The 69703-nt window shown below is 42.2% G+C and overlaps 1 protein-coding gene across 2 annotated transcripts; it reads left to right on the forward strand.

Moving 5' to 3' along the window:
- Positions 1-5468: 5468 nt before the first annotated feature.
- On the forward strand, positions 5469-48921 carry chrm4a (cholinergic receptor, muscarinic 4a). Of its 2 annotated transcripts, none has more exons than XM_034096184.2 (7): positions 5469-5567; positions 29764-30362; positions 34219-34373; positions 35176-35365; positions 36469-36558; positions 36744-37013; positions 40202-40977. In XM_034096184.2, the coding sequence occupies exons 2-7, from the start codon at positions 29892-29894 to the stop codon at positions 40445-40447; spliced, it is 1422 nt and encodes a 473-aa protein (XP_033952075.1). In that variant the 5' UTR covers positions 5469-5567; positions 29764-29891; the 3' UTR covers positions 40448-40977. The 2 variants fall into 2 exon arrangements, 1 of the variants encoding a protein (XP_033952075.1); XR_011644219.1 differs by lacking the exon at positions 5469-5567 and adding an exon at positions 48908-48921 and having other exon boundaries at positions 29822-30362; positions 40202-40501.
- The last annotated feature ends 20782 nt before the right edge of the window (positions 48922-69703 follow it).

Consider the following 69703-nt stretch of genomic DNA (forward strand, 5'->3'; position numbering starts at 1 on the left):
GGGTTAGGGTAAGGCATGTGTTGGTTATGGTTAAGGTTAGGATACGTCTCCAGGAAATGCATGTAAGTCAATGTAATGTCCCCTGAAGTGATGTATACGTGTGTGTGTGTGTGTGTGTGTGTGTGTGTGTGTGTGTGTGTGTGTGTGTGTGTGTGTGTGTGTGTGTGTGTGTGTGTGTGTGTGTGTGTGTGTGTGTGTGTGTGTGTGTGTGTGTGTGTGTGTGTGTGTGTGTGTGTGTGTGTGTGTGTGTGTGTGTGTGTGTGTGTGTGTGTGTGTGTGTGTGTGTGTGTGTGTGTGTGTGGTGGAATTACGTGTTAGTGTAAAGATGTGTGATTTTCTGTGTGTCTATATGCAAAAAAGCATAGATGTTTTGTGGTTAAACTAAGTAGCTTACTCAATATCTCGGGGTTACTTTATCATAACCTAATATTGATCTCACCAAGAATCTAGTTTCTACATTTTTTTGAAACTAGAAAAAACAGAAACCTCCTGTTGAAATAAATGATACAACTTGCTTTGATTTAGAGTAAGCGACATGTTGATCGGTGGAGATGCTCAAAGTAATAGTTCAGTGTTGTTTGTCTCGTACTTACAGCTGGTTTCTAAATGATGCGTATTACTCCTGACATCTCTGATGGAGTGCTGCTCAGATGATGGGGGGGGGCTGCCTTCCTGTCACTCTGGATATAGAGAATAGAGCGTGTGACTGAGTTGATTTATTCTACAACATTTGCAGTCTTGCTCCACAGCCTGTAGTGCTGCCTCCACTAGAGGGCGCTGTGATGTTGGTCAACAAAGTTTGGTTTAGAGAAAAAAGAAGAAGCATCCCTGCGGTCTGTGCGATATGATCCATTTTAATTTAGGACAAATGCAATGAAATGTTTGCCAGCCATACAGACTGCATTAATAGTTGTTTTTCTATTTGGAAGAAGCTCTCGATGCTGTTGGCTTCTGACTTCTTCTCCTCTGCGTGATGAATCCTCTGTGGTCCCGTTTGGCTGCTAGTGGTGCCACAATTTGAAATCTTTATGGAGAAATGTAATTATATGTGCTTTGAGGTTTGATAATCTGGCTCTAAAGCAGGGTCGGCGTGTCTCCCTGTTTTATTCCTTTCGTTTTCTCCCATGAACATAGCATGTGGCACTTTCCAAACCACCACAGATGCGGCCCTTGATGCTCCTATTTAAAATAATTATTAAAAAAAAGAGCCATGGGACCCTCTATGTATGACGTCCTTTTACTGGAGGAAACGTGATGAAGTGCTGTGCAGGGTTGTCATTTAGAGGGGACATGTTAATGTCATCTTTTTAGATGTGGTTACAAGAAGTGAGTCCCATCACTGCACTCTGTCCAATTAATGCTAAATTCAAAGGGAATGCATGTTCAATAAAAATGGTGGCTTCGCGGACTAGCAGTGGACCTGGTACAGACCTGTGGAAGTAAAACCGCTGTCTTATGATCTAATAATAATAATAAAAACTATATTTTACGCTTGAATGTTTGTTGGAGTGTCCTCAAGATGCTTTAAACAGAATCAGGCGTAGTGGTTTTTAACTGTCTTTGTTCGTACATATTGCTTTAGTGTTTAGTCTGACTCGTCTATGTCTGCTGGGGTGGTGCAACAGGTGGGGTCAGCTCTGGATACTTCTGTTATGTTTTTGAATTAGTTTTATTTGAGATAATCTGGGACATCCATCAAAATCCGGATCATATAAAAAATGCATTGGTGTTGTCATCCAGCAGCCTTCCCCGTCGTACTGTAGTTACATTTCTCTCTTAACTCCAGAGGTTCAGCTTCTTACTAGAGAGCAGGAAAGCATGGTAAAGACCCCTACAGATGAGATCTAGATCCCTGTCATCAGTCTGCAGGCGAGCAGATTCATTACCAGCAGCTTCATGTTCTAACTCTTGCGTGCGTGTGTGTGTGCCTGTGTGTGCGTGCGCATGTGCAAGTCCTGGGTTGCAGCCATTTCTCCATTTAAAAAAACACAAGATGTGCTTTATTGATCCCAATTAGGGAAATGTTTCTGTCACAGCAGCATGTTAAAACAAGGCATTGCACATTATGTCAACATGAAAGAGTAGAACATAAGGAAACGTAAAATATTAACTTCAAATAGAAAACAGAACAAAAAAGATATATATATTTTCACAGTGAAAGATAACCATTTGTATTTGTATTTTGTGACGTTAAGAAACTACACCCTGGATTTAGTTGTTAACACTGTTGTAACAGGTAACATATTTTGAGTCTAACAGACAACACAGTTTATAGTTATAATGTGCAGGCTGATGAGGGAAAGTGGATGCAGCTGAGAGCAGGAGGGTCAGAAAATCAGAGCTGACGAGGAAAGGGAGAACAGGTGTGAGGTGGGAGGGCATGAGAGGGCATGAGAGGACATGAGAGGGCGAGGGGATCTGGAGACAGGAGCTGCAGACAGGGCATGCAAACGAGTCTCCATGACATTGGCCAAAGAAAGGTGTTCTACAGAGAATAATGCATGACATACATTTGATCCCTTTCTCAAATAATGATTATGAAGAGAGACAGCCACGCACCTACAAGAGATCTTACCCCGTTAGAACCCTGCGCTGCCATGGTTCACTGTCACCCATTTGATAACGCTTATAATAAGGGCTGGCCTTAAACAGTCCTATCCTCCTATATGTGTGCATTCTTGTGTTATAAAATATATCTTCACATAAAAAAACAGTGATACTCAAATGAGTTGACATACTTACCTGAAATCGCTAGGATTAGGGCCACATGATGTGAACAGTTTTTTTAGATCTGAAATCAAAGTCATCAAAGAAAATGTTACGGTATCTGATGCGGCTTTCACACCAGCGCTTTTCAGTTTCTAGCTCCGAGCGGGAGCTTTTCTGGTTCAGCTCCGGTTTCCCTTTTCAGCTCCCGCTCTGTGCACACCGCCCACTGGCGCCCCAGAGCTGCCCCTGCTGCGTCATGACGTCACCGTTTACATCGCTGATTTGCTCCCCAACGGCAGCCATTACGGCGCTCACAACAACAACAACAACAACTGCGTCGGGTCGATGATCGTGTTGCTTTTAATCACACGAAGCCAGAATAAATTGAATAACGACTTCTCCAACCTTATGCTTTGCTCCAGAGTGCCGTGGTTCATTGTTTATTAATGTGTTTCTGCGGCATTTACCGACCGCTGCAGTGCTGCTCTTCCACGGGAGTTTATTCTCCCGTTAGCTCCCGGTTAGCTCGCACTGCAGCGGCCGCTCTAAAGTATTCACTGTCCGACTCACACAAGCAGCTGATGCATATCCCCAGTTCCCCTTAGCCTAAGTGAAAGTGTGTCTGAATTGACACTGTTTGGTACCACAACGCTGTTATGAAAGTTTCTCTGGTATAAAACGGGTGATGTTGGCATAGCAACCGAAGCTAAACTGACTACTTGCATCCGATAGCTGCAATAATACAAAACAACACGTCTGCCTCTCTCCACAATGATCGATAACAGTGAACGGTTGGTCAAAGTAAGGTACACATAAACAGAATCACACGAAGCCTGGTTAGTGTTGCCTGACTTTATAAAGTGTGTTTATAGGCACTACTGCTTGTAGGCAGGCTGACAGTCGACCCATGTTCAGGGGAGGTGGGTTTAGTTTCCTGCACGCCTCGACGTAAGAGAGACGTAAGCGACGTCGCCTCTTAGCTCCGAAGCTCTTGCCTCTGGACCGACAATTTTTTGGAGCTGGAAATGAAGCGGATTCCGGAGCTAAGAGCCGGCGCAGCTCCGGTGTGAACTGGAAAACCTGGCACTTTTCAGGCTCTAGCTCCGAGCCGGAGCTGAAAAGGCGCTGGTGTGAAAGGGGCATGAGAGGACCCAAACGCAGGACACGGCAGAGTGTTGAAAAGGGTTTATTTAGTGAAAGAGGTGCGGGGAGTATAACCCGGCTGGAGTGGCGAGGACGTGGCGGCTGGTGACGGAAACACGGCGGTCGGAGAATGATCCTGGAGCACAAGAAGAAAACAACTATACATCCAGGTATGAGTAAATAGCTGGTACGTCCACACAGCCGCTTCAGAAGAATCTTCCACCACTTCCAACGCTTCTCTGCCCATTGACTTTGAATGGGGATGACGTCACTTTGCCTCGCTTTTCGCCGAACTGCATTGTGGGGGAGCGAAGCGAAGATTTCCAGGATGTCCAGGAGTTTTTGAGGACTGAATAAGAGCAGCCAAAACGTAAAGAAATAAAACTGAAAATGAACTTACGGTAGCAAATCACCCGGTTCTTTACGACCAGAACTATTAACGGGATACAAACCGGAGGAACCAGGCATGGAGGGAGGTGGCAGAGACAGTGGGTGAAACTTGTAGGTTTTCGCCTGTTTGGGGAGTTTATATATATATATATATATATATTGCTCGCATAAAATCCCCGGGGTTTTTTGCTTTGTATGTCGGGGGCGGGAGATTCATGTGATTGGTTGTTGGTCGCATTGCTCGCAAAAAACCCCCATGCTGTCAGACACGCCCAGCTCCAAGATTTTCAAGATTTTTGAAAAGCTGCTGTGTGGACGTACCGTAACCCGGCTGGAGTGGTGAGGATGTGGCGGCTGGTGACGGCAACACGGCGGTCGGAGAATGATCCTGGAGCACAAGAAGAAAACAGCTATACAGTAAATAGCTGGTACGTCCACACAGCAGCTTTAGACGAATCTTCCACCACTTCCAACGCTTCTCTGCCCGTTGACTTTGAATGGGGATGACATCACTTTGCCTCGCTTTTCGCCGAACTGCATTGTGGGGGAGCGAAGCGAAGATTTCCAGGATTTCCAGGATTCAAAAGTTGAGCAATGTTCAACTTTTGAAGCTGAGCTGGAAGCGCCAGCCAATCAAACACGTGTATGCAAATCTGCCAGTACAAGCGCTAGCCAATCAAACCGCGTGTAAGCAGGGAGAGCCAGACCGCAGTTAATTTCCTCATATTCCAAACGAGAAATTACGGTAGCAAATCACCCGGTTCTTTACGACCAGAACTATTAACGGGATACAAACCGGAGGAACCAGGCATGGAGGGAGGTGGCAGAGACAGTGGGTGAAACTGGTAGGTTTTCGCCTGTTTGGGGAGTTTATATATAGTTTATATATATATATATATATATATATTGCTGGCATAAAATCCCCGGGGTTTTTTGCTTTGTATGTCGGGGGCGGGAGATTCATGTGATTGGTTGTTGGTCGCGTTGCTCCCAAAAAATCCCCAAGTTGTCAGACACGCCCAGCTCCAAGATTTTCAAGATTTTTGAAAAGCTGCTGTGTGGACGTACTTGGAGTTTATACCACTTTGGTTTTACAACGATCTGGCGCAGACAGGTTGTGGAGCCTCCGTTGATATGCCGTTGTAAATGGCTTGATGGGAATCAGGTGTGTAGTCGGGGAGGGTGCACAGCTGATTGCAGCAGGTGAGTGGAGGTTGAACCGGGAGCCAGGAGTGACAGCCACCACGCCCACACAAACACAGACAGGGGAAAAGAGAAGAAACACAAAGGAGACGGCTGGAAGAGTACAGCCACCACAGAGAAAAGTAAGAATTATTTTTCGTCAGGAAAATCTCTGAACTCTGACTTTTCTCAAGATTCAATTTGTTTCCTTCAGAATTCAGAATTGTTTTAGAGTACACAAGAACATAACTTGTTATTAGGATCTTTGATCTCAACAGAACAAAAATCTGAATTTTTACTCACAATTCTAAGATTCAGAATGATGAAGTTAATCTCTGAATTTGGACATTAATCTTTCGGTTTTTACATCGTCTATAGGTTTAGGGCGGACTGGGACTAAAAACCAGCCCTGGAATCTCAGCCAGCCCAGCCCACACACATTGGTAGAGCACGCTCGTGAACTGTCAGCGGGGTGGTGGGGGTGCTCGTGAACTGTCAACGGGGAGCCGGGCGTCGACGGCCGGCTGACGACCGGCCGTTCTGTGTTTCTCCAGAACACACAGATGGCACGTCCGCCCCTGGGTTTAGGTGCAGTTCATTACATTTTAATTGTCATGACATTGTGAGCCTTTAAATGTAACTAATGTTTAAAGTTAATCTCAGAAAGTTTTGTCCATTAAAGCATTTACTGATGCTCTTTTGAAAGGACTTTATGCTTAACGTTGTTTATTGCATAGTGAATATGGTTCAGCCTTTGTTGGTCAGACAGAAAAAGACCTGAAGTGGTCGCCTTAAGATCATGATGCATTGTATTGTGCAGCTGTGTGGATGTGTGGATGTGTATGTATCAGCCCCAGATTTTGTAACTGGCACATTCCCTGTGAGCTGGCATCAAAATGGGCACAGAGGGATGTGAAGACGAAGAGGGGGGAGGGGGCGTAGAGGGCTGGGGATGCAGAGGGGCGATAGAGGAATTATGGGATAGGGGTTTGACGAGAGGCAGAGGAGGATTTACGCCAACTGTTCAAAGCTAGAGAGGACTAGCCTGGTACTCATTGTGCAAACCATGCAAATCATTCATTTAAAAAATAATTAGATCTAAAGAATCCGACACTTCCTGTAAATATATATGTGGTCCGTACTGGGACTTGACTTGGTCACAAGAGCCAAGTCCCCCCAGAATGAGCTAACACCTAGCCCCCCCCCCCCCCAATACTTTGATGTGTGTAATAACTGTAGAAAGTAGTCTGAAAGCTGACCTATATAACTGTGTTATTGTGCAGCTCAAAAACATATTGCCTTACTCGGTAGATTAAAAATGTCTAATCTAGATGTGGGGAATATTATATTGTGTATAATAACCTTGGCTGTATGCAGGCACACGGAGACAGAAGACTGAGGGTAGCTTTAGGACATGATGTGATCCTCGGAGTGTGAAGATGTAACACAGATAAGGGCAGTGCATCTGGCTCAATCTCATACTCAGAAAATAAGGAAATTGGAGGAAGTAATACATCAAAAGTGAAATCACTGTTTCCATTTGAACTACAGCTGCTGTAATTGTTAGTGCTGATGTGAATCGTAAAGCAGCACTGTAGATGTATCTTGTTAAAAGGATAGAGGATGTGAGGATATGTACAAAGTGGCTTTTTAAATACCATGGTCCTTAACCTTATCCTAAAGTGACATGTCTGGGGAACAAGTCCTATTCTTGTCAAAATGATAATTGTCCAAACTAGTGTTCAAAGTCTTTTTATGTAGACATCCGTGCACAATGTTGTTGTTGTTGTTGTTGTTTTTTTGCATCTGGAAGCTTGTTGACACCCTCCTGGTTCTTACATTTTCTTAATTGCGGGGTTTCTTTGTTTTTGTTTTTTCTTGTGCGGTGCGAGGGTCTAGAGAGTAAAGCTGTCAGTCTGAGACAAATGTATGAGTTGTGATATTGGGCTATATCAACCTGAGTAAGCAGGTGTGGACTGGAACAAATCATTTTAAACTCCATAAGCCATTTTATAAGCTCAACATGAATCCAGATGAATGACCATAGCTCTGCTGAATCATTGGTCATATCAATGTTTCAAATCTGTGATCACAGCATTAGTCAGACTGACGTCCTTGTAACTTCAGTCCAGTATGACTGAGTGACAGTTAATTGTACTTTTGGATGATATCGTGTCAACAAATAAATGTACGAAACGACCTTCTTGTCTGGACTTGGTTAATTTACCCCTAAGTAAGATTCGCTAACTGGTGCCTCAGCAGCAGTTTAACTTTTGAGTTCATTTTCAGTTTTATTTCTTTACGTTTGGCTGCTCTTATTCAGTCCTCAAAAACTCCTCATCACAAGAAAGTGAATGAACACTCGATTATCAAGAACAAGTGGTTGTTGCCTGATTCCTGTAGCCTTGTGTCCCCCTCAGAGGAAGGCTAGGGATGAGGTCCAGTGAAAGGTGCTATTGTGGTCAGTTACACGGTCTGGCACACATAAGAGAGACTGAGGGCTCCACATGTGCACTGTCCGCAATGTGCTGTAAGTGTATGTACTCTCAGAGAAATCCACTGTAGCAGGTGCTGTGGGGCAATCTGCAGCAAGTGTATGAAAAAGGCTGCTTTGAAAGACAGATACACATGTTCTGAGTGTGCCTTCACAGTGTTCCTGTCACCACAGTGCTGTTCTCTATCGTGCTCTCAGTAAATACGGTGATTTTAAATGTTGAAAAGCACGATCTGGGTCCTGTGTGTGTGCGAGAAGCTTGAAACCCCTCGGGTTCCACCTATAGGAAGGTCAAGAGTTTGATCGCCATCCTTGACCCCAAACCGCTCCCGTCGTCTCAGTATTGGATTGCATGTTAGTCGCGTTGGATAAATGACATGTAACCAATCCAAGGAAAGTTTATGAAGGCTGTGTGTGTGATGGTGCCGAGGAGATGAGATGAACTGTGTGTGTGTGTGTGTGTGTGTGTGTGTGTGTGTGTGTGTGTGTGTGTGTGTGTGTGTGTGTGTGTGTGTGTGTGTGTGTGTGTGTGTGTGTGTGTGTGTGTGTGTGTGTGTGTGTGTGGTGTGTGTGTGTGTGTGTGTGTGTGTGTGTGTGTGTGTGTGTGTGTGTGTGTGTGTGTGTGTGTGTGTGTGTGTGTGTGTGTGTGTGTGTGTGTGTGTGTGATGGTGCAGAGGAGATGAGATGAACTACATTGAAAGATATGGCTTTGACTGGAGGGGAAAACGTGTGTGTGTGTGTGTGTGTGTGTGTGTGTGTGTGTGTGTGTGTGTGTGTGTGTGTGTGTGTGTGTGTGTGTGTGTGTGTGTGTGTGTGTGTGTGTGTGTGTGTGTGTGTGTGTGTGTGTGTGTGTGTGTGTGTGTGTGTGTGTGTGTGTGTGTGTGTGTCAGTGATGGTGGCTTTTAAACTGAGTGGGCATAACACTTAGTTGCAGGGACCCTTGTGGAACTAGGTCAAAATAAAAGGTCTAGAAAGCAGCATAAAACAAGATGTACGGTGCTAGAGAGACAGACAGAAGGGAAGCTCCATTACAGCGTGAACGTGTCAAATAGAATAGCTAATATTGGTACGTCAGACACACACAGACACACACACACACACACACACACACACACACACACACACACACACACACACACACACACACACACACACACACACACACACACACACACACACACTTGCTCAAACAGAGCGCTGCTGGAACTGCACTGTGAAGTATGGATTGGCAACACTGTGATGTGCTTGGGGGGTTATAAACCTCTTTCTCTCACACACACACACACACACACACACACACACACACACACACACACACACACACACACACACACACACACACACACACACACACACACACACACACACACACACACACACATACACACACACACACACACACACCAATGGAATGACCAAAGGAGGAGGAGGAGGGGGGCAACAGATGAAGAGACAGTGTTTACAGCCAGAAAGGAGAGGGGGAGATATGGGAATGGACAGAGACAAAGACAGAGCAGATTATTGTCCACACAACCACTCACACACTTCCTCTGGCCTCAGTCAACAAAAGTACATTACATTGTATTGTTCAGTGCAAGGACAGAAGCTATTGTGAAAGCACTATCTGCACTTGACTAGCGCTTATTTTTAGAAGCAGTGGGCAGCACAAGGTCAGTGTATGCAGTCACTTGTACAGGCTGTGCCTTGCTCAAGGGCAGTTGATGTTCATTTCCTGACACAAAGAGAGAAAACCATTCACTCTCAGAGGCTTCTGTCCTTCTGAGTCTAAACACTGTAGCAGTTGTCAGTGTCCAACACACACTGTTACACGGCTTAGTTGAATTCTGATTGGTCGATTTGGACATTTCAGAGATTGTTATTATTGTCGAGAACACACTGCTGCTAAGCAAAATAATGACTGTTGCTAAGGAGGATCGAGGAAGAGAAGAAATGAGGTTAAAAGATAAAGCGTTGGACGACAGAAACTGTGAACAGACTTGGACAGTTACAGAAAACCTCGATATGCTGCCGCCATTTCATTTTCAATGAATATTGGGAGTCGAGTGGTTTGTTCATTATGTATGCGGTCGTGGGATAAGCGGGATGATGTGAAGTTGCCGGCACAGGAGTGTCTCTCTAGACTAAACCCAGTGTGCTTGGCAGTTGGTGCTGCAGTACTTTTGGGGATTATTGTCGGAGCAGTCGAGCGCTCCCCACGAGGCTCAAAGCATGTGTAATACTGCAGATGATTACTAATATTAAGAGAGAAACAGTTCAGACAACATTCAGTCATACTAACACACAAATAAGCAAATATGGTTATAGATGATGAGATTTATCGTGCTGGAATATGGTTCATGATCATGTTTGATGTTATGCTCTTTATGTGCTCTCTAACTGAAAAAGTGAAGACATTGTAGTTCTTTGTTGGAAGGAACAGTGCATCAAAAGAGAGGATTAAAAACTGTGGGTGGTCCTGAGCTTCCACAAAGTGCATTCAAACGTGCACTTTGGAGGTTTCTTGTTAATAATCAAAAGTGATAGTACCATTAGGTGTTAATTTACCAATCATTATTTCCTCCTTTGGACTAACTGAGTTCCTCTCCACTGCCTTTGTTGGCTCAGCCACGTTACCGTGATGTGTTGAAACTAATTATGAGCTGGGTCTTTGCTACAGCCCCCCCACTTTTTCCTCTGCAATTTCATATTCTATCTTTCGCTGGTTTTTCCAAACTCCCCTAACTGCCTCCATGTTCCCCTCCGTGTTGCCTCCTTCCATCTGAAGCTCTTCCACTAAAGAGGATGGGATGTGCGAGTGAGCCTGTGAGTATCTGCTTCCATATCCCAGTGTCAGTGCTGATGCTGTACTAAAATGCACAGCTTGGCACTGAAAAAGAAGATTGCATGATTAAAAAATATCATGCGATGCTGCCATCACCCCTGGAAGGAATATGTGTGTTTGACATACCGTATGTGCTTCAGTTCCCAGCAACTCTCCAATTTTAAGTATATATAATCTCCCTCTGACTGTGTGTGGTGTTCAGCTCTTGTGTTATTTGCGCACATTTAGCTGCCGCACCATCCTGTTGTGAATCCGGTTGTATATGAATCCGGTTGTATATGAATCCGGTTGTATATGAATCTGGTTGTATATGAATCCGGTTGTATATGAATCCGGTTGTGTATGAATCCGGTTGTGTATGAATCCGATCCGGTTGTATATGAATCCGGTTGTATATGAATCCGATCCGGTTGTATATGAATCCGGTTGTATATGAATCCGGTTGTATATGAATCCGGTTGTATATGAATCCGGTTGTATCCGGTTGTATATGAATCCGGTTGTATATGAATCCGGTTGTATATGAATCCGATCCGGTTGTATATGAATCCGGTTGTATATGAATCCGGTTGTATATGAATCTGGTTGTATATGAATCCGATCCTATATGAATCCGGTTGTATATGAATCTGGTTGTATATGAATCTGGTTGTATATGAATCCGGTTGTATATGAATCCGGTTGTATATGAATCCGGTTGTATCCGGTTGTATATGAATCCGGTTGTATATGAATCTGGTTGTATATGAATCTGGTTGTATATGAATCCGGTTGTATATGAATCCGGTTGTATATGAATCTGGTTGTATATGAATCCGGTTGTATATGAATCCGATCCTATATGAATCCGGTTGTATATGAATCTGGTTGTATATGAATCTGGTTGTATATGAATCCGGTTGTATATGAATCCGGTTGTATATGAATCCGGTTGTATCCGGTTGTATATGAATCCGGTTGTATATGAATCCGGTTGTATATGAATCCGATCCGGTTGTATATGAATCCGGTTGTATATGAATCCGGTTGTATATGAATCTGGTTGTATATGAATCCGATCCTATATGAATCCGGTTGTATATGAATCTGGTTGTATATGAATCTGGTTGTATATGAATCCGGTTGTATATGAATCCGGTTGTATATGAATCCGGTTGTATCCGGTTGTATATGAATCCGGTTGTATATGAATCTGGTTGTATATGAATCTGGTTGTATATGAATCCGGTTGTATATGAATCCGGTTGTATATGAATCTGGTTGTATATGAATCCGGTTGTATATGAATCCGGTTGTATATGAATCCGGTTGTAGTCCAAACTACTATGAATATGAATTACCCTTAGAGCGACTTCCTCACTCATTTGTGTTCTAAGCATTCCTCTGCTCACTTTCACGACCAAAATGTCTCGTGAAAAACCTCATACAATTCACTTTGATCCCTTAATGGCAAAGTATACTCTATAAAGCCATCTATGTATAACACTGTAAGCCACACAGCCTGTATGCGGTCTGCTGTCCGGTATCATTAGTACGTCAGTTATAATTCCCATCATTGTGTGCATGGCGTTTACTCCCCTCAGCAATACTTCCTGTTGATGCTTTGCACATAGTGTTGTTTATCGCAGCACATGGTGGTGGTGTGTGTGTGTGTGTGTCAGGCTCTGTAGTTTGATGTGTTCCATGCATGACATGAGTCCCCCATCCCGCTGGAATCGAGCACAGAAGAAGCCATGTGATTAAAGACTATCCATCCCACTTTCATGTGTGTACCTTTGTACTTTGGATTAGTGTTTAATGATTAGAGTAATGCTTTGTTTTGTAGTTCTGTAAGCCACAGTGGACCAATCATAAGGATGGAGCTATGGATGTGCAGAAGGACCTGAGGGTTTAGGGTTGCTTTGCTCTAGTCCAACACACCAACAACAACAACAACAACAACAACAACAAATTAGATTAGATTAGATTACTTTAGTGTCATTACAAAAAATGCAAGCACAGTGTAATGAAATTTAAGGATGGTCTAACCAGATTGCAAAACAGTCAGTTACATACACATTTATCAGAAGTATATACCAAAATAAATGATACAAAAATAAAGGTAAATAGATGGGAAATGTATAAATAGGAATAAATACACAGATAATAATAAATAAATACAGTGAATACAGAATTGCGCTTCAGCACAGCACACGACAACAACTAGGCAGTATGGGACAGCGTGGGGTTCATTGTCAGCCGTCTGACTGCTGAAGGGAAGAAGCTGTGCGTAGTCCTGTTGGTTCTACCCGGGAGGCTGCGGCAGCGTGTCCCAGAGCGGGCGCCACGTAGGGGGACAAACAGTGTGTGGTTGGGGTGGGAAGAGTCTCTGATGATGTTTCTTGCCCTTCGCAGGCACCGCTTTTCATAGACTGAGGCTATGGAGGTGAGGGGCATCTTGATGATGCGTTGTGCGATCTTCACCACCCTCTGCAGTGATTTCTTGTCCTTGACCGTGCAGTTACCGTACCATAGCGATATGCAGGTGGAGAGGATGCTCTCCATGGTGCAACGGTGGAAGTTTATTAGCACCTGGGAGGATAGGCGGAGTGTTGCCAGTTTCCTCAGGAAGAAGATGCGCTTGTGAGCCTTCTTGACTAGGGCTGAGGTGTTGGTGGTCCAGGAGAGGTCCTCCGAGATGTGGACTCCCAGGAACTTGAAGCTGGTGACCCGCTCAACCTCTTCTCCACTAAGATGGACTGGGGAGTGCGTGCCTTCTGAAGTCCACAATGACCTCTTTGGTCTTCTTGGTGTTGAGAGCCAGGTTGTTGTTAGCACACCACTCTGCCAGATGCTCAACCTCTTCCCTGTATGCCGTCTCGTCATTGTTGCTGACAAGCCCGACCACTGTAGTGTCGTCTGCAAACTTAACGATGGTGTTTGAGCCATGTACAGGTTTGCAGTCATGTGTGAAGAGGGAATATAGGAGGGGACTTAACACACAGCCCTGTGGGAGACCAGTGCTAAGGATGAGATTCGAGGATGTGAGCTTGCCTATTCTAACATGCTGGGGTCTGTTTGTGAGAAAGTCCAGTATCCAGTTGCAGAGGGAGGGGTCGATGCCAAGGTCACTGAGCTTGGTAATCAGTTTTGAAGGAATGATGGTGTTGAATGCCGAGCTAAAGGCAATGAACAGGAACCGTACGTATGTGTTGCTCTGATCCAGATGGTAGAGGGCAGGGTGTAGTGCTGTGGAGATGGCGTCATCCGTACTCCTGTTCCGACGATAGGCAAACTGGTAGGGGTCAAGTGTGGGTGGGAGGCATGATTTAAGCCGAGCCAGGACCAGCCTCTCGAAACACTTCATGATGGTCGATGTAAGTGCCACGGGTCGGTAGTCATTAAGGCTTGTTGGAGAGGCGTGCTTGGGAACAGGCACAATGGAGGTGTATTTGAAGCACGTGGGGACTTTTCCTTGGGCCAAGGACAGGTTAAAGATGTCAGTCAGGACCCTGGTCAGCTGCTCAGCACAAGAGCTGAGTACACGTCCGGGGATGCCATCGGGGCCAGCGGCCTTACGTGTGTTTGTCCTGCTCAGTTCAGCATGCACATCTGTGGTGGAGAGTGTGAGGGGCAGATGGTCTGCAGGGAGAGTGGCCCTAGTGGCTACCTCATGATTGACCCTGTCAAAACGAGCATACAAATAATTAAGCTCATCTGGAAGAGAGGGGTCAGTGGACGGGGGGAGGCCCGGGTGGGTTTGCAGTCTGTGATGGTCTGTAACCCCTGCCATATGCGTCGGGGGTCAGAGGTGTTAAAGTGCTCCTCAATCTTTAGCTTGTGGCAGCATTGAGCTGTAAGAGGAAGGTGACATCATCGTTCACCTCTTCCTTCCCTGGGGATACAATGGGGAGATGAGACAGAAACAGACAGAATAAGAGAAGGGGAAGCAGGGGGAGTTTTCTCAACATCCAGAAACATTCAATCGACACCAAGCCAAACTCTAACCAGCAGCTAAACAAGGCGACTGTTACACGATGTGAAACATTTAAAAGACTGTTCAATATTTAACACAGGCATCTGAATACATCAACATTGTTCATGTCATTGGCACATAAACTGTTGTGAAAAATTGCTGCCATCCCGAGATGGCAGCAATTTTCAAGATGGCCACCAATGATGGCTTGGAAATGTTTTTGCCATAAAATCATACATTTTCGACCACGTATACAGAAACCAAATTCAGATGTCAGGAAATATTCACAAGCTTCTTTTTACCAAATCTGATCATGTGTGGTAGTTGAGGTGGTGGAGATATTTTGGGGTGTAGAAGTGTATTCCTGTAGAGGTACATTGGAGACATCATGGTGTTCAGTGTCGGTAACTAATTCTGCTAAAATAAAAAACTAGAATTAGTATTAGTGGTGTTGAATTTCCCAAATTCTGTCTTATAAGATCCCCAATTTGAACATTTTGTGTTAGAAATGACACAAACAGCTCTGACAGCAGGTCATACTTTGTAACCCAGCGTTCATTAACACTTCTTCAGATCCGAAGACGCGGTAGGTTCATGAGGGATGAAACGGGGTGTATAACTTAATATAATGTCTGTTTTCAGATGAATATTTCAGTGGTGCCGCTGTGTGTCTATTGACTGCTCATGTTGCAGATATCAATGTTGCAGCAGCTCTCTGGCTCCAGCCGTGTTGTTGGAATGCTCTTTATGGATAGATGAGTGTGTGGGATGAGGGTGATGAAATCTATGGTAATGTGCCTCTCATCAGCCTGTGTTCTATATTTCATGGAGGATCTAAGTCTTCTTATTGGATGGGTGTGTCAGGAGAAGAAGAGGGCTCAGCGGTGAGAGTCAACTTCCATCATGATACGATATTATATTAATTATTTGGACAACAAAACGATATTTGTTATATCATATATAAAACGTAGGTCTTGTCCAACAGGATTTTTATTAAATTCAACATCATAGTGCCTACAATTGATTTGATGATGTTGAAAAATGCGATTTAAAAAAGTAATGGGCTCAGGTATTTAAGAACAAACGTCCTGTTCACTATAAAGTGACACGTTTCTCACCTAAGAGTACAAATGTTGTCAGTCAGTTAAGATAAGCATGGATTCTTTTACTTTCTAAAGTTACAATAGAAGATGTTGTTTTAGAATTTCCTGACAGTCTGACATTCCTCCTCGTATTGCTTCAGAGTCCTTGACCCGCTATTGACCTGTCTTTTATCATTTTGGTACAAAAAAATTGTAAAGGTTTGAAAGGGAAATTTAATTTATAAAATATTTTATAATACATTTGACCACATTGTGTGAACAAACTATATAAACTGTTCAGGACATGTATTTAACTACTTCTACAACCAAGATTCATCTAACAAGAGTCATGTATTTCCACATTAAGTCACTGCTGCCAGTGCATTTCAATACAATGCAAACAGCACTGACAAGTATACACACTCAGTAGGCGATATGTACACGTTCTTTTCAGTTTCTATAACTCACAATTATCCATCAATTATTTAAGAGATTATTAATTGATGACATTAAAACACTGTGTGTATAATGACTAGAGAATGATATGAATAAAAGACACTGTCTCCAGCTCCACTTGGCACACATGAGCGATGCATAATGAATGGAGATGGTCTAGTTTTAGGATACTCATTATCTCTCACAGGGCTCCTAGTGTCATTCTGACCCTCAAATAAAATCCTTAATCGATTTTATAACTTTACATTTGTGTTATATGTAAAGAACATTTCTTCTAAGCCAACCAGGTATACTAGTTGTAGTCTCTTTTTGAAATCATTATGTTAACCTTGAGAGCATGGAAATCAAAGCCCCATGGTGCCTCTCAGCCACGCTGCTGCTGCGGCTTTAGAGCCTTCGATGAAGTTGTTGGGGGGGGGGGCATACATAAAACACTCTGATAATGTGTCAGCCTCTCAGTACGGTACTTCTGCCTCTCAATTCTGCTTTTCAAAAAACTGCTCATGTGGCTCTCAGGAAGTAACTGGAAAGATCAGCATGTTGAACAGTGTAAAAACGTGCAGTGTTGCATTTCTGACTGGGTGTTGTTGTCTCAACTCACACACCGCGAGCTAACTAGCTAGCTAGCTTAAATGATTAAACAAATCATTACAGACTGCTCAATTAACCCCTACAAAATCAAAAGAGGCCAGTACATGAATTTGTTCACCGGAGTAACCACAATCATGGACGGATGCACAACTTTTGCTACGTAGCCAAGATGGCAAATGTTGAGAGCATTTAGAAATACACTTTTGTAGTTATGGACAAAAAACAGCAAATGTATGCATAGAATAAGCTTATTGAGACACAGCATAATGGTGACTGATACCGGTCTACATGCTATCAATATTAGATTGTAGTTTCATTGGAGTGTATCCTGGTGGCTTTTTGAAGTGTATTCTGAACGTCTTTATAACGTAGTGATGCAGTAGATAAGGTTTCAACTGCTCTGAATATATCGTAGTCAGAGAGCAGAGTGTTGCGCTCTACAGAGACAGGATACACATACATGATTCAAACACTGCAGATATGTTACATACATGTTTAAAGAAGCGCACTCCGCTCACTCTCCCCCGCTGCCTTGGTATGGTCTAACCGCAGGGACTCATACGTGCATCCATGTGTTTGATGGTACTGTTCTGGTACTTTACTGTATGTGTGTATCATGCAATATGTATGACCTTGTGTTGTAGCATTGCGTAAATGTATTTGACGAGGCATGCATGTACATGCAATATGAAAGACAACACATTATAATGAATCCTTATTGACTCTGGCTTCATTAGCTCGGCCCTCCTGAATTGACAAACAATAGATTAGGCTGCATGAAGACTAATTGCATTGTGCTGCATGATACCGTATGTATCTGACAGCTGAAGTTGCTAGCTAATTAAAAAGAAGAAAAATGTACATTCATACGTTTTTTTAAAGATGTATTGAAAAATGACAGCTTCTGGAATATAACGATTTAGCTTTGTCTTTGAATGTGTCATTATTCTTTCTGCATTAGCATACACGTTGTAAATATTCCAATGTGTAATTCTTTATTTGAATAGCCTTTTTTATAAGAGAACAACTGAAATGTGAGTGATCCACTACTTTCTATTTGTGTGAACATTAAGATCACATTAAACAGTTTTACAATTTAGATGATTGCCTGTTCTTCTATTTGATGGCTGGATTAGTTGGATTAGTTGGTGGTAAAGATGCTTGAATATTCTACTTAGTATACTGAAGCTTGCTCAACAATACTTGAAACAAGTGGCCATTCTTTTCACCTTGGCTGCATTAACCTGTTTTAATGCAGTGGTGTGGAAATGGTCGGCAAATGCTGCTTTGTTTCTTGACGCTACATGACATTAGGGGCTTTTGCTCATCATAGGTCATATTGGTGTTGTGTTGAATATCTAGACATTGGCTCGCCGTATAGCTATGTTGGTCAAGCTGGGTCCACATGTGAATGAAATCAGCTCGTACTTATTGGTAGTTTGAAGAAAGACTTGCAGAAATAATGTTGGAGATGAAAAGGATTGGATAATGTTATTCCGCTGACTCCTCTTGGGTTTCTTGGCTCTGCAGTATTTGTTTCTACATACACTATATTCATTCAGCGTTATCAGAGGCAGCCAGTCTCTCTGTTAAAACAGTTTTATTATCAACACAATAACTGTGTTGACTCAGCATCTTGTTGAAGGATGCACTGTATTTTAAAACATGGCCTGAATTAAATTCATTGCATTAATGAGAGGAGGGGCACGGAGCTTTGAAGAATGCCAGCAATAAATGCACCCACCGTTCTGCGTGAATGTATTAGCAGGGTTTGAGTTTTTAATTTATTATTAGATTGTCTATCGAGGTGGTAACCTTTGAATCACATACAAATAAGATGTTCTTCTCCCTGCTCCTTTCCACCATGCGCTATAAAAACGTTTTGTAAAGTGTACATGTTTTGTTTTAAAATAACTGCCATGTGTGGAATAAATAAATACATAAATATCTATATGCCATTGTGTATAAAAAATGACAAATTCAGAACATGCAGATGTCTAAATTCCCATTGCTGTGACTGTAAGGTACACTCCAGGCAAAGTTGCTTGAGAAGTGACATCGGCAGATCATTAATATACTAAGACATAGAAAAAGAGTAGAGAAACTTCAGCCTTCTTCAGGCCTTTCTGTAGGCCCTGATTGGCTGCACCTGGTCATACACTAATTATGGCAAATATTGGACATGATTCACAATCAGGCAAACATAAAGTACTCCAGTGTGCAACCCAGTCTCACGGCATTTCGTGTTATAGTGACACAATTAGTTTAATCTATTGATTCGTGTTCACCAACACGATTTTCACATTTTTTCGTGTCACAGAGAACGATTTTAAAAGCAATGTATTTCTATTGTATGTTTCGTGCCTGCATATCGTCTTTTTGTCCAGTCGGGTCTTGGAAGACCGGAAGCTGTGTGGTTCATAAAAACATGTTCTTACTGAATATCTTACCCTAAGCCTAACCCTATCCCTTTTATTTTAAATTGTATAATGTCGGAGTTTTTTTGCCGTCCGCGAGGAAAATAAATGGCTCAGAGCCTCAGAATCCTGAAATCTGTATTTTTTGTCATCTTTTTTTCCTTCTAATTTGTTATTATTTGGTGCAGGCACGAGACATACTACCAATAGAAATACATTGCTTCTAAAATCGTTCTGGTCAGAATACTGAAATCTGTATTTTTTTGTATCTGTTTTTCCTTCTAATTTGTTATTATTTACATTGCTTTTAAAATTGTTCTATGTGACACAAATAAAAGGGTGAATCAATAGATTAATTTCCTGACTATAACACGAAATGCCGTGAGACTGTGTTGCACATTATCATTGCCCGTCCACACGGCGGCGTGCGTTGAAGCTTCAACGCTTCTTCCCATTCACTGTGAATGGGGTGACGTCACGCTTTGCCGAACTGCATTGTGGTTCCGTCGCTTCGCTTTGCTCTCGTTGCTCGCTTTGCTCTCGTTGCTCTCGTTGCTCGCTTCAAAAGTTCAACTTTGGATCTTTTTTTCCTTCTAATTTGTTATTATTTGGTGTAGGCACGAAACATACATTGCTTCTAAAATCGTTCTGTGTCAGAATACTGAAATCTGTATTTTTTTAAATCTGTTTTTCCTTCTAATTTGTTATTATTTACATTGCTTCTAATCGTTCTGTGTGACACGAAAAAAATGGCGAAATCGTGTTGGTGAACACGAATCAATAGATTAATTTCGTGATTATAACACGAAATGCCGTGAGACTGTGTTGCAGTGTAACGCAGCATCCACACGGCAGCGTGCGTTGAAGCTTGCCGGCGTGTCTGAAACTCGACCAACAACCAATCACATGAATCTCCTGCCCCGGACATACAAGCATGCGGTTTGATTGGCTAGAGCTTGTACTGGCATATGATTTCATTGGCTGACGCTTCCGTCGAAGCTTCCAAAGTTGAACTTTTGAAGCGAGCAACGAGAGCAAAGCGAAGCGACGGAACCACAATGCAGTTCGGCAAAGCGTGACGTCACCCCATTCACAGTGAATGGGAAGAAGCGTTGAAGCTTCAACGCACGCCGCCGTGTGGACGGGCAATGATAATGTGCAACACAGTCTCACGGCATTTCGTGTTATAGTCAGGAAATTAATCTATTGATTCACCCTTTTATTTGTGTCACATAGAACAATTTTAAAAGCAATGTAAATAATAACAAATTAGAAGGAAAAACAGATACAAAAAAATACAGATTTCAGTATTCTGACCAGAACGATTTTAGAAGCAATGTATTTCTATTGGTAGTATGTCTCGTGCCTGCACCAAATAATAACAAATTAGAAGGAAAAAAAGATGACAAAAAATACAGATTTCAGGATTCTGAGGCTCTGAGCCCCATTTATTTTCCTCGCGGACGGCAAAAAAACTCCGACATTATACAATTTAAAATAAAAGGGATAGGGTTAGGCTTAGGGTAAGATATCAGGGTTGCTAACTTTGGGTACCTGGCTGGAGTGAGATTTTGATATCATGGGTTTAATTACACATATGCACACTAAATGACTGCTATCGTGTCAGCAGCGGGACCTTAGCATATATATAGGATATATATACAATATATACAAATACACAAAATTGGACACAGACTATAAAGGGCACAACGTTTCATTCACTAATGAAAGTCAAACACATGTTTGTTTCCACTGTTTTATTGTGTATCTGTCGCAATAAGCAATTAATTGACTTATCGTACAATAAATAAAAATGAACTCGATAAATTTACATTTACATGAGGATGTGACTAGCAGTTCGAAAGGATGTACTTCAATTATTATTATATATTATCATTATGTCAGGGGTCTAAAATGGTCATACAACGGTGCCGACAATATTATTGTTTATCGCAATAATTTCCTTGGAAATGTATCCAACACAATTAATTATCGTGAGAGGCCTATACATGAAACACACACACAAACAAATCTACAGACTTACTCCAAACTGCCAAACATATTAATTAACACACTCTATGTTGGCCTAGTAGAACAATAAGCAGCAGACTTTTACTTTTGTATCATTTCTACTGGATCTTAGATCTGCGCTTGCGCAATACGGGTCTGCAGTTGCCAGAGAGTATTTGTGTTGGGTAATCTATGGTAGGGCTAACCCATACAGTGGTGGGGTGAAGTCAGTATTTGCAATGTAATTACATACACGCTCCCCTTGACAGTGAAACGCCACACGTGAGGTTTAGATGATTTCCCTGTCGCAATCCAAATTGAACTGTATGAAATAAAAAGGCACATTTGTCTTGTAGTAAATAAAAAGGGCGACCTGGAGCCAATCCTACAATTTACCCACAGGTGAAAGAGTTGACATGCTGAAAGCCCAACCCCTAGGGGGGTCTGGGGGGATTCTCCCCCAGGAGATTTTTTGAAATACTAACATAAAATACACATTCTGGTACTCTCTTGAGAAGAAAAATAAATACATCTATTACTACACGACATATTTAAACAAATGAATGCCATTTTAGTTTTGTGTTACTTTGTTCTGAAAGCTGAACCTGCTGCTCCTCACAGAGAGAAGAGGGAAGAAGCTGTGTTAATTACTTTACATTGTGGATAGGGTGGATAGCCCCCATTGTTCTGTGTGTCAACATGAAAGACAGCCCACACACCTATCAATCATCAAACCGTGGGGTCTTATTTCATTACGTGTTGATTTCTATCAACACGTAATGTTGTATCGATGTATAGATGTGCTACAGCAAAAATATTCTCTGTCGGGACTTCCTGCAACAACACCACGCCGTTATCTTGATTCTGATTGGCCAGAAGACATTATCAAAGATGTTCTATTAAGAAGAAGATCACTACCTGACAAAAGTTTTCAAAACCGTTTATAGTCTTCGGTATTCTTGTTTTTGGCGTGAGAATAGTTTGGGCAGAGTGAGAGCGTGAGATTGAGGGTGAAAGCGTGTGTCACACGCCAGATGCGTGAGAGTTGGCAACCCTGAGATATTGAGTAAGTTCATTTTTATGAACCACACAGCTTCTGGTCTTCCAAGACCCGACTGGACAAAAGGACGTGATGCAGGCACGAAACATTGAAATACATTGCTTTTAAAATCGTTCTGTGTGACAGAAAAAAATGCGAAAATCGTGTTGTTGAACACGAATCAATAGATGAAATGATATGACTATAACACGAAATGCCGTGAGACTGGGTTGTAATGTATCACTAGGTACTTCTGCCTGAGTTCTGCTTTTCAAAAAACAGTTAATGTGGCTCTCAGTAAGTAACTGGAAAGATCAGCATGTTGTACATTGTAAAAAACGTTCAGTATTTGATTTTGGACTGCAGTGTTGTCTCAAATCACACACAGCTAGCTAACTAGCTAGCTAACCGCGAATGGTAAGGTACTAGCTAGCAACTTTAGCGAATCATTACAGACTGCTTAATTAACCCCTACAAAAGAGGCCAGTACATGACTTTTATTTGTGTAATGCTATATTCACCGGAGTAACCACAATCCTGGATGGACGCACAACTTGTTGCCAAGATAGCAAACGTTGACTGCATTTAGAAATACACTTTTGTAGTTATGGACACGAAAGAGTAGAGGAAACTAACTAGTGATGGCGAGATGAAGCCTTATGAAGCTTTGAAGCTTTCCAGCAAATCGGTTCACTAAAAGGTTCATCTCATAAGGCTCAATGGGCTTCATGTGCACACGGAACAGGTGTAAAACAGCCAAATATTATTTGGAATCGTTGACATACTAAAAATACTGGAAATAGTGATACAAAAGTGAAAAAATATGTAAAATGTATTTGTAATCCTGTATGAACAGAATTTTGCACCAGTAAGTGTCTTAAAATGACTGTATATAATAATAAAAACAATCAATATAGTATCTTGTTATATCTATACATTCAGGGTTGCCAACTCTCACGCATCTGGCGTGTGACACACGCTTTCACTCTCAATCTCACGCTCTCACTCTGCCCAAACTATTCTCACGCCAAAACAAGAATACCGAAGACGAGAAACGGTTTTGAAAACTGTTGTCACGTAGTGATTGTCTTCTCAATAGAACATCTTTGATAATGTCTTCTGGCCAATCAGAATCAAGATAACGGCGTGGTGTTGTTGCAGGAAGTCCCGACGGAGAATACTTTTGCTGTAGTACATCTCTATATACATCGATACAACATTACGTGTTGATAGAAATCAACACGTAATGAAATAAGACCCCATGGTTTGATGATTGATAGGTGTGTGGGCTGTCTTTCATTTTGACACACAGAACAATGGGGGCTATCCACCCTATCCACAATGTAAAGTAATTAACACAGCTTCTTCCCTCTTCTCTCTGTGAGGAGCAGCAGGTTCAGCTTTCAGAACAAAGTAACACAAAACTAAAATGGCATTCATTTTTTTTAAATATGTCGTCGAGTAATAGATTTATTTATTTTTCTTCTCAAGAGAGTACCAGAATGTGTGCAGGGGTTGGGTTTTCAGCATGTCAACTCTTTCACCTGTGGGGAAGTTGCAGGGGTTGGTTCCGGGTCGCCCTTTTTATTTACTACAAGACAAATGTGCCTTTTTGTTTCATACAGTTCAATTTGGATTGAGACAGGGAAATAATCTAAACCTCACGCGTGGCGTTTCACTGTCAAGGGGAGCGTGTATGTAATTACATTGCAAATACTGACTTGAGCCCCACCGCTGTATGGGTTAGCCCTACCATAGATTACCCAACACAAATACTCCGGAGCCGATAAGTCAATGAATTGCTTATCGCGACAGGCACACAATAAAACAGTGGAAATAAATATGTGTTTGACTTTCATTAGTGAAGGAAACTGTGTGCCCTTTATAGTCTGTGTCCAATATTGTGTATATATATGCTAAGGTCCCGCTACTGACACGATAGCAGTCATTTCATGCGCATGTGTAATTAAACCCATGATATCAAAATCTCACTCCAGCCAGGTACCCAAAGTTTGCAACCCTGACATAAATAAATGTAAATGTCTGCTGCCTTCTAGGCTATAAAGATAAAAGAAGCAATATATGTTCGAAAAGGGTTTCACTTGTGTGACTCTGCAGAGGGCAGAGGGCAGTGAAAATGCTTGTGAGACATGGAACAATTGTATTGGTTTTTGTTTAAAAACAATATTTTTTTCTACAGTTTTCGGGCTTAGGCGATTTCTTTTCTTTGATACAAGTTCTCCTGCCTTTGAAAATACCCTTTCACACGGGACTGAGGAAGTAGGTGTGCACAAAAGTGACTGCAAGTTTATACAGGTTTGGATACACATGTTTTTGTGTCTGCCAGCAGTTCAGAGGGTCCTCCAAGCGTCCGATATTTGGTTCGGCCAGGTACCGCTGGACTTCAACAGTTGCGTCAGCTGTCGCATTCTTGGTCTTCCTGGAGAGCTTCACAGTCTGATCCAATTTATGCCAGAGTTTGTTTCCTGAAAAGTATACACAGAGTGTCAGTGGATGTAGTAATTACTTCAAATTGCTTTAAAATGTAAAATGACCTGGAGTTTCTTGTTCAGCAGGTTGAGATGTAGATGGATTTTCTTGGGGCACGGCTTCAGGTGTTCGGATCAGTGCACCACATTCAGTCACAAGCCTTTGTGTGGCTTCTGCAGCTTTTAAAGGGCTAATAATTCCGATCAGTTTGAACCTGGGGTCCAGTAGCGTTGCCAATGACATGATGCTCATAGATTGAGTGTGTGGAGCCTCTCTCTTAGCTGCCTTAAGAGGTGTTCTCCCATTTCTTTGGCCACTGCTACTGCGGTTTTTGCCATCTCCTCATGAAGCATTTGCTCCAGCATTTTGAGGAGGGGCACAACCTTGGAACCAGATACATTTTTCTCCTCAGAAAGCTCAATGGTGGCATCATTGCATCCAGACAGCAGAGAGAGGCACCCACTTATGGTGGTGAACTCCGCAGAGGTCAGTGTGGTGATTTCTGTGTTCAAACTGGCTCATGCCGCACCACCTGGTTCTCTGAGCATGTGATATGTGCTGTTCCAGTGGGTCTCCACCTCTTGCAGGAGCTTCAGTGTGGGCCTTCCCAATTGCACCGATATAAGCTTCTCCTTTAAAAAAAAATTAAAGATGTATTTAATTGTCAAAGTAGCAGTAACATAGCATTATTATTATTCATTACTAACCAATGTAAGAAAGGTCAAAGCACATACCTTAGCAAGGGTGCTGCTCCTGAAATATCCCACCAGTTTTCTTGCCTTGGCTCGAATGTCACTCAGAGTCAGCACAGGGGTCACGTCAAAGAGATTTTTTGACAATCAAATTCAGTGTATGTGCAATGCATATTGCATGACGTAGCTTTAATTGTTTGCCACAGGAAATCATATTGGCTGCACCATCCGTCACAAGGCAAGTGACCTCATCTGTGATTCCCCATTCCTCCATGAGGGAGGCTTTCACTCTGGCCAGGGTTTCAGCAGTGTGTGTTTGGGGGAATTGTTGCACTCCTAACAACACACAATTGAGACGTGTGTTATCGTCAACAAAGTGGCAGGTTACAGCCAGATAGGCTTCCATATTGATGGACGTCCACATGTCAGAGGTCAGGCTCACTGCAGCCACCTTCTGCATTTCATCTATGGCTGTGTTCCTCTCTAGAACATACTTAGCCTCCACCATAGCCTTAACAGCCTAAAAGAGGGGAAATCACTGGTTAATTGTCAAATGCCATGAAAAAATAAACAATTTTGCTCTATACATGAAGTCTTACACACCTGCCGTGTGGGGATGACAGTTTGGATCCAATAAGGCCACAAATGCCCTAAATCCCACATCCTCCACAACACTGAATGGCTGTGTATCCTTCACTATCAGGTTGGCCAAGGCCTCATCCAGATCCTGTTTTCTGGTAGGCCTAGCTGGGGGGGGGGGGGCTAAGCTGTGTTAAGAATGAGTATCTGGTAACTTTCTTTTATTTGCATGATAAAGTGAAGTTAACATGGTTAAATTATAAAGTATATTATTCCAAAATATTAAATGACAAACCTTGAGCAGGTCCAACTCCATGTCCCTCCTTGTTCTCATGTATGGCACGATAATGCCTTAGCATGGATGAAGTATTGCTATTGTATCCCAGTTCCCTGGAGAACAATAAACACTTCACCTTTGAATGAAATAGAAAAAGTAAAACAATGAACCAAACAAAATCATAATACATCTGTTGTAATATACTATGTATGCAACCTACCTTATTGGGAGAAATCAGATCAAAGTGTTCCCACACAGGGGAAGTCCTTCTCTTCTTTGCTGGCTCCATTCTAACGAGTACACAAATATCGTACAACCAAAACTGGCAAATGACAAGTGTTCTCCTCTATCACAAGGTTCACACATCTTGAATCGAATCCCATGGGGTTTTATCTGTCAGAAGCTCACGCCAAGATCTGAAGCGCTTTCTGAAGCAGTCACGTGGTATCGACAGGCAGCGAGGCTTCGTTTGTCATTGATGACGTCACTGGCCCACAACGATACAAGCCTCGATACAGGCTTCACAAAAAGCTTCGGGGGTTACTTGACACGCGCTCCGAAGCCTCTGCGCAATACGTAACATCACTACAGGAAACTGCAGCCTTCTTCAGGCCTTTATGGAGGCCCTGATTGGGGATTGGGAGCACCTGAGCGAGTGGCTGCACCTGGAGGAGGACAATCAGGGGGGCAGAGACACAAACACACATTAGGCACGTAACGTCAGAGGTGTGGTGCCGAACTCTTGACCAAAACAATAGTCTTCTAAAGTAATTGTCCTCCCTTCAACCTTAAAATATGTTTCTGTTCAACTTTTCTTCTTTTGCATATCCTTTAAATTGTGTGTAGTTTATTAGTTTGTTCTCTGTTCTTCTGAACCAGTAACACCCTTGAGCTGCTGCCTGCTGATTGGCTGATGTTCAGAGGCTAGGGGGCCTGAAGTGGAATCTTCATGAGTGGACATATTTGCGGAAAGTGTTTAAAATAATGTGTGGGGCTCTGACTAATGACTTGAGAGTCTCTGAGGAGCTTCTCTGTGAGGCAGAGGGATGAAACACATTTATACAAAGTTAGCAAAGCTGTAATCACCGGCACAGAAACATGAGTCATCATCGCCACTTCACTCAGGCTCATCCACTCTTACAAGTCCTTACATCAGTGGCGTAGCCACCATAGGGCCAGGGTGGGCCCAGCCCCACCCAGTTTACTCATTGGCCCACCCTGAGAAAGCTTCGGTGTCATTTACATTTTTTTACATTTTATTTTTTTATTATTATTATAAAAAAAATGTATTCACCCATTGAGAATATCCAAGCATTCAAAGTGAAATTCAAGTGAACAAATATCGAGTTTAATTAATGTTGTATGTGCTTTGTCCTCTGAACCGAACTCATTTACGGTAAAACTGATTGTTGGTTCCGGCGCGCGCCATAATAACGTGAGAGATGCAGAGAGCTGCCTGCAAAATAAATGATGGCTCAAAGTTCACTAATGAACTTTGGTTTTAAAAAAAAAGCCAGACTCCAAGAAGAGTTGCCCTCATCAGCGATCTGTACGATCATTTTCTGATAACGATGAAATAGCCCCGCCTCCCTCTCCCCACCTCTCCTGCTGCTGGGCTGTCAGAAGAAAAAAAAAATGTTAACGGAAACTCTGCCGCACGGTTCCCTCGTCCCTTGGAAGAGGCGGGTGTTTTTCATCTGCTGGTGGACAGTCCGGAGAGATATACACAGGGTTGGGTTGTAACAGAATACATGTAACGGCGTTAATCAGAATACAAAAAGCAAGTGTATTCAGCTGGCGTTACATTTGAAAAACGAGTAATCAGATTACAGTTACTTTCGTAAACCTGAAGTGAATACATTTTGGAATACTTGGTGGGAAATGTAATATTCATTACCGGCAGAACTGTGTGCACACTGCACAGCGCTGCAGCGTGTCTGTGAGCGAGAGAGAGATGCAGCGTGTCTGTGAGGCCCCGCCCCCGCACGCAGATGAGAGAGAGAGAGATCTCTTTTAAAATATATTGAAAGTTAGAAACGGAGATGGTTGGATAAAATGTGGACGATAACGTTTATGTAGCATTTCTTTATTGTCAAAATGATGACATTTATAACAGGATAAAATCAAAGTGAATGGCCTGCTGCTGCTGAAGGCATGGGGCAAGTGACTGGAAAACGTTTCAGATAATAATAATAATGATAATTCATTCTATTTAGGGGCGCCTTTCAAAGCACCCAAGGACACCTTACAATTAATAACATATTCCAAGGAAAGGTTTTAAGCCAGTACAAAGAATGCAGTCCGGGTGATGTTTTGTATGTGTGGTGCAGATGAGAGAGCTGTCAGAATGACACCAAGATGTTGTGTTTGAGTTCTTGATAAGCCATTAAAACAATAAAATACGTGTCTCCTGTTCACCAAAACATACCCATCTGTTATGGAAAAAGAAAGTATTCCAAAAGTAATCTGCCACCGGTACCGGCGGGGATTGTTGTTAGCTTCTGATGCCAGAAGAGAAATCTGGCCCACCCTATTGTTTACAGGCCCACCCTAAAGTACATTTCTGCCTACGCTACTGCCTTACATTAGATATTTTAGTCACCGAATCATAAAGATAATCGTTTGTACTGTTCAGAGTCATGTTGTGTTGATGTGGTTTGTTCATCTACTCTGAGTAATATTTTATTTAGCAGTTACTACTGGTGCAGTGTTGTGAAGAGGTTGGATGATCTAAATGGCCAACATGTGTTGTGGGTGAGCAGGAAAGGAGACAAAAACCTTTTTTATTGGCTGTTACTGCTATTAGCATTATCGGTTCTTACTGTTAGCTAACATATACACTACTGTATGTGTGTACTGTTTATGGAGGTTACTGTTCTATTGGGACTATGAGCAGATGTTTTTCCTGTTAGAGCAAACGTGGATTAGGAAATAGGAGTGGCTTTTATCGTGACACAGCCAAGAGAAATTCATTTTATTTCTTATTCTGATAAGAAAATGCTATTTCACAAGGGAACTAGATATGTAGGGGAGCCTTTTTAGGTGTTTCAGTTCTGGGGAATATTGTTTACAATGTATTAATATATAATAATAATAATTTCAATGTATTTAGTGCCTTTCATAAACCCAATGACGCGTATACTTATGGAAAACCACAATTGTGCCTGCAGATCATTTACCACCATATACAAAGTCAACCTTTTTTTGTATGGCTAGCATGAGAATGAAAAAGTACACCATGTACTTCATCCATTAATGAAACATTGAGACCTTTGATAATGAAAAGTTACCTTTCTCCTATATGTGTTGTTTGACTGACAAAAACATTTCGTTGTTCATCTTGACTCCTAACCCTAACCCTTTCCCATAGTTTGAGCATAGTTTGAAAACTAATGTTCTTTCTTTTTGTCTCCAGGTTCATCGGTCATCCCATCCTCTGACCTGTTCTCCAACACCTCCTGCAACACCTCCTCCAATGATTCCACCTTCTGCTCTCCTGTGGATGAAGGACAGGGGGCAGGAAGTCCATATAAGGCTCTGGAGATGTTCTTCATCGCCTTAGTTACAGGATCTCTGAGCTTTGTGACTGTAACAGGAAATATATTAGTCATGCTTTCCATCAAAGTAAACCGCCACCTACAAACTGTCAACAACTATTTCCTATTCTCATTAGCATGCGCTGACCTGATCATAGGGGCTTTCAGCATGAATCTGTACACGGTCTACATCATCGTGGGCTACTGGCCGCTGGGCCCGGTGGTCTGTGACTTATGGCTAGCTTTAGATTATGTTGTCTCCAACGCCTCCGTGATGAATTTATTGATCATCAGCTTCGATCGCTATTTTTGCGTGACCAAACCCCTCAGTTACCCATCAAGAAGGACGACCAAGATGGCGGGGCTGATGATCGCAGCGGCGTGGATCCTGTCCTTCATCCTGTGGGCACCTGCCATCTTGTTCTGGCAGTTCATCGTTGGACAGCGAACAGTGCCCCCTGGAGAGTGTTACATTCAGGTACAGTGCAGCAAACTCAACAGATCCTTCAGGAGAGGTGGGAAGTAGTGGAGTACACATACTTCGTTACTGTACTTAAGTACATTTTTCTGGTATCAGTACTTTACCCCACTACTTATTTTTCTGACGACTTTTTACTTTTACTTCTTATATTTTGAACACAAATACCTGTACTTTCTACTTCTTACATTTTCCAAACAGCTGGTTCCTTTAGTCTGAATGTGTGTTTGGTGGCATGATCATTATTCTTTAGAGTCATTGCGTGCACGATCCGTGTATCCATCACTTCCTGGTCTTCTCTAAAGAAGAGGGACCAATGGAAACGTTGTCATGTTGCCGTTGTTCAGCATGGAAACATTCAATAGCTAACAATGACATTAGTGTTCTATTAATATAAAGGGAGGTCAGGTACTCTTTAAAACAATGCTAGTTATGGGTACTTTTTACTTAAATACATTTCGAAGCCCATACTTCTTTACTTTTACTTGAATAAAAAAGTTTAGTCAGTACTTCTACTTTTACCAGAGTATTTTTAAACACGAGTATCTGTACTTCTACTTGAGTAAAGGATGTGTGTACTTTTGCCATCTCTGTCCTTCAGGAATAAGGCTCACATCTAAAACAACCTTTTCATGTGTGATTAAAGTACTCCTAACTCCTATCCTTATTATCTTTAGCTATCGCTGTCTTCATACAGTGAATAAATCCGGCTCAGATGGAATATCATGTGACATATATAGTGTAAAATATAGTGTATAATACATGTATATAGAGAGGCAAAGTCCCTCCCCTTCCGGGGGACCTCCATGGGACCTTATTTTGGAAAAATTATGTATTGAAGTCAATGGAGAGAGAAAGATTTTCTTTCGATCCCATCTGAATTGTGCCACAAATTACACATATGATGTTTGTCAATTTAAAAGATAATTTTGCAAATAAAAAAAATTAAAATGTATCGTAAAACTGTGAAGAAACCATTTTTTTGTGTGAACCACTCAATGAACTACAATTCTCGCACACGTCACCAACACCAAGATGGCCGTCACGTTAGCACATTTCACCTCTTTCTTTCAGAATGAGGCGAAAAGTATTAAAAGAGGTGAAAATCACCACAAGTCTGGGCACGTTGAGAGCTGTACATACGAAAAGTTAGTCGGTTCCGTAAGAGCCAGCATGCGGGACCGGCTTTACAAGGTTTCGGTGAGTAACACGAGTGTAATGTATAATGCTAATGACATTACTTACTCTGGGATTTGTAGTCTTTCTAGTTGTGTATTTTTCATAGTCTTATATTTCAACAGTTTTACGACAAACTGTGACTTTTTTGACATGGAAATGATTTTTTAAGATTGACAAACATCATATGTGTAATTCGTGGCACAATTCAAACGGGATCGAAAGATAATCTTTCTCTCTCCATTGACTTCAATACATAATTTTTCCGAAATAAGGTCCCATGGGGCGGAAGTAGAAGGGCGGGACTTCGCCTCTCTATTGAGCGATGTTAACCCCAGTCTCTGGTGTCAGGTTTACATTGCTATATTGATCTTTCTCTGGCAATCAGCTGGCTCCTACTCCATGACCTTTGACCTCTTCGCAGTGGATGCTGTGGAAAAACTCTTGTATCACTACAACCTGCAAGGGGAGTGTCATGTGCCTGATGGAGAAGCCAAAGACCTCATCACCTCTGTTTACCATTTGTACAGAAATAAGGCCAAAGGTTACTGAGATGTCTCAAAACACATTTGCGGTCATATCTCAATATGTCATAGGTTAATTATAATATTCATGGGTGCACACATGTTCAAATAATAATAAGTGATGATATTCAACCCAGTCTCACGGCATTTTGTGTTATAGTCACGACATTTAATCTATTGATTTGTGTCACACAGAACAATTCCAGTTTTGGATAGTCTGGCGTGGTTTCGTTCCATTTCAAAATATTTCAAATAGCTGTTCTCGGCGTAACCTTGGCGCAATGCCACTCCAACATCCAATCCCAGAGCTTGAAGATTAATCACGGAGACAGTAGTCCTAAACGATAGCTGGGGATTATGGGTAGTGTAGTGTCTTCGATCATCCTAAACTCCAAAATGTTTTTCGGATTTCATATCGCGTTAACACTAGGGATGCCAGCGATTATTTTTAAAAATCGATTTTATTTATATATATTTTTTTTATTATTTATGTTTTTTTTTTTTTCCTGTCTTAGTTTCAACCAAAATATATATAAATATATATATATGCTAATAATAGTAATAGTATTAATAATTGTAAATGGCCATTGGTCACACCACCAGTTTGTTTTATTTGAGTGCGAAGCACGCCAAAGAGGTTACAGAGAAAGACGCAGCACAGCTGGCCATTACCAACTTCACTTCAAGGCCACGTCGTTGTGATGACATGCTTATTTGTTGTTTGTACTGTTAAACATGTTCTAGTAAAGAAAACAACGGAATAATCGATTATTATTCGCGAGGGCTGCCGAATAATCGATTTTGATCATGGTCAGTTTCTGGCAACCCTAGTTAACACCATATCCCAACCTGCATTGCGGCTAAAACATCCAATCAGCGAGCTTAAACCATAGCTGAGGATTTTGGGTAATCAGTTCAGTGGCTCTGTATCGCAATGATGCTCGAAATGTCCCTTATAGGCCTATGTCTGTTTCCGGTTATTTTTATTTTGAAATTCAGTTCAGACGCCAAAAAAGCCTGAGATTATGGAATTAAACAAATAAATAAAAACAAGGATAATTGTGTGTTATTGTTGAGTACATTTAGAAAAGAATAACAAATTAGAAGGAAAAAAAGATTTAAAAAAATACAGATTTCAGTATTCTGAGGCTCTGAGCCCCATTTCTTTTCCTCACAGACGACAAAAAAAGTCAGACATTATACGATTTAAAATAAAAACAATAATCGTGGCTTGATATTGAGTAAGGAGATGTTTTTATCAAACCCACAGCTTCCTGTCTTCCACTATCCGAACGGACAAAAAGACGTGTTGTATGCACGAAACATACTATCAATAGAATTACATTGCTTTTAAAATCGTTCTGTGTGACACGAAAAATAACACGAAATGCCGTGAGACTGGGTTGTGATATTTGTGGACAGACATGGACTGGTTGGAGGAGTAATTCAACTGCAAGGCACTCATTCTTATTCCAAATGCACTGGATGCCATTGTGAAACAGCTTGTCTAGCCAAAAGTAGTTTGCAGTGAGTAAAAGTATTAGCATATATTGATTGCTAATGCTCATGCTAGCTTGGCTACCCATTAGCGTCGTGGCCCTCAACCTGCCTGTTGCAGCGGTCCTCATGGAGCATCCAAGAGACTGTATGGTTCTGGTCCAGTGTTCACAGACAGCTGCTGTTGGGTTCTCACTCAGTCTCCAGGCTCTTTGCTGTTTCACTCGTGTACTGTTCCCCAAAATAGACAGGTGGACAGACACACACACACACACACACACACACACACACACACACACACACACACACACACACACACACACACACACACACACACACACACACACACACACACACACACACACACACACAGCTAGTCACTCATAAACACTACTGTGAAAGACTACATTTTAAGGCATTTAGATTAAGTCTTCACACTTTCATTGCTCTATGCTCCCATTTCTAACTATAATACCCCCAATGTATGAGTACAAATACTATCATTTTAATATAATACAGTGCAGTAACACAACAGTTTAAGTAACAAATATTCAATTTTTAGATATGTTGTATTTGATTGCATTATACTGTACAAGTATACCTAAAAATCTCTCTTTCTTTCGGTCCTTTTTCTTTTTTCTCTTTCTTTCTTCCTACAGTTCCTTTCAAACCCTGCGGCGACGTTTGGTACGGCCATAGCCGCTTTCTATCTTCCTGTCATCATAATGACGGTCCTGTACATCCACATTTCCCTTGCCTCCAGGAGCAGGGTCTCCAAACACAAGCCAGAGAAAAAAGAGAAGAAGGGAATAAAGTAAGAGCATCTAAGGAATCAAGTGCACTTCATGCGTGACAAATCATTTCCTGAGTGAAAAGGAAAAATGCCAAACTCATCTTTTCTTGATTGACAGTTATGTCTTTAACCATGCATCTATGACACTGATTGACAACCACACACTTCACTGTGAACGATGTCATACTTCCTCTTACCCTGGAAACTTGTTATCAATAAAGTCTGACCTTTAAAGGTTGGCTCTCCGTCTTCACAGCATTCTGCCGCTTTGAACATCAAGAGACTCTTGTTATTCACTTTATAGATCCAAAGATAAAATATAAATCTTCTTTAACATCACTCAGATTCATATTTACATATATACATTTCATATTTGTGTATACTGTGTGTTTCTACATTTATATACACATCGTAGTTGAGCACTATATTTGGTGATGTGCAACTAGTTTGTTTAGTGTACTTCTTTTATTCTAATAATACATAGACTACATGAATATTTCTCTACATATTCTGAATATGTAGCGGTTCCTACTAGCATCATCCAATTATCATATATGCTCATCTTAAATTGAACAACTTCCAGAGAAGGGGATTGTTTGTTTAACCAAAAGAGTTAAGAAACGGGTCAATAAAGCACACATTGGCACTCGATGCCTCTCACCTGGCTCTTCACATTCATTAATCATACACACAACTTGCTGCAGAATGAATTACCATAATATGTTCACAATGAATCACGCATATCCATTTGTTTATTTAAAAAACGGCAGAGATGTTCTAACGGTATATGCTTTGTAAAGATAATCATTGTTGTGTTAATCAGAACTCCCAGCCTGCTGAAGAGTCACCTGTTGAAGCAGAACAACAACAACGAGACCAGCCCCCGCTCCACCCCCAAACTCAATCTGGACTCCACCACCACGGCCCTGGAGGCGGTGAAGAACGGCAGGACGGAGGAACCCAAACCTGCTCAGCCACCGCCTGAAGCTCAGCCCAGCCCGGGCCTCACCCAGGTATTGACCCGGGTACTCACCCAGTACTGACCCAGGCACTGACCCAGGTAATGACCCAGGCACTGACCCAGGTACTGACCCAGGTACCGACCCGGGTACTGATCCAGGTACTGACCCAGGTACTGTGGTGCTGACCCAGTACTGACTCAGGTACCGACCCAGGGACTGACCCAGTACTGACCCAGGTACCAACCCAGGTACTGACCCAGGCACAGTCCACAGCAGCGGGACCCCCTCATGCTTTCTATATGGGCAGCTGTGGACTGGGCGTAAATAGGTTCTACTATGGCTGTGAATCAGAATTAGAATTCCTTTATGTGTGACATGTACAGTGTTACAACGGCAGAAGTATAGTGCAGATGAGTACAAATTATATAAATAACAAAAGGTTATTAATACAAAAAACACAATAAGTAAAACAAATAGCACCATGGTAGAGTAGCAGTATATATATTTTTAAAAGGTGACCATATGAAATTATAGAAGTAGCTTGTACAGATTGTAAATAAATTGAAAGCAAAATAAAGCTCAATTGCACTAGGTGTCTTCCTTAGAGGTTTGTGTTCATTTGGAAACCTAACTCCATAAAAATAATTTAAAATGTTTTTAAATATTGCAAATGAATTACATTACGAAGGCTGACCAAAATAATTCCATCACATGGCAGTGGAAATGCAAAGAAATTGCTCCAAGAGACTTGTATTGCGCTGACTGGAGACCACCCACATCAGTAAGAGCCATCAGTATCTGGCTGGAGCAGAACACCTGATCCATGACTAATGCTCTACTCAATTCTCTAGATGTGGTGGAAACAGAGGAAGGCATTTTGCTGAACCATGCTTCAGCTTCCTAAAGTTGTATAGGAGTGGGAGATAGCGGACAGGGTCACACATGTAGGAACAGAAAGACCACCCAAAATGATAGCGGTAGCAAGTATATGTCCTATGTAGCACACATTATATGGAGGCGGATCACGTGTCCAAGTGTTATTTGGCAAGAAACTGAAACCCAGATGTCTCCCATAGTCTAAGCCATGTCCGCTTAGGATAAAAGGGTCCTTTAAATGAAACTACATGTAACAATGTATCTGTCCAACTGTTCAGGAGGAAAAGGAGAGCTCCAATGACTCTTCCACAGCTTTCATCCCCCCCACAAAGCCAAAGGACAGCACCAAGAACGAGGTCATATCTGAGGTTGGTATTCAATGTCTGACAACTTTCTTTTTTCTAGTCCATGCTTTATTTTAAACATTCTGAAAAAAATTACACAGATGAAAAACAGAAGTTGAAAAAGTTGTGAATGAAGTCAAAAGGGTTAGTCAAAATATCTGAAGAAATATTGTGACCTTTCTCAACACAACCTCTTGGTTTTGTTACAGGATGCAAGCAATCCAGACCCAGTTGCCACGACAACCACCAATGTTGAATTGCCCAAGGGCGGCGCCAGCTCGAGATGGTCCAAGATAAAGATCGTAACGAAGAAGGCGGGGGACGAGTGCATCACAGCTCTGGAGATCTGCCCTCCTGTAGAGGGCACAGAGAGGCGTTCAATCCCCATCAGCCGTCCCAGGACTGTGGCCAGGAAGTTTGCAAGCATTGCCAGAAGCCAAGTGAAGAGGAAAAGACAGATGGAAGCCAGGGAAAAGAAGGTATGGAATATTGCGCACACATCAGCCATACATGCACCAACAGCAGGTGTGCTGACCTACAGATTTACATTACAATAACACTGCTGTTGGATGGTAGTGAAACAACGGCATGAGTCAATGTTTACAGTGTGCCAGAGGCGGGAAGTAGTGGAGTACAAATACTTCGTTACTGTACTTAAGTACATTTTGGTATCAGTATTTTACTCCACTTATTTTTCTGACGACTTTTTACTTCTACTTCTTACATGTTGAACACAAATACCTGTACTTTCTACTTCTCACATGTTGAACACAAATACCTGTACTTTCTACTTCTCACATGTTTAACCCAAATACCTGTACTTTCTACTTCTCACATGTTTAACCCAAATACCTGTACTTTCTACTTCTCACATGTTGAACACAAATACCTGTACTTTCTACTTCTCACATTTTGAACACGAATACCTGTACTTTCTACTTCTTACATGTTGAACACAAATACCTGTACTTTCTACTTCTTAGATGTTGAACCCAAATACCTGTACTTTCTACTTCTCACATGTTGAACACAAATACCTGTACTTTCTACTTCTCACATGTTGAACACAAATACCTGTACTTTCTACTTCTTACATGTTGAACACAAATACCTGTACTTTCTACTTCTCTCATTTCCCAAACAGCTGGTTCCTTTAGTCTGAATGTGTGTTGGTGCGTGGTCATTATTCTTCAGAGTCACTGCGTGCCTATTGGTTGGATCACGATCCGTGTATCCATCACTTCCTGGTCTTCTCTAAAGAAGAGGGACCAATGGAAACGTTGTCATGTTGCCGTTGTTCAGCATGGAAACATTCATTAGCTAACAATGACGTTATTGTTCTATTAATATAAAGGGAGGTCAGGTACTCTTTAAAGCAGCTCCTAGCTATGGGTACTTTTTACTGAAGCACATTTGGAAGCCCATACTTTTACTTGAGTAAAGAAGTTTAGTCAGTACTTCTACCAGAGTATTTTTAAACCCAAGTATCTGTACTTCTATTTGAGTAAAGGATGTGTGTACTTTTGCCATCTCTGCCGTTTGCATTACAATGGTGTGCCTGGTTGGTAATTACAAACACTATAGAGTGATACAGAATGTACCATGCTGCAGGTCGCCTCCTAAAGATAACAGTATATTTCATCATGAAAACAAAAGGATCTGAAAGCGCTTTGCATGGCAGCGTACAGTATGCTGCTGGTTTGCAGGGGGAGTAGCAGGTTTACCTGTGTGTGAACAGTAAGGAACAGCTGTTAACTGTTCACTTCACTTCATTAGTGTTCACGGTGACAGATGCTGTTTGTCCTCTGAGCTTTTCAAATGACAAAGCATACTACGATATATTTCCCATTTTGATACAGCCTTCCAAAATCACTTCAGACATCAACAGTGATAGATAGGAATGTATCTTTAACTTAATCCAAGACCAGTGTTTCTGACCCCATGACTGTGATCCTTGCATTGTGGGTAATGGCAGCCTCTAATGACAAAAGCAAGGTGACAATATGATGGTGACGGAAACAGTTAGATGCAAATCAGTCAGGTGGTATACAATAAGCAGCCATTGTGGTGCTATTGAATCATTTGATAATTGTTTTTGTGTGTGTTTCATCAAGTCTTAATGACTTAAAGCGTTTGAAACACGTAGTTGTGTGTCCTTTGACAAGTTATGGAGCTTCTGCAGAGGGTCTTAAGGTGTCCTTTTTAACCTCGTGTCATTACTGATGCACAGGCACCTTGTGAATTATGTTGTGCCGTACCAGGCTATAAGCTACAGCTTTTAACGGACCTGTGTGTGTTGGAGTGTGTGTGTTATTGCCCTCCTTCTCCACCTCCATCTTTATACTTTCTTTTATAGGCACGGTTCATAAAGCCCCAGGACACATGTGCATTTTCCATCCAAGCTGAAACATTGTTACCGTATTCCTCAGTTCTTACCTCCTCGAGCAAATGTGATCCCCCAACACAAAGGGCTCTGGCAAAAAAACATGTTTCTACACTGTCAGACCTTTAAAAGGTTTTACAGTAGGGCAGTTATTCAAGTTGTGGTATTGAGTGACGGCAGAGCTGGTCACTTCTTATCACTCAAAGCGAAACTGATGCTTTATAAGACGAGAACCATTGAGCCAACGGTGACATTAAATACAGTAATTACATACATGTTCCCTTAAGCCCTGCCTCCGATCTCCCACTCTCCGCCGTCAGATGAATGTAGAGGGAAATAACTGTGGATTTAGCTTTTTATTGCATTTTCAACTTTTAGACCCTAATGATTTTAATATGAGCTATACAAGTGTTCATATTTAGCTCCAAGAAATATAAACCCTGATTTACAGACGTTTCTTTCTGAATGTAAACAACATATTTTTTAAAAACCTCTTTACATACGATGCTTTAGAAAAACATTTCTTTATGAGTATATTATGGTTAAACTAAGCCACTATAGAAAGTACGGAGATGGAAACAGGAGATGTGGGTTTCCTGAATGATACGCCTCTAAACAGACATATGATTAAGGGAAGATGGTCTCGAAGCAACATCAGCTTCTACTCTTATTTTCCAGTCCTGGGCAAAAATGTTCTCTATAATATTACTTAATAAATTGTGCTTAATTAATTGTGTAATATTCAGTGATGACATTATAGTGCAGTGCATGTGATGTCTGTCAGAATTGGAGGTAATCAGTAGCTGCAACCAGTCTGTCTGAAAGGTCCTTTAAGCTCAATCAGGTTCATAACAACTCAAGATGCTTTTGGAAACAGGGATCATTTTGTCCCCGTCTCCATCTAATGACTGACCCTCTAGGCTTCTGCTGTCTAAATGTAAGAGAGCTGAAATTAGTGTACAAAATGAGAAATTGTGGTACAAAAAAAAGCACAGAAACAGTGCTTTAACCCTGGTATTAAAGCAAATGTATCTGAAAATAGAGCTATACTAAACCATAGTGTGTAACAATCAACCTGCAGGTGTCTGGTTATTAAAACTGTCAGAGTGAACACATTTTCTTTTAACAAAAACATGATGTAACTAACAACAACAAAGCAGATCTTCTCTGACTGCCAACAAACACAATGTTCGCTCTGATGGCTCAAACCAGTTCCAATCCTCAGCCACCATTCTGTATTCTGGTGATACTCGGTTAACTCTCTTTCCTTCCTGTTCTCTGCAGGTGACCAAGACTATCTTTGCCATCCTGCTGGCCTTCATCATCACCTGGACGCCGTATAATGTCATGGTGCTGATCTCCACCTTCTGCCAGTCCTGTGTCCCTGACACCGTGTGGGTTATCGGCTACTGGCTGTGCTACGTCAACTCCACCATCAACCCGGCATGTTACGCTCTGTGCAATGCCACGTTCAAAAAGACCTTCAAGAACCTGCTGCTGTGCCAGTATAAAAACATAGGTACAAGATGAGAGGGGCGCAGAGGTCTGAGGATGGGGGATGGGGTCAGGAAATATTGTTCAGAGGTGAGTGGAAGGAGGGGGTGTGGTTCATTCTGAAACAAAAATCAGAGCAACATGTGAGTGTAAACCTTCAGGTGGACGTCATCACCACGCTTCTAACATGTGATACATTTCCATTATACACTGCAGGAATTCAGGAATATCTTTATTGAAAATGTGTCACAGACAATGCTACACCAACTTGTTAACCCTAGTTATCAAATGTGCGATAAAGTCATTCGGCAACACATAATTGTAACTAAAACATGATATATATTTGTTATATTACGCCATGACATATAGCCATGCTGTATGCATAGACCATCATACAGTTGTGAGGGGACACAAAAGAAGGTCAGAAACCCCCCCACCACCCTCACAATGACATGTTGGTGGTCACTGTCATATCAATGGACAAAATGGATAGCCCCAAATAATGTTCCATGGAAAGCCATAGGCACCATGAAACTGAAGTAAGGTGACAGAGGAGAGGAGGGATGACTGGGGGGGGGGGGATAACTGAAGACAAGGTGGGGGAGAACAGTTAGTTGAGGAGAGAGGAGAACGTAGCAGCAGAGGGGAAATGGAAGGATTTTACGTAGCATACACTGTGGCAGCCATGTTGGAAGTCTTTAGCTCATGAGCAACAATAGCAGCCAATCGTGAATAAGCTATTTGTAATTTGATTTCATGTTGTAATTCATTAGATTGCGTATCGGTGTTGTCATCAGCAGGTTAGCTTTCGGTTGCGTCGTTGTAGCCCCCTTTTTGCGATAAGAAGACGACATATTCCAATGAGACCATCGAGGGTACGCAAGGAAGAAAAGTTTAATTTGAATTAGTTGAATACAGTTCAGAACAGGGACGTGCACAGGTACGGGCTAATGTTGCCCAGGCAACAGCCCGTTTGCCATTTTTGTCTGACCTGCCCCTCTGGAGAGCGAGAGTTTGTTTTTGTTTTTTCTATTGTGGCCGAATCAACATGATAAGCCCACAATTAGTATTGTAGCGTCTCGCTGCGGGAAACACACCTTGTCAGCGCTGTCATCTGCCCCCAGTCACGTGACTTTGTTTACAATCTGACAGCTGGAAGCAAAGAAAAGCCCTCCGGCCTCATCTGGCTATGGTGATCACACCAAAGGCCTGCCTGGCGTTAGAGTATAGGGGACAAACCAGGGGACTTCACTGTCCTCCTTCATTGTAGGATTTCTGCCATTTCTCTACTTTAGTTTGACCATCTCTGTTATTAAGTGATGGAATACTAAATAAATAAATAATTAGATACCTTACCGTTACTGCGCTCATAAAGAATGATAAGAATAAGAATAATGCGTATTGAACTGGTTTCATTAATTAGTGATTTTATTTAAGGTAATTAGTTAGAAGCCCTATTTTATCAGTAGCCTATGTCTGCACAGCAGTTACAATGGTCAAACTACATTAAAACAGGATTGTCCCCATTTTTTCTTTGATAGTTACTAACATTAGATATTTTAATGAGATATGGACCGCACAACAAAAAATGTGCCTGAATAACGAATTTAGCAGTGGACATAAAAGTCAACTCAGTGCCACTTGCAATGACAGTGTTGTGTTTTTATTTTATGAACCTTTTACATTAAAAACAAGTTAGAATTTTCAAAAGGTCTTATGTTTTTTTTCAGGGGGGGGGGGGCTTTTTCCATTTTAGAGCAATAGCCCCTCCAAATGTCTGTGCACGTCCCTGGTTCAGGAGGTAGTTACTTAATTCAAATAAATCTGATTCTGGCGAGGAGCTCGTAAAATGCAACCTCACATGGCTGCTCTCAAACCAGAAGTGGCTATTTTAAACATAAAGCTTTAATATAAAATGCCTCAATATTCAAGAGATGTGATTTTCATTAGTTGCCAGTAGTTTTTAGCTAAAAGTTCTTTTTTAAAGTGTAAATGATCATAATAAAACAAGATAAACGGTTCTTTACTTGAAAAACTAAACTACCAACTAACCCTCTGCAACACATCATCAAACATCTTTGACTTTATCTTTATTCATAACGGTTCAGATACAGGGTTATTGTGTGTGCCATTTGTATTCCTCTAATGTTTGCACACATGACAAGTGAAATACAGGGAACACAGCTAACTATAGTACACATTCTGGTTTATCAGGGGGTAAACTCAAAGCACAAAAACACCTCCCTGGCGGTGTGTTGATTTTAATTTTGGTTGACGAACGAGATTAGTTCAAAAGTTATATTGGCGTTTTGAGGCAGAGTGAGAGGAAAAATGAATTAAATGCTCGCTGATAATGAACTGGTGAACAATCATGCAGCTGTCTGTGTTGCTGTTCTATTTGGGTCAGCTCCATTGTGCTTTTTTTATTTATTTATTTCCATCAGATTCCATAAACCCTTTTAAATTCAGATCTGTAAAGGCCTGTACTTTATCATGATATTTAGTACAGTATTAAATGAGGGCAGGTGCATCTATCACAGTCACTCAGCTGAGACAATCCATTATTCAACAGTTTGATCGGGTGAGTCAAACTGCTGTCCTTTGATATCTTAGCATTAGTTATGCATCATTTGATGAGGTAATACCATGTCAGAACAGGGTTTAAGTTAGGTCAGACATCAGGCCCTTTTTAAATGCAGCTGATCTGAGAAGTGAAACGTCTCCTAAACGAAGTCCTCCGTGGCTCAGTGGGACATGGCAGGGTGTGTGTCTTCTTATAATGTGACTGTCACAAACTTGACAGGACCTTGTCAATCACCTATTGCCCACACTCAAGAAAAAAGATTAGGAAAGGAAAATCATGACATCCTGTTCCTCCACAGGAAGCAAAACATCACATTTCTCACAATATGGACGCTCACAAAGTCTTCAATGTGAGAGACTAGTACAGTAAGGACTACGAGGTGCAGTTGAGCATAATTCTCTTCTTCAAAGCCTCTTACAATAAGTGCAAAAACCATAGGGATTCAATCTCTGAACAACAAGGAAAGTGCAGATATATTCACTTCAAGCAAGTCCTACCTTTGTAGGTGCTGGTGAATTCGTTAAAAAGCCTAAATTCAGTGCTTTTGTTTCAAGAATTGTATTGACAAGGTACAATTGAAACAGCTGGATGTTCAGTTTGTGAGGAAAGATAAGCAGAGGTGTATGACCAACACTGGCTCTGTGGACATGTTTGACAATAGGCTTAGTCTCGTCCGAAAACTCCAATATAATTATATTTTCTCCACATTTTCTCCGTCTTTCTTTTTGGATTGGCCGTACAGTATCTCCAGTTCCTCTCTCTGGACTTCAGGTGCTTTATTGTGTGTTTTCAGAGAGGCTGCTCTGCTGTCAGTCTGATGTCAGTTCCCCATCCATGTAGTCACATTTCTGTTCAGCCTATCCAAATTCAAACAGCATGAGGTGATGTTTGCTGTATCACAACATGCTTTATTACCCACCACTGAAATCAGCACTTGGAACAGGGCTATGATTTGGAATATAATTGCATGACTGTCACAACCCATGAATTCCAAAGAGACATGAAGTGAGAACATTTCCTTTGACAGTCTGCTGGTGTTCCCAGTGAGAGACACTGGAGGAACATCTCAGGAGCGTTTCTAAATCATGTGTTCCTTTTCTCTTTCAGTTTGTAATGATCCTTTATGATCCTTTCTCCTCTCAATTCTTTTTAATCTGACATTCCCTCTTGGTGTATCTATTTATTTAGCTGAGTTATGCTATGCACATTCGCTAAAATATATTGGAAAAATACATTTGAGAAGAAAATACAACAAGGTATTGTGCTGGAATTCTAACATTTCATTGTCAAACACATTTCCAGATAACAAAGTAAGATGTATCCTAGCTGTCAGGGTGGTGATGAAACTGTTAGCACATCCTATTGCAGCATGTGTGTGTGTTCATCCATTGTTCACCTGGATGGAAACTGTTACACTCCTCTATATCATCTGCAGCCCCTCACATTTCCTTTTTATTAACACTTTTTTATGATTTAAGTTGTATGACTCTATAATACATAACAGAGTTAGTGACAGTATTTTTGAAAATGCTCTGTCGTTTTCACACAATGAGAATAAAGAGTGTATTGAGATTCTAACAAAGACAACTTGAGAATGGCTGCTCGGTGTCATATGAACATCAGGATTAGTGCAAAGAAGTGTGAGGGAGGAAGTGTACACAGACAAACATCTGCAACACTCAAGATTTGCAGAATGAATGGATGAGACAGAGTTTAGGAAAATCAGAATTACTGACTGAGAGGCTTGACTGGGCTGCAACATAAAATAGTTCTAAACATTAACAAAACCTGTTTAAATCAAATAATTTTACTCGGGGGTACTACTGATAACCTTTATCTAATATGCAGTGCCTTTCAGACAAAAACCCTTCAAAATGAACACAATGTTTCGTATTAATAATAATAATTATAATAATAATAATTAGAGCCGGGACTCGATTAAAAAAATTAATCAGAGGCTTTGTAATTAATTAATCGAAATTAATCGCATTTCTAATCGCATTTTTAAAAAATCGCATTTTTAAAAAATCGCATTTTTAAGCACAGGGCCATCTAAGCTAATTTACAGATGGCCCTGTGCCCAATAGAGATTGCCCTGAAAAATGCATGCGGACGAAATGGCACGAAGGGTTTGGGGGGCCTCCGTCCCCCTAGACATTTTTTAATTTGTGCAGGTCTTAGATGCTGTCTGGTGCATTCTCTAGACTGAATTATAAAATGAACCACCACAATATTATATTGTACAATTTCAATTGTATTCTTCATTTCACTTGTTTGTTTGTTCTTGTTTGTGTTTGCTCGCTTGCATGCCCTGCATAGCTTTAAGAAATACTTAAGTTGTTGGTCAAAACACTTTCCATCTGATGAAGGCAAATGCCTTCCCAGATGGAAAAAAGTAGAAAACATTACATTCAGTTATAACTGCCAAAACAAACATTATTTACACTATTATGGCCCCTGTTAAAAATTGTTGTAATGTTAACTACTGTAAATTGGTCGAACGAATGCCTCCTCATCCGGAAGCTGACCGAGCAGACCCGAGCAGCAGTCGAGAGGAGCCGAGCGCATCCGCGAAGCACACGTCAGAGTTCCCGTTAGCCGGCACATCTAAATATCTTCTAAATATCTTCTAAATTTCCCTTTAGAGCAATACCGCTTCAGTTGCGCCACTTATGTGACAGACAAGAAGAGTATGTGACAGACAAGAATAGTCAACTCTAATGTCTAACACTTAATGTTGAGAAAGAGATGTCCTGGATGGGTTGATTGTGCGTTGATCTGTTGGTAATGCCTCGGGGTTCCGGTTGGCATGTAAACAAATGCATAATGCTGCGCTTTACTTTGTGGCCTCATCCAGTTGCATAGCGACACTTATTGTGTAGTTGTCTTTTAATAAGCAGGTAGTCATATCATTAGCTAGAACTAGCTGGATCTGATCGATATGGACATAAACGCGAGTGAAGTCTAATCTGACGGGACAGAGAGATCAGCTGCTGCTGACGAGTCGAGACTCGACACGCAGCTCTGCATGATCACATGCCGCGGTGAGCGGAACAAAACACACACTTCAGATTATCACACGTAGCTATTTTAATTACCTCTCAAACTACCGTAACTAGTTATAGATATGTTTAGATTTACTGTCGGGTCACTCATTACTGGATCCGCGAGCTGCATGATACTGGCATAATAGATTGCCCGATCGGGCAACCAGCAGGTGAGGCTTCATTGCCCGAGCTAAATGCTAGATGGCCCCGGGCCATCGGGCAGTCCTTAATGTCGAGCCCTGAGAGTGCAATCCAGTGAGCCAGGGAGTTGGTTATTTTCTCAGACGTGGACTTACTTATCCTGGCCCTGAAACCAGTCATCTGGTTGGGTCAGGGTGTGGTTCCTTGCACTCGGAGTCGGGCTAACGTCCATGCTAGCTGCTACATGCTTTGCATTTAGGTGATACTTTAGGCTTGATGTGCTGCGGTGATATGCAATTTTTTTTTTGCATAATTTGCACACAACCGTGCTCTTATCGACGCTTCCATCCGTCCGTTTTTTTAAAACAAAATGTCCCATCCACGGGGCCGACCAAAGCGGTCTCATCAGCTTGTTCGTTCATGTTTGACTATTGTTCACCGTGGTTTGTTGTTGTTTGAAGTCCCATGCTGAAGTCATGAACGTTAGTTGGTGCTCCAGTATAATCGGTACGCCTGAAACTCATCCAGTGAGAAACGTTCCGCTGTGCAAAAATAAGTGCGATTAAAATGCGTTAATTTTTTTAACGCGTTAATTTTTGTGTAATTAATTAATCTTAATTAACGCGTTAAAGTCCCGGCCCTAATAATAATGCATCACATTTTTTATTAGAGCGCTTTTGCAGGTGCTCAAAGCATTTTACAATTACACATTACACATATTAGACATGTAAGAGTCATTACCCACGGGAGCAAATTCGGGTGAAGTGTCTTGCCCAAGGACACATCGGCCTGACGAGGCGGGTTTCGAACTGAAGTTCGCCACCGCCCCTTGATCTTATGATCAACGCTCTGACCCACTGCGCCAAAATCACCTTTACAAAGATCCATTAACACAGTGGTGAACTTATAATGTATTTTAGATATATCTCCACATATTAAAACCACTTTATGATGTTTTTGTAAAAAAGAAAAAATCGAACTTAAACAAACTACATAGTGGTCACATGGCTGCGCTTCACCACCGCTAAGCTAACGGCGGCTAATGTTCGGCCAAGTGTCGATGTTTAGTCGACACCATAGCAACCATAAGACAGGTAAACGCTTCAGATATTCCACAGTGGGGTATTTAATTACGTATTTTATGTTGTAGAGTAGAACAAAAAATATCTTCAGCTTTTGTTAACCACAGACCTTATTTTGATATTTGATATACTTTATTAATCCCCGTGGGGAAATTGTTTCTCTGCATTTTACCCATCCTGTGTTAGGAGCAGTGGGCGGCCATTTTGAACGGCACCCGGGGAGCAGTGTAGGGAACGGTGCCTTGCTCAGGGACACCTCGGTAGCACTTAGTCTTGCCGGGACTTGAACAAGCCAAGTTCCTATCGACTTCGCCACCACCGCCCCATTTCATATTTCATACTTCTATCCAAATTCAAAATGCCATTGAACTGGAAGTGGTCATCTTAGATAAATATCACTGCTTAGCCACCAATAAAGTCAGGTGTGTAAGGGTTAGGGGAAGATGATAGGAACCTTCATCACCAGGGTTAAAGAAGAGTTGCCTGCTTATGGTTGAGGAATGATAATTCTGGTTGTGTAGGGTCTGGCCAGCGAGTGTGTCACATGTCATCCCCTCTTCTCTCTGACCTCATTTCCTGTAAGTGATTTGCTCCATTCAGAACAGTTTTAACATGAGGTTATTTCTGGTGTAGGTTAGATTGTCAGTGGAGGACAGAGCATAGGTGTGTAATGGAGCAGTGAGATGGATCAGGGGGGGGGGCTATGGGCAAACAGCAGCTCTGACACGTCTGATGGCCTCAAATTACAAGGGAACACATTTGGTCCCACATCCAAAAAACAATCTCCAACTCTACATCAAGTCCATCACACATCTCCAACTGGAGTTGTTGCTCAGTTCTGGCTGAGGAACCTGTTGAATTTCCCCCTTGTACAATCAGTGTCATTTTCAAATAGGTGTTGTAGAACCTCAGCAACAATGGTGTAAGCTTTGGCCAAAGGTTGAATAATTACTCAAATGACTAGTTTTATCTGATGATTTGATCGTATCAGATTTCACACAGAATGTATTTCCTGATGAAACAGAACATAGTGAACATATGTAGTTTGTGTATAATATATCCACATGAACACCAAACTGAAGCAATTGTCTAGAGAGACATTCATTTTGCTAAACAACTGGAACATATGTGTCTTTTGGTGGTTTACTGTAAAACGCTGACCACATGTACAGTATAATTCAAAGGGTTGTACATTGTAATATGTTTAAAATACCCCATTCTATGTTGACATCTGTAAATACACAGTTATATATCACATATGGATCATTCCAAAGAGGGGAGACATCTTGTGTTCTTTCAGACTTGATCAAACATATGTACCTCCCACTGTACAGAGCATGAGCGTTATAGTGATATAAAGACATTGTGAATTGTAGTCTTATATTTTGTCAGAGTATTGCTGTTATATCATTAGCCAAATGGCATCAGTTAAGTGAAAAGAAAACATTTTTACTATATGGAAGAGCAACTGATTGATCATTTTTATATCAAGAGTACGTCCCTGCATTAAAATGAAAAGCTGTATGTAATATATTGAGAGCTGGAAATCTGTAATATAAATGTCATGTTATATTTCCTCTATGTTAATATCAATCTGTGTATGTATTGTATCATTTTTAAAAATGAATCTTTTCCTCACCAGAGCTGGGTTCTCAGCGGCACACATGGGACAGAATGACTCTTTAAAGGGTAAATCAACTCCATTGGAATTAAGTGTTGGAATTTTGGGAGTACACAGAAGTAATATCAAACATTTCCACCCCTAAACTCACAAGAAAGACTCTTAGTCAGCACAAATCGTTTTTTTTCCTCACTCAAACTGATCTTTCTATTACCAAAGCACAGATAAACAAACTCAAAGGGGCCCTAATATACTCTTTGTGGTTCTCCCTCTCCTGTAGCGTTCTATAGGTGTTAGTGCATGTAAATGGTCTGCAGAGGCTAAAATCCCACCCAGAGCGAGTTTCTCTCCCCCACACTCAAACATGTAAGTACAGTACACAGTAATCTGTTATTTATTATATTTAATGAAGTTAAAAGAACACAGTTGATTTACCCTTTAAAATCATAGTCATAATATTCTGGTCCTGTGGGTAAAAAACACCCTGGTGATTTTATTCTGTATAATAATTGATGGCTGTTTGTACTTTCTCTTATACTTTTTCATGTACATTTCAATAAACGCATCATTTTCATGGAGCATCGCCTGGCACACTTCTCAGCTATTATTACTTTTTAAACAAACATGTATTAAAGATATTAGAACTTGGGTTGATACCAAACAATCATGCTAATAAACACCTGCTGTTGAAAAGTTGTGTAATGTGTGTTGTCTCAAACAATTTGAATAATGTTTGTTACCTCTTTTACACCAAAGCGGTTCCAGAGCCAGTTTTTCCTGTTTCCACCGCGAGAACTAGTTTTGGAACCCAGAACCAGATACATCGAAGGCTGGGTCAGATTAAGCTGAGTGAGTACAGCCAATACAGTTGTTACAAGAACCAACCACAGATTGCAAAGGGACTAGAAAGCGACCACAAAAATACACGTATATAAAGTCAGCCAATTTGGTGAGCACGTGTTTTACTTGGTGTATCTCTGAACTATTACAGCATATATGACTTCTGTTAAACACAGACTTTTCTGAAAAAGAGTTTTCAGAGTGGATTTTCTTTTTCCTCACACCAAAAGGTCTCCCAAATTGACAATAGAGTTTTAATCAAATCAGGGTCAGAGAGGAATGGGGAACCGGTGGGGGGGGGGGATCCTGACAGGGATTATTTGCTCCTCTTAATGCTGGACCTTTATTCCTCAGCGGTTTCCACAGAGTTAACTTAAACCAAATCTTTTAATCCCAAGCGTATCATTCTAAAGATCTTTCTCTTAATAACTTATTTCTGCTACTACATGTTCATTTTCTGATTGAAAACCAAACATTTTATCACCAAATTCAAGTTTCTCCTTTAGGTTTACATTAGAAAATAGTTGTTTTATATGTTAATTCAAGCCTAAAGGACATTTGTTGTGACGATCTTTTTTTAACCGAAACATAATCTGCTGGGCGCCTGATGAAGAGTAAATGAATCAACTATTCCCTCTCTGAAGGCATTCCTCTGATGATCCTGTTCCTCGCAGTGATGAAGGTCTGATCCTCGGCTTCCTCACAGCAGGGGGGCCGGCACCAGTGTGAGCGGGGGCTGCATATCGGAGAAGAATTGGCTCCAAATGACTTGTGATCACAGGAGTCCTGTGGGCACGTCCATGTGTTGAACTGAAATGAAACTTCTCACTTTGGCAGATAAAAAATGCAAAAACACACTCTGCGCAGACATCATTGTGTACAGAGGGGGAACAAAAACAGTGTTTCTGTCACCAAAACCACAATATTCAGGGTAATATACCAGAAAAATATAGAATTGTATTTTCTTAATCTGTCATTATATTTTAGTACAATATTCGCCTTCCATCTGATAACCAAGCATGATTTCTAGCTAGCCCCTCCCACTGGTAATGCCGAAATCACACCGTGTAACCATGGCAACACAGATAAAAACTACACAGATCATTTATTCCAGCGCTGATTCCAATGCAAAAGAACACAGAGTTCAGAAGATCAGAGCTGACCTAGATTGGGAGGAGCAAGTTGCTAAGAGCCAGAAACAGAACAATTACACGGAAACAATCTCACAGCTAATTCAAAAAGTGGAAATGATTCTTTCAGAAAGCATTCAGAAAAACATTCGTTGTCCTGAAATGGTGATAACTGTGCTGTGGTTCCAACAGATGGTATGACTCACACCTGTCTTAAACATATTCAGAGAAACCCTCAGTTACTATAACAATGGAAGTCAGTGATGTTTAGCAGCCACTCAGAAGAGGAAGAGGCGGTGTGTTGCCATGGTGAAAATGTGATCACCATTGTTAGCTGAACAACTCTTTTGTCTTTGTATGGAAATCATCACGAGGAATGTGAAACAGGGTATCGTTCTCATAAACAAACACGATTTAGAGTATTGTACCAACATACATATGAACAGGGTTTGAATTTAGTGATACACACATTTCCTCATCAGATTGACTACATCTCAGGAGGTGTCCAGAGAGTGACACAGACACAGTATGTTGTCTGATTCTAAATGTCTCTTGCTGTTCTTGTATCCTCTCCTTGCAATTATAAACCCGTTGTTTTGAGGCAGCTTTCAATGGATCTTTCCTGTCATTTCACATATTTCAAATAATGATTGACTATTTTTTCCAAAGGTTTAGGATCTCTGGGCTAATGAGCCGACAGCAGCAGGGGTAAGTGAAAGATTCTATTCTCCTAACACAACGGTGGGTGTATTAATTGCTCATTACAGATATGTTGCATGCATAGACATGGAGGATTGATTTTTCACACAGTTTGTTTGCAAAGTCAAACCATCTGCATGAGTAGTTTGGATAGTGGTTATGAACAGAGGGAAGTCTCTAACACATTTATCTAATATATTGTTTCTTTGTTGGGTCCTTTTTTGCTGTGCTTCGAAAAGTTTTGTTCTGTTCCCGTTGTTTACAAGTTCATGTCCACTACAGCTGTAGAAAGAAGAATCTACGAAACAAATTATCTAAAGATATACTAACTATGGATGGCATTAATTTGGCCTCCAGTGAGACTGTAAGGAATCTTGGTGTTATATTTGATCAGGATTTATCCTTTAACGCCCACATAAAATCAATTTCAAGGACCGCCTACTTCCATCTACGTAACATTGCAAAAATCAGGCATATCTTGCCTCAAAACCATGCAGAGAAACTAGTCTATGCATTTGTTACTTCTAGGCTGGATTATTGTAACTCTTTATTATCAGGGAGTACCAAGAAGTCAGTCAAGTCGCTTCAGCTGATTCAAAATGCTGCAGCTCGTGTACTAACCAGAGTTAGGAAAAGGGACCACATTACTCCTGTTCTGGCTGCCTTACACTGGCTCCCTATAGAACACAGGATAGAATTTAAAATTCTTCTTCTCGCCTACAAAGCCCTTAATGGGCAGGCGCCATCTTACCTTAAATAACTCATTATACCCTACTGTCCTACTAGGGCATTGCGTTCCAAGAATGCAGGGTTGTTGGTTGTTCCTAGAGTCTCTAAAAGTACAATGGGAGCCAGAGCCTTTTCTTATCAAGCTCCACATTTGTGGAATCAGCTTCCAGTTTGTATTCGGGCGGCAGACACCCTATCCGTTTTTAAGAGTGCGCTTAAGACTGTTACGATTATTGTGTTATGTCACGTTTTCTATGTCTTGGTTTGGGTGTTTTGCTGTTCTCCCTGTCATGGTTTCCTCTGGGTATATTGTCTGTTCTATTTCGTATATGGCTTCGCCCTCTAAGGCTATCGCTATTGGGTTATCCCTCTGCGCCCCCGCGCAGCACTGAAACACTTGTAGTCCACGCCCACCTGCTAGGTGGGCCCCACCCTCGGGCCTCCTTCCGGTATAAATAGGAAGGTGGCCCGGCAATCTGCTTCCTCTTTTCTTCAGCAACCAGCAGTTACTGAAGCACGAGAAAGCAACAGCATGAGCAATAAAGAGTGTGTCCGTATGTGCCCTTCGTGCAATACAGGCTACATTATGAGCTATGATTTGCATCCGATATGCGCAGCCTGTCTGGGGCCAGAGCACGCGGACGCGGCTCTCAGCCAGCAGGTCGCATGTCCTCATTGTGTGCGCCTTCCTTCATCCGGCAGGAAGCAAAGGGCGGACGCCCTAGCTGCTGCGGGTGAGGAAGACGTCTGGGGTGGGCAGGTGCCCATCCAGGACAGCCTGTTTATGGAGGCGAGTGGGGGGCAGGAGTCGGACGACTCCTTCCCCGCCTCCATCCAGGGCTCGCCATGCGGCTCTCCCCTTCCCCCTCTTCCCCGGACGGGGGAGACGGGGTCAGAGCGAGAGTCAGAGGTGGCGGTCGAGCACGTGGTCCCCTTCTCCGTGGCCACGGCGCTACCGGCATTGGGAGGCATCATGCTGGAGCTGCCGGAAATAATCGGCAAGGCAGCAGCATGTAGAGGTCTCCCCGTTCCACGAGTACGGGAGAGGGTGGCTCTGGATGACATGGCGGGCGTGTTTTCCCGGGTGCAGACGGGCAGGATTGATCCGATCTGGCCGCGCTTCCCCGCCATTAGGCGTTATCAGGAAGGTGCAGCGGCGAACCCGAGGAGCTTGAGGGCTCCGGTGGCCTCCCTTGTCCCCTTCACCAAGGTGGAGGGTTTCACAGATGAGGTTTTCCCAACCACCCCCGCTCTGGAACCGAGCTTAACGGCATTGTTCGGGGTAAGACAGGCCAACTTGTTCGCTGGACGGCGCCCTATGTTGGCCGACCCCAACGACCAGTATGTCGCCCGCCAGGCTGACCGGGCGCACCAGTGTGCGTTCCAGGCGTCGGCAGCAGCGAACAACATCGCGTTGCTGGTGACGTCGGTGGTGACGTTGGTCGAACGGTCCACCACCGTAGCTCCAGAGGAGGCAGAGGAGATCGCTAAGGCGGCCAGCACGGCACTCACGCTGTGCGCAGCCGTGGCAGTCTCCCAGGCCAGAATCACGGCCTGGATGACTCAGATCCAGCGCCACCTTTGGTTGCAGCAGGCAGCGGTGACAGAGCCAGCCAGGAAGGTGCTGCTGGACGCTCCGATCAGCTCGGACGGGCTGTTCGGACCCCAGTTCCTGGCCATGGTCGAGTCCATGAAGGCGGCATCGGAGCAAGCGGAGGACATCCGCCAGCACGTCAGCTGGCTCCAGCCAGCGGGGAAGCCGCAACGGCTCCAGCAGCAGCAGCCAACCCAGCCACAGCGGCAGACGGACAGACACGCGCAACAGCCGAGGCGTCAGAGTCGTCCGTCAGCGGCGGCGGGGGCACCGTCCCGCGCCTCCAGGGCACCGTCCCGCCCCTCCGGCCCCCCACCAGAGAGGGGGGGCAAGAAGGGAGTGTGAAATAAAAAACGATTATTTCCCAACATGTTGTCTGAGTCATCAGTTACACATGTATTTCACATATCCTCCACCCTGGGTGAACCAGCTGCCTATGACCTATCGGTTAATAGCCAGCCGGGTTCGTTACAAAAGCCTGCACTATTTAATCTATCGATTAATAAGCGGCAGAGCACAGTAACTACACCAGCTGCCTCCAATCTGTTGGTTAGTAGGCAGCAGGAGTCGCTGCAGAGGCCTGATGGTTATGACTTTTCTGTTATTAAACCACAGACCTCGCGGCATTCCTCTGTCCGAGATACGCCACCTACACACGGTCATAATAAGCCCATGAGAGCAGTGGTAACGCCTCATGTGGATATTACTGCACACACCTCCATCCATCCTCTGAGCGTGTACACGTCTCATGATGCGAGGCGGAGTGAAATGCAGCGTGTGGAGGCCTCCGCACAGCCCTTGGGTTGTCTCGAGGGCTTTGGAGTAGCTCGTCGTCATGACAACCACAACACATCTCGAACAGGCGCGCCCGCTGTCAGTGTTTCTCGGCGTGGCAGCGCCTGTGTTTGATGGACGGATGGATGCACAGGCTGATCAGCAGAGGGTACACCCTGCAGTTCGCCTCCACCCCCCCACAGTTCAAAGGGAGACAGGTGACATGCCTAACATCTCGAGAACAGTGTCTTGCGCTCCAAGCAGAGCTACGGGAACTCCTGTTGAAAGAGACTATTTCCAGGGTTCCCCAGGAGGAAGAAAATCAGGGGTATTACTCCCGCTATTTTCTTATCCCGAAAAAGACAGGGGGAATGAGACCCACTTACTTCCAGGGAGGAAGCGGCTTTACAGACGGTATACTCATATCGCATCTGCAGTGGCGTTTCTATATGTACAAAAGTGGTGGGGCACAAAAAACTCAGATGTCTATATAAGCTTCTGCAGAGAGGTTCATGGCTGGTGAGGCACTGGCACTGACTCTTCAGGTTTACAAATATATTAAATCAAAATATAATATTATTTTCAAAATCTTTTTTTGTCTGATGCTTCAATTACTTTTAAACAGACAGTTCAACAGAAGGATACCCAAAAAAAATGTCATTTTATCATTTAAATATTGAATTGTTCTCTCTTAGTAAGATCCCATTTTCAATAAAATTGCAGTCTTACCTTGACTTGAAGATGAAGTCCATTGGTCTATCCTTCTGGACAAAAATCTCTATTACTTTTTTGTAAAAGTCCTCCTTCTCTTCTTGTAGTTTCAAAAGTCTATCATAAATGTAATCTAATCAATAGATTTTTGATTCGAAAATGATAAAAGTAGGGTAGACATGTGGATATTATCCGGCTGAACAAAACGTACATTTATCTAACAGCTACGTTTCCCACAGATCTTATTTTGAGCTATTTTCTAAAATCCTATGGAGAAATCTCGTTGCTTTTTTGTGGAGGGAAGCCATGCGCAGCTTACTTCCTGGTTTTAGGACGCCTCACTGCAGCTCTCTCTCGTCTCCTCTTCACACACCACACTTTTCGCGGCACACGTACTTACAGCCAATCAGCTCTGAATTATGTGAAATGACGTATGGTGGGGATGGCAGCACTTTGCCCCTATGGTCATTATTTTTTGCCACACACATTAAATAGGAAAATACTCTGAGCATGCGCAGTGTAGTTTTTGCAGTCACCGTTCACTTAGACAGTCAGAGGGAGGGGCAGGATCAGGTTTTGTCCCACATGGCTCTAAACAGCTCGATAGGCACACACTGTAGACACTCATTAGAAGAACACATACTAAAACAGCAATGTACAGACGAATCAGATGATTAAACATGATCTTAAAATATATTTTATATATTTTTAATTTATTTTTTGCATTTTGTTGTAATCATTATTTTAATACTTTCTGCTGACACTAGGTGGGGCTGCCCCTAATGACCAGTCGCCACTGCACATCTGTCAAAGCGGGGTTTCATGATCAACTGGGAAAAGAGCTGTCCTGTTCCAGCCCAGAGTATTGTTTACCTGGGGGTGGAATTGAACTCAGCCCGCATGAGAGCACGACTCTCACGGCAGAGAGTGGAAACGCTGACAGCTCTCCTTCAACGTGTCATACCACGCAGCGTGGTGACGCTGGAAAAGTCCCCACGTCCTGTCAGAGGGGGTTCCCCTGGGCAGAGTTACGTCACACACCTCGGTGTTCACAGACGCATCTCTCTCAGGGTGGGGAGGAACGTGCATGTTACATGTTTTTCCACATAAATGTGCTGGAATTGATCTCCTTACGGAGAATAATTCAGCACTTTGCCCCGTTGCTGCGGGATCAGCATGTGTTGATTTGCACAGACAACAAAGCCGCGGCGGCCTACAGGGCAGGACACACACCGCCACTCATCCCCTGAGTGTGTACACGCCTCATGATGACAGCCGGAGTGAAACGCAGCGTGTGGAGGTTTTCCCGCAGCCCTTTCGCCTCACGGGAGGTTGAGTGCCCCAGCGGCAGCGCCACGGCGCCAGGGCTCGCTGCAGAATTCTGCTAGTTTTAACCTATCGGTTAATAAACTGCAGCGCTCGCAGCATTCCTCTGTCCGAGATACGCCTCGTACACACGGCCTTAATAAACACGGCCTTAATAAACACATGAACGCCGTTATAACGCCTCGTGTGGACAGCATACACATACCTCTCATCCTCTGGGCGTGTACGCGCCGCATGATGAGAGACGGAGTGAAATGCAGCGTGTGGAAACTCCCTCGCAGCCCTTTGCCTAAAAGTGTGAGGCGGTGTCGCAGGCGTATGTCTCGGTAGAGCCCCGGAGAACATGCTCACTCCACCAGAGGAATTCCTCCTCCACGGAGCACCTCTCTCCTGCCTCTCGGCACACAGAGAGCGGCCTTTTCCCCTCGTAGGAGAGGGATGTTCCCCTTCCTCTAATACACTTCGTACGAAGTGTCTGATTAGAGTGAGTAACGTCAGGGATCCAGCTGAGCGCTCTCCTACCTGTCTGGCACGGAGAGAGCGGCTGTTCCCCCTCTATGATCGCAGGATAAGGTGGGACCTTCGTCTCTACTTCTCACAGCGGTCGGTATGTATTGTCCCAGCCTTCACCCCGTCAGGAAAATAGGTATGTTTGCTATGTTCCAGGGACGGGGAGGTGCCATTACGCATGGCACAACAGGCAGGGATGTGTTATTGAGCAGGTGTGTCTGTGCTTCTAGTGCTGGACGGACCCAGTGGGGCGCAGACTACATCATGCTTCGCCCTTAACCCAATAGCGATAGCCTTAGATGGCGAAGCCATATACGAAATAGAACTGGGGTTACCTACTGTAACCCAGCTTCTATGAGTAATGGCGCAGCCCTCTAAGCGCTGGGCCCCACTGGCTCTACGAATAGCTGAAGAAAAGTTATATTGTATGGGAGCAGATTGCCGGGCCACCTTCCTATTTATACCGGAAGGAGGCCCGAGGGTGGGGCCCACCGAGCGGGTGGGCGTGGACTACAAGTGTTTCAGTGCTGCGCAGAGGGATAACCCAATAGCGCCATTACTCATAGAAGCTGGTCCTTTTCCCCGTGTTTTTCCTCCCGTCGTTAGTTTCCCTGGTGTGTCTAGTTGTCTGATTGTTTTTACCTATGGCCCTTGTGTTTCTCCTCCCCTGCCCGGCTGTGTCTCGTCTTGTGATTACCCCTCCCTGTATTTAGTCTCGTCTCTTCCTGTGTGCAGTGTCGGTTCGTCTTGTGATTTGGCTTGTCCTCGGTGAGTGTTCTGTTCTGTCTTTGTCAGTATAGCCTTGAAATAAAGGAATTTCACGTTAATCTGCATTTGGGTCCTACCTGCTTCACACATCGTAACATTACAAACCGACCAAGAATGGACCCAGCGGACAGTTTGTACGAGGTCGAGTACAATTTGACATGTTTGAGGAATGACTTTAAATATGCCTCCAGTAGTGAAGAGAGGCAGTCCGTTTTTTCTGCGGCACGCCAGGAGGTAACCTCAAGGCCCTGGTTGAGGGAGTTGCTACCCGAGTGGGTGGAGGACTTTTTTGGCAGCTTTGAGGTCAAACCTGATTCCCGGCCTGCTAGCCCCAGGCATGCTATCTCCATGTCTCCCAATTCCCAACCTGGCACCATACGCCTTGGTGGGTTCCGCCTGAAGTCAACCCGTGCTTCTGCCCCAGTTCCTGCTCCTGTCCAGGAGTTGTATTCCGGAACTCGTCTGGCTTATGGAGGTCCACGGAGTATTCAGGCGGCTGCTAAGAGGAGTCGTCGCAAGGCCAGGCTAGCAGCCCACACAGCCATGGTTCCAGACCCAGTTCTGGCCCCAGCAGCCATGGATTCGGCTCCAGAGCCGGCCCATACAGCCATGTTTCCGGCTTCAGAACCGGACCTTACAGCCATGTTTCCGGCTTCAGAACCGGACCTTACAGCCATGTTTCCGGCTTCAGAACCGGACCTTACAGCCATGATTCTGGCTTCAATTCCGGCCCCCGCAGCCATGGTTCCAGACCCAGCTCTTGCCCCAGCTGCCATAGTCCCTTCTCTGGTTCCCTCTCTAGTCTCTTCTCGAGTTCCCCCTCTAGTCCCTTCCCTAGTCCCTCCTCAGGTCACTTCTCTAGTCCCATCTCCAGTCCCCTCTACAGTCCCCTCTCGAGTCCCCTCTCCAGTCACCTCTCGAGTCCCCTCTCGAGTTCCATCTCAAGTCCCCTCTCCAGTTCCCTCTCGAGGTCCCTCCTCTAGTCCCCTCTCTAGTTCCTCTCGCGAGTCCCCTCTCGAGTTCCCTTCTCTAGTCCCTCCTCTAGTCCCCCTCTCGAGTCTCCTCTCGAGTCCCCCCTTGGATCCCCTCTCGAGTCTCCTCTCGAGTCACGTCTCAAGTCCCTACCCAATGTCCTGGTCCGTACTGAGATAAGCGTTAGTCTTTGCCCTGGGCGACCCGGGTACGATACCCGCCTGAGACCTTTTAATGGAAATGTGAAAATTATTTAAAATTAGTTGAATTGAGAGAGGGATACTTTTAAGTTAATTATTATACGTTTAGTTATTATGGAATTATTAAATATAAAACAATTGTGTTGAATTAAGAGAGGGATAATGGGTTACATTATAATTTATGTCAGGGTGAACAGTGAATAATATACTAATATTATGCTAACCTAGTTGCTAAGCTAACGGGAGATATTTCAATGTATAAGCAGTGATATAAGCGTTGCTACTTGATGCGTGAGTCCCTGGTTCTAAACTCTTCTCAGACTCTCCATATTTGAAGTTGATTATATTATAGTTAGCAGTAGTTATTATTATAGGTTTATTCATTTAGGCATTATTAAATATAAAACACATTTGTGTGATTATATTAAATGACTTATAAATAATATTTAATATTAAACTCCACTGTGTATCAGAGCTAGACACCTAAAACATACAGCAGAACTAATAAAGAAATGTCCAGAATACTACTTGGAAGAATGTAAAACATTTATTTGTACAAAAAACAGCACAGTGTGTACATTGGAGAACATTGAATTATATTGTCCTCCGGGCAGGACGACTGCGCCGGACTCTGGAGTCCTTCCTTGGCCATTTTCTTGGGCTGATCTTCAGCGGGGACAACACCACCCTGCACTTCCTCTGTTGGCACACAAAACATAAAGCAATTTTTAATGAACTTGTCACGTTGGGATTCAAGTCATATTGTGCTATTTTAACAGTTTTTAATCTCAAAGAAAATCAACATCTTTAATGCTATATTTTACTATATATTTTTTAATTGTGACATTTTGACTACCTTTCCAGCCCTCCTCCTCCTCCTCCTCCTCCTCCTCCTCCTCCTCCTCCTCCTCCTCCTCCTCCTCCTCCTCCTCCTCCTCCTCCATCATAAAAGAGAAAACAGTTATCTATCTATACACTGGACTACACATGAGTAACTATACATGACTCTTGTCTTTTAATTACCTCAGACCGTGTCTCGGACTCGGTCGTCTCCTGCGCCTGTTCGAACAGGAGAGGACCTTTCCTTGCCTGTTGGATGTTGAGGTCCATGACATAGTGCTTGTCAGCTGTCACTGTGTCATGGCACATCAAGCGTGCCATGCTCCTTCGGGCTTGGGAGTCCTGTCCATGTCTGTCTCTAGCCTGAAGCAGACAAAGGCGGAAAAGACACAAGAGCAGAATACAAAGTTTAGGTGATGTAAAAGTGAGCACAGTCGATCAGTTACAGTATTACATTAGTGTAATTTCACTTACAAGGTTGCCACGGCAGACCGCAGAGATATGAAGGTGGGCACCCTACTCAACTTCATCTCTGCCCAGGCGTTCTGGAGGTACACGGTGAGTTTCTCTGTCTTATTTAGAGTTGAGTGTTGTGTTTGAGCTGCATGATGCTGCGGAGCCAGCCGTACTCCGCACTGCTGAGGAGCATCTTTGCAATGCCGAAGGTCTGGTTTGTCTTGTGCTCGCTTATCTATTCCAAATCAGAATCACAATTAAGTTTACACATGGAATGTGCCTTGAATATACTTTGAAAAAAATAGGAGAAGTGTTTACCTTGAGTAGGTAGTCGCCCTTCTCCAGGCCGTGCACTGCCTGGCTGACCTCAACGTCGGTCATGTTCACAAACACTCCATGGCGGTGACCGTAGAGTGAGGCCAAGTAGGCAGAGACGTACCCGTATAGCTTCCAGAGGTCGCTGTAGGCAAATTTGCGTTCCAGTTTTGCTGCAATGACAAGGGAAATAAAATATGTATTATTTCATCCATTTATTTTAATTGCTACATCACCCTGTTAATTACAACATATGTATTATAACTTACACAACAGTTTGGGGATGGCCACCAGTGCCAATTTACGGCACTTCTGGAGTTCCTTCATTGGGTGCATGTTAGCATCTTTCTGCTCTTTGACTTCCATTTGGTGAGTAACAACAGGGCGGTTCCACGAGGCTATGGAGGATTTTAAAACCCTGATGGCCTTCTTCATTTCCAGTTTAGAGGGGCACGAGTTTTTAGGTGGGGTCTCCTTTACGTAATACAAGAACTGCCGCACATTCTTCAAATAGTGAAGCGTCGTTGTCAGCGCCATCCCATTTTGTTTCAGAAACTTCACCCATCTACAATACAAAGACACAAGCACAAATATAATCATTAACCCTCCTGTTATATTATTTGTTCTATTGACCTCTCTCTGTGTGTGTGTGTGTGTGTGTGTGTGTGTGTGTGTGTGTGTGTGTGTGTGTGTGTGTGTGTGTGTGTGTGTGTGTGTGTGTGTGTGTGTGTGTGTGTGTGTGTGTGTGTGTCACACATGGGACAACAATTAAGCCAAAAATAATTGAGTCACGTACCCCCAAAGACGCTGCTCATCCCCCATGAAGATCATCTTGGCCAGGCCTAACTTTCCCTGGCTCATCCAGGCCATCCAGTTTCTGATCCTGTGCAGCGTTGATTGGACATTATTTTTTAACTTTGGATTTTGGTCAGGTCCCTCCTGGACCACTCTATAGTCCTCCAATATGGCACCTGGAAAAAAGAGGGAAACAATCTGTTACTAGACGACTAACACATGTGGACAATGGACAACAAATGATCTCTATAATGATCAAGGCATTTATTCTACCATAGAGAGATTCACTCACTGAGGACAGGTATGTGATCCGGGAAGGGGGGAAACTGTGTGTAGACAGAAGGACTCTCCTTGTCCACCTGGGAATGCTCCAGCCCTGCAGCGCCAAACACTATGTTGTCCTGATTGGCCTTGGTCAACTTACGCTTGACCAACATGTAGGACTTCTTCAATCGCCGATTGTAGGCCTGGCAGAGCTCCATGCCATCATTTAAATCTTGTACTTGTTGTTTTAAGTTAGCCACGTCTGCCTTCAAGGCGGCCACAGTCTGGCCTTCTCCCTCCTCTTCCTCCAGGCCTGAAAAGTGATGGCATATTATATTGTATAACTCATGCATATGGAAATGCATAAATAAAATATGATCAAATGTGTCATAAATACACACACACACATAAATACACACACACACACACACACACACACACACACACACACCACACACACACACACACACACACACACACACACACACACACACACACACACACACACACACACACACACACACACACACACACACACACACACACACACACACACACACACACACACACACACACACACACACACGGCCCCTCCCCGTCGCTATATTATGTACAGGGTGTCATTTTCTACGGGCAGGGCGTCCCATAGACCTTCATTGCGGACACAGCGGACCCCTTGCCCGTCAGGCTTCTACGGGCAGGGCGTCCCATGGACCTTCATAATGCCTATTTTAAGGTTCATTTGGCCATTAAAATGCGTTTTGATCTCATTTTATGCGAGTAATGAGTTTTTATTTCTGATTAGTTGTGCAGTACATGTACATGATGTTTAGTTTGCTAGTTATGACGAAGATTACCTTACGTCTGTGAGGAAAATACATGGGGCTCAGAGCCTCGTATTTTTAAAATCTTTTTTTCCTTCTAATTTGTTATTCTTTTCAAAATAACACACTGTTATTTACTCACCAATAACATACAATTATCCTTGCTTTTATTTATTGGTTTAATTCCATAATCTCGGTCTTTTTTGGCGTTCGTCAGGAACTGAATTTAAAAATAAAAATAACCGGAAACAGACGTGGGCATTTCGAGCGATTACCCAAGATTCTCAGCTACGCTGATTGGATGTTTTAGCCGCAATGCATGCTGGGATTTGGTGTTTATATTATATGAAATCCGGAAAACATTTGAAAAGACTAAAATAATACTTAATTCCGAGTGCTCTTGCTTTTCTCTTTGAAAGTCATCACATAACTGCATTGTAATACACGGTTCGGCTGCATTAAATATTACAGATCTGCCGTAGTTCTTTATTTATAGCGCCCTGATGAGAAGACCTTTGGAAAAACTGAAGAAATGCCGCCGAAACTGAATACTTGACGTGGATCATAAATATATCAACAATTAAAAAACTTCTCAATTTCTCTTCACACAATACGTCTCCTTGCAGTATCAACACTAATTCGGCTGACTTTTACATTTGATATAATTCATAGATAGGTTATATTTACACCATAACGGTGCACAGCTGGACTTGTAGTTTTTAAAGATATTACTGATTTGAATTGGATTGCATTTTGAATGTAAGAATGTAAATACTGAGTCTGAAATAGTATAGCAATATGCTGTAAAATTATGTGAAAGCATGAATAAAACTACACATCTTCAGATGTTGTACATACAAGTGTCTGTGTGTACCTTGTGTGCCTAGTGGTTAAAGCACGTTATTGAATTATTGTTTTTATGTGTTATATTTGATTAAATATATACTTTCATAGGGGGAAAGTAGAAGGTCTGTGATAGAAATATAGAATATAAAAAATCAAGAAGATACTATAAGTGATCTCTTCAATAAAACAGTTTAGTGCAGGATGTACAAAGATATTAATAGGAGGAGGTGCAAAACAGAAAAACGAATTAACCTTTATTTAAACATTAAATAACAGATTACGGTCTTCTTTTAAATAAGAAAAAAACGTTGGGGGTATCTATCTACAGATAAATACAAAGTACTTAACGTCTAATATATTGCTTTCCTGCAATGTTAACTATGTTGAAGCACTTATTTTAACTGATATTATACATATGGATTATACTCTTATGTATGTAGATAGAATAAGAAATGTGCAGAATATGACAGTTTAATGGTGGAGGTACACACATATTGATAGATGTCTTGTAATGCACTGTTGAGGGGACCTGTGACCCAAGTGTTTCATTCATTTCATAACTACACCGTAAGTTGTGTAAATGATATGTCAATACACCTTTAAAATCTTGAAAGGGATGTGCAAAATAGCCATAATATATAGTCTTTAATTAACTATTAGTAGAGAGTAACGAGTAATTAATATACTTTATTACTCGTTTCCATTAATGTCAATTGCAGATACATGTTTAGTCTTCTCAAGCACCAACTATCAAATATCTCTCCTGATTGTTGGCACTTGACAATCACCTTCCCTGAATTTTACTCAGGTGTAACTAAAGTCTGATTTAAGGGTTGTTTATATTTCACATCATTAATCAGAATCTGCAAAGTAACTCAAATAAGTGTAGTGGAGTAAAAATACCAGGTTAACCTCTGAATTGTAGTGGAGTAGAATTACAAAGTATCAATGAGCTGTCATGTGGGTATATTAATGCTATATATTGATGCTGCGCATTATGGACAGCGATTTTTACCCATTTATTAATTATATGTTTTACATTTGATAACATCAATGTGTTTAATACTGGCAACTTCTAATTGTGGGAAAAACGAAAAAGTTCAGTAGAGACTTCCCATAGAACATTTTGCGAAACACAATAGTGTAGTGTGTAGTTCTGGGGGGGCGTTCGATTCCAGTTTTGGATAGTCTGGCGTGGTTTCGTTCCATTTCAAACAGCTGTTTGACGCTGTAACCTTGGCGCACTGCCACTCCAACATCCAATCCCAGACCTTGAAGAGTAATCACGGGGACTGTAGTCCTAAACGATAGCTGGGGATTCTGGGTAGTGTAGTGTCTTCGGCCATCCTAAACTCAAACATTTTGACAATCGCAATGATGCTCGAACTGTCCCTTATAGGCCTACGTCTGTTTCCGGTTATTTTTATTTTGAAATTCAGTTCCTGACGAACACCAAAAAAGACCGAGATTATGGAATTAAACCAATAAATAAAAGCAAGGATAATTGTGTGTTATTGGTGAGTAAATAACAGTGTGTTATTTTGAAAAGAATAATAAATTAGAAGGAAAAAAAGATTTTAAAAATACGAGGCTCTGAGCCCCATGTATTTTCCTCACAGACGTAAGGTAATCTTCGTCATAACTAGCAAACTAAACATCATGTACATGTACTGCACAAATAATCAGAAATAAAAACTCATTACTCGCATACAATGACATCAAAACGCATTTTAATGGCCAAATGAACCTTAAAATAGGCATTTTCCACCGAGAATAACACGAAGGACAGCCATTGTTGTTGATCACGTAGTCTGGGAGCTGTTGCAGCGTCCATAGTAACCACCTTAGCAACCATGAATGTGTACACATTCATGAAGTAATCTTCGTCATAACTAGCAAACTAAACATCATGTACATGTACTGCACAAATAATCAGAAATACAAACTCATTACTCGCATAAAATGAGATCAAAACGCATTTTAATGGCCAAATGAACCTTAAAATAGGCATTATGAAGGTCCATGGGACGCCCTGCCCGTAGAAGCCTGACGGGCAAGGGGTCCGCTGTGTCCGCAATGAAGGTCTATGGGACGCCCTGCCCGTAGAAAATGACGGGAAAGGGGTACCCTGTACGTAATATAGCGACGGGGAGGGGCCCTGACCGTCCGTCAATATGTGACGGGATGGGAGTGAGAACGTGTTGCGCGCACGCACGCACACGCACACGCACACGCACACACACACACACCTCTTGCAGGTCCAGTGTTGACACCATTGGCACCGGAGGGTTGCTTGCTCTCAGCTCCCCCAATGTCCCCAATATCCGCCCATGGCATCAAATCTTGAATTCATTATTATTATATGTATATATATATATATATATATATTATATGCCAATAGTTATAAAAACTATTATTATTATTTTGGAATTATTAATAATATTGAGAAGTGGGATCTACAAGTGGGCTTCCATATTGATCTGTGGACACCCCTTGCCCCCCCCCCCCCATGACTCCCTACACGGGGAGTGGGATCCCGCAATTTTACAAACGTCGGGGGGGCGAGACAACGGGGGTCTTACGGCGGGTTGTCCCACTCCCTGTGTATTACTCTGTAAGCGGGCTCCCATATAAGTCCCAAGTAGGCTACTTTTGGAAAGGAGTAAGCAGAGGGTCGAGTTGTCGATTCTTGTTCAGTTTTCATCTTCCTCACCCTCTCAAACTTTGAATTGCGCGCGCTGCTAAAGAGACGCGCTACCATGGAAACCAAACAATGGTGTAGCTGTAGTAAAGTCTGAGTGGAAACAGTCGTGAGTACATCTGATTTTGTCAGAAATCGGGAGGGTTGGCAAGTATGTGACTGTGACACACACACACACACACACACACACACACACACACACACACACACACACACACACACACACACACACACACACACACCACACACCACACACACACACACACACACACACACACACACACACACACACACACACACACACACACCACACACACACACACACACACACACACACACACACACACACACACACACACACACACACACACACACACACACACACACACTTCGTATTTAGTCTCCTGATTTGAAATGGGAAATCAATAATTTGAGTGTTCCCAAAGCACCAGTGTTTGCAGTTTGTGTGGGCCTACTGTACTGTTGCACAGTTTTGGAAGATTCATAGCTAACCACACTGAAGATTATGGATTATATATATTTATATATACATATTTTTAAGCCTCAATTTGTCCCCCCCCCCCCAACCCCCAACCCCAGAAGTCATAATTTAAGGGGTCATTTCTCAAAAAATTCTTCCGAGGGAGGATCCCCCCGGACCGCCCTAGTATGGTTTGGTCACCATTTCCATAGCCCCACCAAAAATATTTTCCACCAGCCGCCACTGATTAGAAGAAATAGCCATCGGAGAGAAATGGAGCTGTGGTGTGAGGAGAACCAGTGGAGAACAGGGTAGCTGTCTTGGTGAGTGACCAGCATTAGCTACAGTTAATGTTAGCTAACGTCGGTCACATCACAACATTGTAAAGTTAGCCGTCATATAACTAAAGTAACTAATAACTAAAGTAGTATTGATAATAGTTATGTTGCTCAACCCTGTCTCCTAAAAATTACGTTCCCACAGAACTAAACTGCATTCTGAATTACGTTTAGCTAGAAACGTATTTACTCCCACGTTACGTTCGTTATGAACGTATCTCAAATACCTTTATTTTCTATATATCTTTACCATTTATTGTCTTGCTTATAATAATGATAAGTCATTTATAAATATCATTTTAGAGCACACCTTTGAAATCGACAATCGGGCTCGATATATGGTTAAATTAAAATCAGTAGGCGAGGCTGTAATTTCGCCAGCTGTTACTCTCATGAGCGAGGCAGAACATAATAGTTGTAACTTGCCAAAAAGCTGCTGTCGTTTATTGCACCTCAAACATTAAAACAAATCCAGAGTTACGTGTTTTTATTTATTCGTTTAATTCTATAATCTTGGGCTTTTTAGCATGCTTTTTAGCCGTAAATAAAGTCACCAGAAACAGACGGGACATTTCGAGATTTAGGATGGCCGAAGACACTACACTACCCATAATCCCCAGCTATCGTTTGGGACTACAGTCCCGTTGACAAACCCCGTGATGTTGCGCCAAGGTTACGGCGAGCGTCAAGCTCTTTGAAATGGAACGAAACCACGGCAGACTATTCAAAACTGGATTCGAACGCCCCACCAGAACTACACATGCTGGCTATTGTGTTTCGCAACATGTCTCTACTTGGAATTGTAGTTTTAAAAGACGTTTTTCCCAAAATTAGAAGTTGACAGTATTAAACTGTGTACAGCCCTGGAGGTTCAGGCGATAGGAAACACATTGGTGTGTACACATTTAAAACACATTGTAATTACTAAATGGGTGAAAATCGCTTGTATCCATAATGGGCAGCATTAATATATACCCACACGACAGCTCATTGTTACTTTGTAATTCTACTCCACTACAATTCAGAGGTTAACCTGGTATTTTTACTTCACTACATTTAGTTTAGTTACTTTGCAGATTCTGATTAATGATGTGGAATATAAACAACCCTTAAAGCAGACTTTAGTTACACCTGAATAAAATTCAGGGAAGGTGATTGTAAAGTGCCAACAATCAGGAGAGATATTTGATAGTTGGTGCTTGAGAAGACTAAACATTTATCTGCAGATCTTTATAAAAAAATTCATTACTCGTTATTCTCTACTAATAGTTAATTAAAAACTGTATAATGGCTATTTTGCACATCCCTTTCAAGATTTCAAGATTTTCTAAAGTGTATTGATCTTATACACAACTTGGGTCGCAGGTTCCTCAACAGCGCATTACAAGACATCTATCAATATGTGTGTACTGTATACCTCCACCATTAAACTGTCATATTCTGCACATTTCTTATACTATCTACATACATAAGAGTATAATTAATGTGTATAATATCAGTTAAAATAAGTGCTTCAACATAGTTAACATTGCAGGAAAGCAATATTTTAGACGTTAAGTACTTTGTCAGGCTTAATATTCATCTGTAGATAGATACCCCCAAAGCTTTTTTCTTGTTTGAAAGAAGACCTTAACCTAAAGTATTCTTTAATGTGTTAATAAAGGTTAATTCGTTTTTCTGTTTTGCACATCCTCCTATTAATATCGGTGTACATCCGGCACTAAACTGTTTTATTGTAGAGATCACTTAGTATCTTCTTGACTTTTTATATTCTATATTTCTATCATTGACCTTCTACTTTCCCCCTATGAAAGTATGTACTCTTAATATTGTTTTAATCAAATAAGATTATTCAACAAAAATAATTCAATAACATGCTTTAACCACTAGGTTGTGCACACAAGGTACACACAGCATACTAATAATAACTTTGTATTATTAGTGTAGACACTTATGTATAACATCTGAAGGTGTAGTTTTATTCATGTTTTTACATAATTGTACAGGATATTGCTATACTATTTCTCCTGTTTTACTTCTACACATTAATATCTGATTTGTAAAACATCACAGACAGAAAGGCATAGGCTATCCGTCATTTAATGGTAAGCTATTGAAATTGTGATTCCATAGATGTGTCTCCCATCACCCAAATCCCCTGACTATTCTCTCAACTCAGTATTTACATTCTGATATTCAAAGAAAATCAGTAATATCTTTAAAAACTACAAGTCCTTTTCTATCAGCTGTGCACCGTTATGGTGTAAATATAACCTATATACCAATTGGATCAAATATAAAAGTCAGCCGAATTACTATTGATACTGCAAGGAGACGTATTTTGTGAAAATAAATTGAAGATGTTGTTTAATTGTTGATATATATATGATCCACGTCAAGTATTCAGTTTTGGCAGCAGTTCTCCTGTTTGTCTCTCTCTATAAATAAAGAACTACGGCAAATGTGTAATATTTAACGCAGCCGAACCGTGTATTACAATGCCGTTATGTGATGACTTCCAAAGAGAAAAGCAAGCACACTCTGAATTAGGTATTATTTTATTTTTCGTTGTCGGATATCATATCTTATTAACACCATATCCCAGCGTGCATTGCGGCTAAAACATCCAATCAACAAGCTTCAAGCTGAGGATCTTGGGTAATCAGTTTGGTGGGTTTGTGGTGTGTATCGCTCAAAATGTCCC

The sequence above is a fragment of the Pseudochaenichthys georgianus genome, chromosome 2, assembly GCF_902827115.2.
Source record: "Pseudochaenichthys georgianus chromosome 2, fPseGeo1.2, whole genome shotgun sequence".
NCBI lineage: Eukaryota > Metazoa > Chordata > Actinopteri > Perciformes > Channichthyidae > Pseudochaenichthys > Pseudochaenichthys georgianus.

Excerpts from the sequence above, each read along its gene's own strand:
- chrm4a (XM_034096184.2), top strand. The coding sequence starts at position 29,892 with ATGTTCTTCATCGCCTTAGTTACAGGATCTCTGAGCTTTGTGACTGTA. Across the intron at positions 36,559-36,743 it reads AGAACGAGGTCATATCTGAG|GATGCAAGCAATCCAGACCC; the intron begins GTTGGTATTCAA and ends GTTTTGTTACAG. Across the intron at positions 37,014-40,201 it reads TGGAAGCCAGGGAAAAGAAG|GTGACCAAGACTATCTTTGC; the intron begins GTATGGAATATT and ends TGTTCTCTGCAG.